The sequence below is a fragment of the Coturnix japonica genome, chromosome 2 (genome assembly GCF_001577835.2).
Source record: "Coturnix japonica isolate 7356 chromosome 2, Coturnix japonica 2.1, whole genome shotgun sequence".
Classification (NCBI taxonomy): Eukaryota; Metazoa; Chordata; class Aves; order Galliformes; family Phasianidae; genus Coturnix; species Coturnix japonica.
The window spans coordinates 19,477,562-19,538,509 of record NC_029517.1 but is presented as its reverse complement, the minus strand read 5'-3'; the positions used below and the strand labels follow the sequence as shown (position 1 = coordinate 19,538,509).

At 36.6% G+C, this 60,948-nt stretch overlaps 1 long non-coding RNA gene across 1 annotated transcript; it reads left to right on the top strand.

The window, feature by feature from the left end:
• Positions 1-277: 277 nt before the first annotated feature.
• On the top strand, positions 278-33,510 carry LOC107308998. Its single transcript, XR_004306393.1, has 3 exons — positions 278-335; positions 6,735-6,940; positions 32,881-33,510. It is a non-coding gene; the product is annotated as an uncharacterized LOC107308998 (long non-coding RNA).
• Positions 33,511-60,948: the final 27,438 nt, after the last annotated feature.

The window sequence follows — 60,948 nt, the reverse complement described above, 5'->3', positions numbered from 1 at the left end:
AAATTCTTTTGTTCAAAATACTGTGGAGTCTGAGGAATTTCTCTCGACCTTCCTGACATCTATCTTTAATATCATAAGGCTAATCGCTCAATGGGGGATTTTATCTCAGTCTTCTATAATTACTAATACAGGCTAATGTAAGTCATCTTCCAAGCTTATGCAATGGTCTGTCAATCAAAATACAAGCTGAAAGTAAGAAACAACTATGAAACACATACCTAACTAAAAAGTGATTTATCAGACTCTACAATTATATTTCTTCATGATTCTTACCACGGGCACAGCTGAAGAAGCATTTCTGGACTAGCCATGCTATGTGGGAGATACACACACCAGTAAGTAGGCAATCCACAGATAAGATAATGTGATGGAAATCTGCTTCTGTCCACATAGTGTGCAAACTCCTAGTCTGTCCTGCAAGTCTTCTGCTCTTTCTCTGCCTTTCTTCCACTTTTCCTAGATCCTTCCTTGTGCTCTGTGTGTTTGATCCTGCAAGCAGCAGCCTGCACCAGATGGCTGCTGATTATTGAAAGAGATGTTCTCGACTGTCTGCCCCTCAGCAGTAATTCTTGCACAGATCTTCAGTTCTCCTGCCAGCTTTGACAAAACGTGTAAAGTTCAGTACATTTGTAATCACCACTTAAAATTATTTCAGACTAAAATTGTTTAGGAGGTTCTGAAGTTATTAAGAGCACTTGGTGGAACCCATTGTTTCTTGCTTCAGAGATCTTGCTTTCTGAGGCCAATCATTCTGACAGAGCTCTTTTTACAACTTTACTCTGCAATGAGCAGAGTCAGGCAGAAATTAATATAAGAGGGTAAGATGATTTTAATTTCAGATAGTGAAGAGTATTCAGCATAGCATGAAGAATACAGCAGCTCTGATAAAACCAGAAAGTCTTCATTATCACGGCTCCCTAAGAATGTGTAAGTAACTTCAAGTTTCTAAGGAGACGTGTAATCTTTTGTTAGATCAATACATACAACTGACAAAAAAAAAAACAAACAACAAACAAACAAACAACAACAAAAAAAAAAAACAGCCAAAAACCAAAGAAATGGAGAACAACAACAGAAAAACAAAACCAACCACCAAAACAGCAAACAAGTTGTCCTGGGCATAATTTTATAGGCATGAAATACATGCAACAGTCTTCATAATGGAATGCAGGTTGAAAATTATTACTTGGAGTTTAATTTGACAATTAGAATTCTGCTGCCTTAGTAAAGAAGGGAAAAAGGAGCTGCTGCTATACCCTATGTAAAATGTTGTAACAAGACCAGAGTTCAATAGAGCATAAGATGACAGTCTTGTCTGTTCCAATGCTTGTCATTTTTTTCAACTATATTAATTACTCTAACAGAAGCTCTATATACAAAGCCAATGTAGGAGTTGAGGTACAATGAAGGGTATAACCAAAACAAGCTCATCGTTTAACATGGACATTTCTCTGCTGTGTCACACTGCTTGAAGTTGTTAGTGATACATCTCACTTCTCATCTCCCAGATCATTTAGTTAGACACTGTTGCAGCTGTAGTTTGAGAGGCTTTTGAATTTAAGAAGAAAACATAATAGCTTCTGGTGAAATATAAAATTAAAAAGCCATTGCAGCTTTATGGAGGAACAAATGCAACCACAGTCTGCGGTTATGCTCTGGAAAGTCCTGCCGCAGCCCTTGAAGATAATTACCTGAGACAACAGAGATTAACTATGTCAGCCAAGGCAGTAGTTTCAGAATCCTGCTTCAAGGATAAAATAAACTGCAGAACAGAAGTGGGAATGCAAAACTGTTGTTCATTTTAATCATGACACAGTGTTCAGACCAGGAAGGAGTGGACTCCTTACCAAGTCTTATCTGGAAGTAATTGTAGTTTCCTGCACATTCAGACAATATATTCCTCCAGGGGGATCTGACCCTGCTTCTACCCTCCTGTATGCTTTCTTTTTGTATTTCACTTCAGTTGAGAACTCCTTGTTCATCCATGCAGGCCTTCTGCCTGTGCTGCTTGATTTTTATTTATTTTTTGCATACTGAAATAGACTACTGTTGAGCCTGGAGGAGATCTTTGGAAATCAACTATGCTCCTGAACCTCTCCTTTCTCCTGGGCTGCATTCTGTGGTGCTTTTCTTAGCACGTCCATTAACTGGTTGAAGTCTGCTCTCCTGAAATCCAAAACTGTGATCCATCTTTTTGTCCTATTCCCTGCTCTCAGGATCCTGAACTTCACCATTGCTTGGTCTCTTTAGCCAAAGTGAATCCCAGCCATCACATCACTGATCAGTTTTTTTCTTAATTGTGAGCAGGAGGTTTAGCAGAGCAGCTCTCGCTTTAGCTTTTGAATCTCCTGTGCCAGGAATTTACCTTCAGCGTGCTCCTGCATGATATTGGTGTGACTAAGGCTCCCCATGAGATTTTGGTCTGTAAGCAGGAGGTTTACAGTTGTCTCATCTACTTTTAACTAACCAGTCTGTAGCAGACGCTGATAGTAATGGGATCACTCTAATTACCTGCCCCTCATTCAGTACACTGAGGGCATGAGCTGCTGAAGGTGAGGGATTCCAGAGAAGGCCCAGTTGATTTCCTTTTTGCCCTCTCAGATGCTGTGCAACCTGCTTATCTAGGGCAGCTCCTGCATTTGACAACACAGACTCTGCCACTGGCACACATGTTCTGCAGGAAAGGTCCCAGCAAGAGACCTAAGGTATCCCTGCAGCCTCAGATCTCCAGAGCCAGTCTCTGTCAGGAGCCTGCTCTGCATTAAGTCACTTCTGTGACCTTGTACCTGCTCCTGTGGGTGCTAGGGAACCATTGCTCTGTGCGTGTACACCAACCTCAGTTTCTGACCCATTTCTGTGTGGAATTCCAGATGTACAGTTCCATCTCCTGGCTTGTAGAAGCCATGTCTACAGACTATATCCTGGACCTTGGCTGGGTAGGGGAGAGGAAAACACTGGCTTTGAGCCCGCTGCATTGTGAAGAGCCGAGTCTGCAGTCCAAAACAAGGAAGTTGTCAAAATCAAGCTGAAAGAGAAAAGTGGGAGAGAAGCATGGCTGCCTGTCTTGTAATAGAACAGTAATTAGGACCTATCTTATAAAGATTCAGATTGTAATTCTTCCACTTTTTGTGGGACAGAAAATCAGCAATAAACAAGTCAAAAATATGCTCATTAAAAATAAGATCTACTTTGGTAAGGGATTTAATTTTAAAATAAGCCTAATTTACCATATGTACTTTTTCCTATCTCTCTCTGTGAATTTAAAGGTCTGTAGTTGAAACCAGAGAATCTGGAAATTGCAGATGCATTATCTGATCCAGAACTAAGATACTACTGAGGAGAACCAATTAGTTCAGCCTAGTGAACTGACCTAACTCCACTCCAGTTTAGCTGCAGAGAGTTATGTGAAAGCTAGTGAGAGCAATTTTGAATCTTAGTGCTACCTTGGTACCCAGTACAAGATGTAATCTCTTTGCACAAGAAGGGAGAACATTTCTGAGAGCAGCCAAAATAGATGCCAGTTTTGCATAATAAAATCAAACAAAAAAATCTTCCAAGGAACATGGGAATGAGAAAAATCTTAAAAACAGGTTCATTAAACCATTTTCTGGCCAAGTACAAATGCTGAACAGAAAAGAAGAAATTACAGCCTGTATTTTAAATGTTACATGTTCTTACTGTCATTACAACCATCTAAAGGAACTAATGTTGGTAGAATTAGTGCTTGCCTCTCTCTGGGGAAAGCAGGCTCAGACAGGGCTCATTATACTGTAAGTGGAATGGCCATTTGTTAGCTATTGATTGTGATTCCAGTTATCTGGAGACTGCTGTGCTGTCAGATGCAACCTGGATTTTGTGCCCTCTTTAGCTGCTCTTGACAGTCACTGGATGTGGAATCCCCACCACAAAAGCCATGTGGGATGTGGGAGGCTGTCTTATCCTGTTGCACAGTATAAAATATATGCACATCTCAGAGAACGAACGTGACAGCTCTATTTCTTTTCCTGAAGGAAATGCCTCAGCAGAAATAGACACCATCCTTAGCAGGCTTGTTATAAACAAACATATGCATAGATGATATACATATATACATAAATGTAAAATACATAATTATAAACATATATATTTAAACACATACATACGTGAATATGTGCATACATAAATTTGTGTGTGTGAGCATGTGCATGCATAGGTAGCTATGGTGGCATGTTGTTAAGAAAATTGAAACTGATAATTAATTTTCTCAATTGAATATGAAAGGGTCATTTAAAGAAGTTATTAGAATCATAGTACAACCCAGACTGGAGGGAATATCAAAAAATTAGCTATTCTGGCCTTTAAATTGATCCTGTCTTTCCTCATGATGCTGGCAAAGCTGCTTCTTCTTATGGATGGTATTTTTTCAGTGTTACAGTTTGTTACAGGCTTGAAGAACATACTCAGAAGTGCCTGATAAATCACATGGCTTCTTCTGCAGCATTCCGTGTTTTGGAGTAAGTGGAGAGAAATCTGGAGACCCATGTCTTGAATCTGACTTACAACAAAATGTTAAAAGAAACAAACCTAAATTCTTTCTTTATAATTAAGATCTATTAATTAAAAAAAAAAAAAAAAAAAAAAAAAAAGAAGGACTAAAGCAGATTAAAATATTTGTCAGCTGAAAACACAGTTGTCGAGGCAGTGGTATAGAACAGCTCTGTCTGGTTTGGAGGTCTGTGTCTGTTATGTTGGCTCACTTCAGTAGAATCTTTTAAAACAAACTTCATGTTGAAAGGCTGTGCAAACTCTGCTAAATTGTCAGCTTTATGTCCATATGGGTTAGGGTGCGTGGAAGGGAACTGCAACATGAAGAACTATCCCAACCTATCGTTTTCCTCTAAATGTTGGGGTTTATCATCTGTCTCTGTTCTGTTGGTGCACAGAGCCAGAATATCTTTCCTTTAATTAGTGACTAATATAATCCTGCTGGATAACATAACGAGTGGATGTGGACAATGTAAGCATTGCTGTTGATAAAGCAGCCATTTGGGAATGATTGATATCCTCATGCTTTAAGGACTGCTAATATACAGGATAGCCAACTTTGAGTACTTGCTTGATCTACTGTAGACTGCATGAGACTTCAGTGTCTTTCATTAGCATCCTTGTTTCTGGTCAATCATTTGTTCTGCGAGGAAAGAATCTTTAATAATTTTTCCAGAGGAAAAAAAAAAAGTTTTTTTCTGAAGAAAAACACATTTTGTGGACTATGAGTGCATGTGTGGAGAATTTAGTTTTCTTTAGGAACTTCTCAATTCATTTGAATAAGCTGAGACAGAATTGTCACTGTTCTTACTACAGTCAGTTAAGTCTCATAGGGGTTTTTCTTTTTCCATATTCTGCTTCTCTGGTCACTAATTTTTACTTTCAAAATAAAGAGAATTCATTCTTTGCCCATGCCCTTGCTTTCACTTCCTTCCATCTTAAATTGTATCTGTTTCATTTGAGTGCTCATGGTGGTATCTTTCCTATTTTCAGGTAAATACTTGCAAGTCCTGTGATATTTATGTCAGGATATTTTAGGAGAGCCAGAATATTTTCGCAGCAGAAATTTACAGGGATGTTCTGTTATGTAATTAAAAAAGCAATTTGGAAAGCACTGGATCACCATGAGACTGGTTACTGCATTTTTACTGGCATTAGGCTTCAGTGAACTGTTGCTAAAATTAGTTCATAGCTGAAAATCCAAATACGCTTTCATTAAGATGTGACAGAATTTTTGCCATTCAAAGCAGTGATAATTCTGGTTGTTTGTGAGGAGTGTAGCTGTTCACTAGACAGGCAAGCAAGCAGGTGAGGATAAGAATGACATGGAAACAGATGAATGTGCATATATTTGTTTAACATCAATTGCTTGCAGATGCCCACACCATCACTGTGTGGTCTCTGTCCTTTCAGCTTCCTGAGTCCAGCCTGACACCCTTCACAGCCATGTTAGCCCATAGTTCCCCATATTGCCACAAAACATTTTAGAAGGAAAGGTAAATGAATGCTCAGGCTCAGATAAATGTGAGTCCTTTGTCCCATTCACAAGCTGTCCCTGGGTTAAGAAACCACCTTATGATGGAGAAGTAGGGCAGGTGTCTAAGAAGGGGAGCATCTGAAAGCACGCTAACATATTTGCAAGAGGATATCTATACTCTTCCAACTGAAGTTACTTTAAGACTTGATTGTAGGTTTTCGTATGTGTGTTAAGTTGCATAAGCTTTCCCTATTCTTATTTGCATTATCGTATCAGTGTATCAAATGCAATAAAATCACCTACTCTGTACTAGAACAGTTCTTGCTTGGGCAAAGTAGTGCCCCATTTAAAAGCTGACGTTTAGCATGCAGTGTTTTTTGTTATTTAGTGATAGAATAATTCTTTATCATTGTACTATCACTCCCTTACCCGTATCTATGCTTTCCCCTCCTAAACATAACGCATCTATACATATGTATTCTTTTCCTTCCTACTTCTCTGAGAAAGTGCTAAGATCACAGAATCACGGAATCACAGAATTGTAGGGGTTGGAAGGGACCTCTAGAGATCATCGAGTCCAATTCCCAAATGATTTTTTTTTTTCAAAAAAAGCTGAAATTTTTCAAAGACTGCTGTCAGACAGTACCTGAGAATCTCTGCCACTGCACTGAAAACTAAGGGGAGCTCTGCTGTTAGATATTTCTCAGGTCACAGCCTCTTTTCTGACTTTTAGGTAACAAATTCTGAAGAGGAAAAGATACAGAGCAAGTTGTCTCCAGGCCATACCGCCGTTTATGGTGAAGTCTTAAAAAAGATGTACTTTGCTTCAGACCTTGGACCAAATATTCAGTGCTACGTGAAAAGAAAGGCATTCCCAGAGAGAGCTGTTCCCTTTCCATACCTGGGATTTTTTCCTAGGAAGGGAATGATTTCTGACAGGTAACATCCCAGTCCAGTGAGTAACGTTTGTGTCAAAGGGCAGTTGATTGGTTAAGATCTTGTAGGATTTGACTGTGGTGTAACGCATACAAATTGTAATGTGAGGGTCCTGAAAACTGTTTTTGTATGGTTTTAAGTCTTCAAAAATATTTAATTAACCACAAAAAAACCAACCAACAAACAAACAACCATAGGCTATTGCTCTGAGTGAACCATTTGGTTTTTGCTGGCATTAGGACCTGGCAAATATCTGTAGAACGTAGTCACAGACCCTTGCCTAAATATTTACTTTTCTGTGGTCCTTCTCTGTGTGAAAATATTGATAGAGAAACAGAATCAAACCCTTTGGATAGTTCTGTGTTACACTGAAACTGGATGAGTAATTTATAAAACCTTGATTCCTGCTCTGAGGAGATCCATGTTAGAGTTAAATGCTTTAACTGGTAAACCAACATGTTTGTAGCTGCTCTGGTGCCTGACTATAAAGGAGGTTTTTCAGTTCTACAGCTGATCATGTGACAAATCCACAGAGATAAGGGAAGAAAATAGGAGTTTTTAAAGCAATTCCTGGTTATATAAAATTGCATCTCTTGACACGCTTACATGTGAGCACCCACAGAGAACCCCCTCAAACTCTAGCAGTAAAGCACACTAAAACTAATTCAATTATTGCACTGATTTCCTGCTTGAATATATCAAGCAAATGCTTACTAACCATACTAATGAGTAACTGTAGACTTTTCAGTACATCTCTGAGGAATGAAATACAAGAATTCTTTGATTTGTTTGCCTACAACAGCTATAGATGCTGACTTCAATAATAGGTAAATAAATAGAAAAATAAATAAAAAGTAGCAGCAGCAGGACCCTAAATGGTACTGCACAAATAAACTCACCTGACATTTCATAACCCATGCAGTCTCTTTTAGCTCAGTGACCTTTGCTGGAAAAGTGAAATACAGTTGGTGGGCCCTGAACCAGTGCCCACTGGGGGCAACTGCGAGCTTATACTTCAAGTGCATCTTGACTGGGATCATATCTAGAGATATAAATGAAAATGCAGAACTTAGTGTTGGCGTGATTTTATGAAGTGCATGATGGAGATCAGCCTGAATCCATTGTTGTCTGACTGGAAAGAGATCTAGTACTGCATACATCAGAGGGAAAGAAAGGTCTTTGAGAAAGCGCATGTAGAGGAGGAACCAGCATGTTGTCTCAGTTATGCAGTGGCAGTGCACTGAGATTCAACAGACAAAGCAAAAAAATGGTTTAGGCTGAGTTAGCAAAGGAAAGTTGAAATTCTTCTGTCTAGAAAGGAGAGCCTTGCAGTTCTCAAGATGTAGACCCGTAAATCACTCCCTTGTGAGTGCTGATTTCTTTTGAAAAGTATATCGTTGTCCATGGTTAAGTATTACTCTGTCTATATAAGTGTAAAGATAAACTATAAATGGAAATCAGTGTTCTCTGTTTAAAATATATAATTCTGTAAAGCAAGACACAACAGATCTGAACACTGTGCACCAACAAATAATTGTTCTCAAGAGGCGGGTGACCTGAGTGGGAAGTATCTTTCATAAAAAGTAAAGATCCCATTTCTGAAGCATGACGGTAGAAAGGCTGCTTTGTTATCCTCACCTTGGGTATGCAGTTCTGTCTACTGCTATTACTGGAGAATGCCCCTGGGGATCCTCCACTGCCTCTTACAGCACAGCCAGCCAGGGCTTTGGCATCAATGCCTCTAACTGCCTGAATAACCTGCAAATGAATCAGAAATGTAATATCTGTAACAATGTGAAAAGGACTTTAAATTGCTTTCTCTGACATCTTCAACACCCAAAAGAAACAGATGCTTCTCCCATGCTCCAAATCAGATCCGGCAATTGTAACATCCTTTGATGGCTGATGCTAGTGACCTACTCCTGCCTGGTGCTGGTGACTTGCATGCTCTTCTAAGTAATCTCAGTTTCCATGGAAACTAAAGAGGGGCTGAGACCTATATAATTTACTTTTCTGTACATTTGTTATGAGGAATACATTATTTTAAAACAATACTGCAAGTACATAATCAGTAGGAAAAGTTTTCAATTTGTACTACAGATTTCTATAGTACCTCCTCATACTTAGTCTGAATGCAAACCTCCTAGTAGCACTGTGTGTCTTGTCTAAACACTCTGGAAAGACAAAGTTTGTCTAAGTTGCATCTGCAGCTGCTTTATGCAACCCAGAAGTAGTTATGAAGTGTTTGAACTGCAGCTGATGGAACTACCTCTGTTCACATGCCACTGCTCTTGCCTTTCACGATTTCCTTTTATTGTCCTATTTAACTGCTCACATTACTGCTCTCCACTCTGCTCTGTAAAAGTAGCTGTCATTATCAGCCTTTCTTAGTTGTTTTTTTTTTGTTGTTGTTTTTGACTTTTTATTTATTGTTAAATATCCAGCTCTCCGTATATAAATCATTTTGGAGCAAAGAGAGAGCAATCATATGGGGAGTTATGCTAGCAGACCTAAAGTTTGGAAAATGCTGATGACATGTTAGGAATAGGAGCAAATAGCTGTAAAGTGGAGAGAGGAAAACAGCTCTTGAGCTCTTGGACCAATGCCATTTCACTTCTGAAAAAAAATACAGTATCCATCAACCAGAAATGGTTGCTTCTTTCTTTCCTACAAAACCATTCCATGGAAGGGGAATCAGCCCTGCAGGTGGGAAGGAATGCCCATTTTTGGCTACTGAAATCTCATCTTACTGATACTGTCATTAAGAAAACAAGGTATGGGCCACTGCGTCATGGCTACAGCTATCAGTTATCATCAGGGTTATTTTTCCTGCTGCTGAATAAAGAAGAAAGAGTGTGATGGTTGACCTAGGATTACCATTCCTTATATACTAGCGGTAACATGCTTTTCTGAGCTATGGTGTAGAAACTTCATGTAATCCAGTTTAGTCAAGTGTTCCAGCAATACCTGCTGTATAATTTCAGAAAAAGAAAAAGAGAAAGGATGAGGAAATCCTCCTTTCAGCTTTTCTTTCAGCATTTTCAACTCCTGGCCTTGCTGTGGTCAGAGGAACCTGTTAACATCTGCCTCTTAACTAGCCTACAAAGATTTCCCTGCCCAAAGTATGTATGCATGTATGGCAAATCATGTGCTGCTACACATGCAACATTATATACGTAAAATCATAGTTTCCTTAGGAAGTCAGGCTTGAAATTTCCTCCATACCAAATTTTATTGCCTCACACTGGAATTGTCTCACTGGTTGTTTTTAAAGTGGGGCTGCAAATTCTGTATAGAAGTGTCTGTCAGCTGATGTCTTGTTGCCACACAATCCGAGCATGTGAGCACTTCACATTTCTATACAAAACCCCCTGCAAGAGAGAGAGAGAGAGAGAGAGAGAGAAAGAGGGAAGTTCTGTAATGCCATTTTTGAGGTGGGGAACAAGGAAGAGATATGCTGTGTCTTCTGATAAGGGACATTGTTCCATGGTACAGCCCCCTTTAACCTCAGTCATCACCCCAGCAGCCTTGCTGGAGCTTGTGGTATCTCTCAGACAGCCAGTGCTATGGGTTTTCTTCTTACAAAGCCCAGCTGTGAGGAGTTTATCTCCTGTAGTTCATACCTTGATATAGGCCTAGAATAGGGCCAGCATGAATGCCTAAGTCTGAGATTTCTGCAACAATGTCACATCCACCAGTTTGCATGTTGTTTGAGTGACTTGCTGGAGGTGGCAGAGAAAACCTGAAACAGATGTACTACAGCGTCCCAGATGTGGAGCTGACAGCTACAACATCATGTTTGCCAGAAAGCTGTTCCCTTCTGGTGCAGCAGCTGGAGACAAGTCTCAAAACTGAGAGTAGATACTTAGTAACTGCATCCCAGCCTAGGATTCAGTTAGGTCTAACTGGAAAGTTTTGAGAATCTTGGGCTTTATCCATTCAATATTACTACATAGTCATTGAGTACATATGAATAGTTTTAGAAGCATTTGGATAGCATTCAAAATTGAAATATTTGAATCCTGTCACTTTAAATAATGTTGCAGAAGAGCACTTAATGAGGTCTAAAAAGCCTGTTGTGCAATTAAAAATTATAAATAATTAAAGGCACATCCTTTGTCATGACAAACACTTGAAGGAAGGTATGAACCTTGACCAGCATCTCCAAGTGTCTGCCATAGTACTGTGTTTAACATATTTGACAACAGAATTCTTATTCACCCTATTGTCAGTGAGTTGCTTATACAAATGTATTTGCATCTTTTGTGAAGGCTGAAAAACTCACCCCATCATTTCCTACTTGAATCTATTTATCTTTGCCATGCACTCAGAGCTCCAGGGCATGTTTTTGATAAATAATTAAGGGTTAATCCTGGAAATATCTTGTATGTAGAGCTGCCATTGAAATCAATGGGAGTTCTAAGCACACAGAACTTGCCCTAGTGAGCCCTTAATCTTCCAGTAAACTGGAGAGCGTTTGTTTTGAAGCCTAATGTTTTGTGCAGTAATGAGAGTGTGTGTACTGAGATTTTATTTTTCATCATTCTTTGCAAAGAGGAAGGACACTGTTGTGTTTAAATTCAATACCAATGCAGTGTTAGGAAACAGTAGTGGATTTCTGGAGATATAATCCTCCTTAGCCTATAGAAAAATCACTGTTGACTATCAATCACTATCAATTTTTCATCAACTAGTAGATGAATGGTATGTCTTCTCAGCCATTAAATGTTTATAATCATCATTGCATTATCCTATGATTCTATAAGCCTATATACATAAGTAATCAGACTAGCTTTGATTTTCTCTTTGCTTAAAAGTATCAGAGATATAAACTGCAAACAGTTCAGGGCTTGTTTTTAAATACAAATGACTAGGGTAACTTATGAAAAACAAACGTGATGGATGGCATAATAACATATAAGATAAAGCTTATTGAGAAATGCTGCTGTTCTGAAAATTATGTCTGAAAAAAATGTTTTGCATTGCCACTGTCTGAATAATTCTTTTGAAATTGCTAGCTATTTTATCATGACTGTTATAAGATTTTTAAAACAAAATTGTAGCTGTGCATAAAGGTCGGAGCCATAAACAGATGAGCCCTTCCTTTTATTTATATTCTCTGCACTTGAAGCAAACATTTTAGTTCCTCTTGCAATAAGGGTTTGAGGTGTTTGGATTTTTTATTTTATTTTTTTTTTATTTTTTTTAGTTTGGTTTTTCTGTGCTACCTATTTACCAAGCAACAGCTTCAATGTGTCTCTGTGGGCTGAAAAGCAGATTAGTAAAAAGCTGGATGTATACTATCCTAAACCGAACTTCTGCCCTGATTTGCCTCTTAAAAATATATGCTATGGATGGTTCTCCACATTTATTTATTCCATCAGCCCCTTTGTGTGCTGAGCACAGCAGCCCTCCCCAGCAGACAAGCATGGTGGTCCCACTGGATGGCCCGGTGAATCAGTGTCTGCTTTTAAGCTGTGTGAAGTGATGTGACAGAGGCTGGTATTGTTGTTGTTTTTTGAAACCCACAGTGTGGCCATCTTTCAAGTTCATTATGTCCTGTGTTGCATCTACCTGCCCCAGGTAGAAAAACAACCTGATTCCAGAGCTGTGTCCTGGCCCTACATTTCATACCTTACCATACCTAGGACAACAGCAAAGTCACTGCAGTTCCCTCTCTTCTCCACTCTTTAGCATGAAATAGCACAGCTATGTAAGTATTTCTGCTCTGGGGCATAAGCTGGTTGGTTTAATAGTCTTTCTAAACTCAGTCACTTTTTTTATCTCCCTTTCTCCCTCTCTTTTCAATTAGTGCTGGGAAAAGCTTGGCAGGGCATGAAATGTTGTAGAATTAAATGCTATGATAAAAACATGAAATCTGTATAAATTCTCCCATTATAAATCATTGCAACCACATGGCTATAAAAATGTTTCTGGTTTGTAAACGTTGATAACTGTATTTCTAATATGTGAATAGAATTTTGGTTGAAAAAATTAAATTAAATGCCCCCGTGCATAAAATTTCTTTTCAAAGAACACAGCATTTGAGGTTAACTTTCATGTAATAGTCTTTTGAAAATCTTCTTGTATTTGAAAGGAGAACCACACAGCAGCAAATATCCAATACTTAATCCATTTTTCCTCTCTAAACTATAAGGATGCTGTTCATTAAGCAATTTGCATGACTATATGGCTTAATTTTCTCACTATCTTCCATATCTGTGCAAGGTTGTAATCTGATTTTTGCTAACTTATGGACACTGAATTTCTGGTCATTCAGTTAAGGATTATGCTCCTAGTCCTTACCAGAGAGCTTGCCATAGGTCATCACAATTGAGAGGTCAGGTATGAACATGGTTTTTGTGTGACTTCAGTCATTTGGTTCCATTGTGCTGCACAGAACAAATACATGATGAATGCTTTAAAGTAGGACAGCCCCTGGGAGGTGAGGAAGGATTTTCTGGGGTAATTTCTTTGCAAGACTCAAAGAGAGAGAGGAACAGAAGACATAGGACCAGGTCTTTGTTATGCAAACAACCTTTCTCACCTGAAGAAGTCATTTGTTCCTGGCCATATCCACAAGATGCAAAATTAGGAGGTCTTGGTGCACTGATGTAACACAGTTCCTGGCAGTTCCAGAACTAGGGAACAGGAATATGTTCCAGAGTCAGGGAATATAGGTTATGTTCTATGTTGTCCTCTTAATTCTCTGCTTTCCATCCATGTAGTTTTTGCAACAAAGAGATGTAAGACTTTCCACTGAAAGGGTACTGAAAAGATTTGGAAATGCAGGTGCTCAGGAGGCTCTTTTTCTTGGCCAACTTTCTCTTCCCTCCCCTGCCCCAGCAAGGATTTTAGTTTGGATGTATGTGATCAAGGCATTACTAGAAAACAGGCCAAGGAAAACATAACTGGGCAAAGCTTGCAACTGGAGAAGGTGTGAGGAAATGATAAGGTCCATGAAAATCATGCAAATGTTGAAACTTTAGATAAAAGCTAACAGAACATTTTATGAATAGGGAATGGCAATACCAGTGTTGTCTAAGCTAAAATAGGATAAGAAACTTCATTTCGTGTTTTATTAATGCTGCTTTTGAATCATCAAGAAGCTTAAGGTTTGGATTTTATCCTGAAACGGGCTGTTAATAGCATGGGAGAATATTAGTTGCAGCCTTGCCCTGATGCTGGCAGAATAACTCCTGTGCTGCACACTAGTGGAGAGGAGCAATCCGTGTGCAGTAAGCATTAGAGCTTCTGGCTTTAGCTTGATAAAGAGCTCTAATCTATCTGCTGAATGAAAAAGCTTCCGAGTTTTAAAGCTCTGAACAATTCTTGTGTTTTGGACTTGTGGAAAACTTCCTTTCAAAATGAAATGTGTCTCTCAGTTTTGATAGATTTTGCTGAGATAAAAACCCAAAAAATGAAAGCAGAGTTTACACTGCTCCTACCCAGAACTGTATTCTCTTTATTAAACCATGCAAGTGCCAGAGGGCTATGGTCTTGATGAGATGACAACACTATTATTATTTTGTTTATTAGAAAATATTAAAAAACAACAACAGCAACGATTGTGATTCTATATTAGCAAAAATAAACAAATGTATGGAATTACCAAATAGACTATTTAGTGTGATGTTGATGGGGTTCTCTTTTTGATCACAGAGCACCATTTCAAGGATATCTGAGAACAGATTGAGAACACCATCAATTGTTTTACTGGTAGCAACCTCATCCGATGCATCTGAGTTCTTTTGGCGCAGGATGCTCTGTAAGAAAACTGGTACATGGTGTACATGCAGATAAACTGACAGCTTCATGCTTGGCATCAGATTTATTGTTCCTGTTTTATACGGGAAATTCTACTTGCACACTGCTGATGTATGCTATATAATGTCATATATATGTTATATATTAATTTTGGTTGCATTCAGAAGTGTTGCCTGTAAGGTGTGATGGAACTGTAGGCTTGTGACTGCTGTGTGTGTGGGGCACATGGGGACAGCCTGCTCCTGGCAAAAATGTGCAAATAAATGGGTCCTGTCCAGATATTTTAAAAAAATAGGAGAAGAGAGCTGGGTGTGGAAGAATTAGTCTTGTTGAGGTTCTTCCTAGATCTAAGCAGAGCTGGAATGATTATGCAGTCAGCAGTGGTTTAGTTCAAATGATGTTGTCAATCAATTATACTGTGCAGCTGAACTTTACTTTGATGAACAACTACAGCTTTCTTGTTTGGTGAGTTTGTACACCTTGAAGTACTTGTTTCCTTTCCAATTAAGTCCTTCCGGGGAGTGGAGCATTTAGAGAAATAAAAGCAAAGGCAATGGTTGTGTGTGCTCATGATATTGCCTCTTTATACCACATTTATTTGTTATTCTGGACAAGAACCAAATGACAGATTCCTAAATATCTTTGTCCTGTGACCTCTCTGGTTGCTTGTCTAACTCTCTGATTAAACAAAAAATTTTCAAGCTACAGGTATTTTTAGATGTTTTATTTTAGTGGGCTAGTGACATTGCTGGCTTGCTTGTACACATACAGCTGTATTGTTGACATAGCCTGATACAGCTTTTGTTGCTTGTATTCTTACAAAATTCTTAGGCAACTAGCACTAGACATGCTTCTCTATCTGCTCTCTCAGGTCCTTTTCTACTCTGCTCTTTAAATTCTCTTTGGTGTATATGTTAACAGGTATGACTGTACAAAAAAAGGGCATGTCTCCAGTGCAGTGTTGCTTCCCCAGAGGTTGACCCTTCTTTGCAATTTTTATTTGTATTTTAAGAATGAATTTCTCAACCTTGAAAAACACTGTGAGTTCTTAAATTTGGGCTCTGTTTTTGCACTGGAATATGTATAGAACAAGCAGAAAACTTGAATTTCTGTGCATGGTTTCTAACATGCTTCAGACTTGACTCTGTGCTGAATCTCCAGAGACAGAAGGAACTCTGTGTTCCTTGATATATTGTCTTTCCTGCATCAAATGTCCAAAGAAGTGCAGCTTTGTCCCAACTGTAGTGGATAGTCAACGTAAAGGAAAGGGCATGCAGTTTACTGTGGCTGTCACTTTAAACTATATGTGGTTGGAACCAGCTTTAAACAGAAATCAGAAGTTTCATTCAAAAGTAGGTATCTGATATTTGTCTTGTTTTCTTTTATATGGAGAGGAAAACAAATAAAAATGAATGCAACTTTGCAAAACTCTTACAATTGGATCAAAATGGTCTAAGAATTATAATGATATGTTGTGCTTGCAATACTGGCATTAAAAGTCAGCAGACTTCCCACTACCTGAAAACTCCACACTACCCACAAATTAGCTGAATCAATTCTTTAAATATGCTATGACACTACTTGGCAACAGTTAAGAAGAAGGGTAATTTAGCCAAAATGGTGAGTTTAAATATTAAAAAGAGGGAAGTAATTTTTTTTTTTCCCTGTTTCTTTCTAAAGGACGTGTTTTAATCCAGGTCTTGAAGAAAATTCTAGAATATCTATGCAGATATTTATCTCTCTTTTGGATTAATCTGGGTCCATGAATATGGCCTCATGCACTGCTCTAGATTAGTAAGCTCCAGCAGTACATGGTATGTTTCTGAAATATGAATAATAGCTTCTCTGTTGCCGAATTCAATTTCTTGATTAACAGAGGCCAGTTGGATCAAGACTCCAGTAAGAGAAGCAGATGAATAGCCTTCAGTTTGCTTGACCTTGTCTTCTAAAGGAACATTAAGCTGTGGATATCTATGAGATTTCTTTCTAGCAGGCCAATACATCTTCCATTTTGTTTTAATTGACCTTTTGAAACATTAGTGCAATAGAACAAAGAGTAAGATTAATACAGATATCTTTACCTGGTCTATGAGAAATAATCTATTTACAGGAAAAAAACTAAGCTGAATAAAAAAAGAGATTATATCTAAGCTGGGGGAAAGAAATAAATATCAGCTTGGAACTACAGACAGTCATATCATATTTATATCTATTGCCTTCAATAAGAAAGTATTAGTAGTATCTTATAAATTAATAACTTTTTCAGAACATAATTTATCATCCTTCTTCAGTGTTTATTTCTGTCTTAAATAGGAGTACACTGCAGTTTATATGATATTGCATAGCAAAAGGAACAAATTTCTGAAGCTTAAAAGACCCGATATTTCATGATTGAAATGCTATGCTAGGCTGACATTTCAAGTTCAATGACATTCTTTGTGGTTCTTCCTCATTTTTCTTTTTCTTTTTCTTTTCCTTTTTCTTTTTCTTTTTCTTTTTCTTTTTCTTTTTCTTTTTCTTTTTCTTTTTCTTTTCCTTTTCCTTTTTCTTTTTCTTTTTCTTTTCCTTTTTCTTTTTCTTTTTCTTTTTCTTTTTCTTTTTCTTTTTCTTTTTCTTTTTCTTTTTCTTTTCCTTTTTCTTTTTCTTTTTCTTTTTCTTTTTCTTTTTCTTTTTCTTTTTCTTTTTCTTTTTCTTGTTTAATTTAAATTCTTTTGTGTGGAAAATTTTTGTAAGTAACACTTGTTACCTGTAGTGTGGAGAGAGAAAGAAGTGGAGGATATTCTTGCTTTGAAAATCATGTGTTTTGAGTCTCAATTTTAAGACTGAAACTACTCACAACTTTACGAGTCTATAAACAATTTTCTTAAAATATCTTCTATAAACTAGCTATGAGGGAATGAAATAACATGTGAATGAATTTATGGTCTGTATTTAATGGCCTCAGCTCAAATTGTGAAACCATTGTCTTTCCATCTGGTTTAACATTAATCTATTCTCTTTTTCTCTGACACCTTCAATGCTGTCTTTGAGACAGCTCTATCCCAAGAGCTCCTGGAAGTGCCAATTCCTGGGTAAGAGCAAACTCGAGGAATGAGTTAGCAGAGATGAAAGACCCAGGAGTTATTTACTGTTAGTCTTGCCTCATTTCTCACTCTACTTTATTGATAAGAAGCTTTATCAAAGGATTTTGATTAAAATTCACACTCTCTAGACATAAATAAATGTTGTTAAATCTTTTTTTTTTCTTTTCTTCTTTTTATTATTTTTAAACCAAAGAACACTGTAAGGTGCAGAAACAGTGCTCTGATTTGACCTGTTCCTTATCTTCAGTTTGCCTTAGCACTGATGCAGTTGTAATTGCTTCTGTACTGGCCTCTGCTTTGACAGAGGAGTAACAGAAGAATAGCTCAGTTCCTGCTGTTTCTTGCTGTTATTGGCAATACTTTGCACATTTTTTCTGAATCTGTATGACTAAAGTGCCAGATCTATTCAGACTGTGATTGATTTCATTCAAATGTCAGTAAAAAAGAGAAAGATGTTCTTCATATCATCCTCTTTCAAACCTTCTATCTCTAGGACAAGTTTAGGACCCAGCTTTAGAAGTTTAATGTTGTTTACTTAGTTGCTACAAAGCTTGAAACACCAGGAGTCCAAGGCATATGTATTTCTCTGACTTGATAGCACAAATCTTGCTCTTTCTTCCTCATCTATGTAAATATTGGCCTCCTCCTCTGGCAGAACACTGTATTGCAACTTTGCTGAAGTAATCCAGCATCTATAAAAAATAACTCTGCATCACATCCTCTCAGCTTTTTGATACTTCTGAGACAATGGCAGAGGTTTCTTTCCTCCCTGTCCCTATATGGTATGCCTTCCATAACAGTGTCAAGTGCTGACTCCTGGTCTTCCTTACTGTACACTTCACAGTCACCTAGTATGTACTGTCCTGATGGTGCCCTTTCCATGCTTGCTACTCTGTGGGTGCTTGTAGATGGAGTTACAAGTGAGTTATACAGCAGTGATAATTATCTCACTCAACCATTAACATTTTTAAGAACCCAACTGTGTTGTGCAGTGCTACTGAAGATATAATTCTGTTGTAGTTGACCATTTATAAATGCATAGATCTGTGCAGGCAGTCATATTTCAGGAAGACTGTCTATCCTCATCACTGACTAGGCTGTGTTATGTGTATCTTATTTTACACTGCTGTGTGACAGGCAAGCTTGTCCTAGAAGCTGGTTAAGTAAAAGAGAAGCCACCTAGCATAGAAGGAGGAGGAGAAACCTCCTTAGTATGTGAGATGATGCTAAGAACTGAAGGGAACTTAGCAAAATATTGCAGTGATGATGGGGAAGGCAAGAGTTAGAAAAAATATGGAATGGGAGCAGTGTTGAGGAGAAGAGAGTAAGGCAGGACAGGAACACAGGATGTAGCATAAAGAGGTTCATTTTATTGCTTTTCCTGTTGTTCTGTTGATGCTGCAATTTGTTCTTGAACCTAGTATCTCTTACCATAATAACAATTATCAGGTTTGGGAAACACTTAATAGGTAAGAATAAAAGATACTGTGAACTAGCTCCATCAGACAGGATTGAAGGACAGATCTCTCCAGAAGAAATAAAGTTCTGTTGAAATCTAATGTTTCATGGGACTGCTGTGATGGGAGAATGGGAATATCTAATGTTTCGCTTAGACAATGTAGAAGCATTTATATCAATTTGATGTGACTTACTTATTGAAGACAAGGTGTTAAATACAGAGTTTAAGTAAAGTGAATCAGAATATTGAAGTCTAATATGTTTAAATGATATTAAAAGTTCTGATTTTATAAAGTTCTTTAATTGAATTCCTGAGATGTTTATTTATTTTCAGTTTTTTACTTAACAATATGAAATTTCAGAATACTTTGTGGAATGAAATAACTCATTTCAAATCAGCAACAGAAATAACTTTTAATACCTATTTAGTTGGTTGATTTAAAATTTAATAAAATCTCATTTTCCTAAACGCTGGAAGAATTGATGGAGTCTGAAAGAGCTGGCTACAACTCTCTGGATGAGTCTTTTATGCAGTAAGAAGTCATTCAATTAATTCCTGTTTTAACAGAAACTCAGTGCTTAGAATATGATTTTACACGTCAAAACCACAAAGTTTTGCTATATTGCCCCAAAGGTTAATTACTTTCAATGTGAATTTGTGCCTTGTTACCAATGTGAACGTGTCTAGTTTCCCTCAGTCTCCAGCCACTGTGTTTTGTTATGCTTTCATCTATTAGATTGAAAAAAATTCTGCTCTTCGTATTAGTATTATGAACTGGGGTCGTATCATTGTTTAATGTTCCCTGTTTAAAATTAATAGACTAAGGACTTTGGCACTTTCCTTATAAAAAATGTCAGCATTATTTTAGTTGCTGTTCTTGGAATTTTTCTGTTTCATCAATACCTTATTTGAATTACGGATACCAAAAGTCAACAGTGCACTTGCTACCTTTGTAACGCATGCAGAATTTGTAGTCAATATTCCTCTGTCTAAATCAGTAGGGAGGAGATCAGCTTGCTAGACTAATGTTGCATTTCAAATCATTTAGAGCCCAGATTCAGCTTTTTCCTCCATATCAGCTTCAGCTCCCATCTAGATTTCTGACTTTTGTTAATTAATCAAATTCTTCTGAAATGTTTATTTTCACTATTGTTACTGAGCAATATGAAATTTCACACTTCCTTGTGGAAAGTAAGTAATCGGAAGCAAACTACAAATTACTTAGGTTTTCTCCTATAACCTTTATGCTCTTCTATACTTTGAGACCAGTTCATCAATTTTTAATCCATTTAAGATTTGGTCTGTTGACTTTGTGTTCTCCAGATTACTTTATCAAAACAAATGTATGTCACCAAATCACATGCGCTGGAGAAGCCATAGTGTTCATTCTTCCAGGCAAATTCATAACTTATATCTTTATAACATTATATAAATTCATATAAACCTCTCAAGATGCACCAGCCTTCCTAAAAGTGAGCTTTTATACAGAGAGTCATAGTGGACAAAACTGAGTGCCATGTAAGCCAGAAGAGACTTGGCTTTATTGAGTGGGCAGTGCTTATTCCTCATTCAACTCTGTAATAACCTTAAATTTTGGTTTAGGTCTTTGTTATGGGAACAGCAGTTTGGAGGTTAAATACCAGAAAAACTGTGAACTGTGAATGCTTGGAATAAAGGACTGCCTCACACCTTCTAAAAAAGTGCTGCGCAGGAAATGGTTTGTATTTAAACATTTTGACTTGTTCATGAAATACTTTTGCTAATGTATGCAGCTATGTAAGTGCTTGAAGCTGATTGTGCATATTATACTGCTATTTGTGTATTAATATAAAACATATATCTTTAATAAGTCTGTTCACTTTATTACTTAATCAGAGTGTGTTTTCTGCAGAGTATCCAGAATGCTAAATTGCATTTATTTGATGTATAGTTACAATTCTGCAAGAATATCAGGAAAAGATCACAAGGAAAACCATTATAGAGGAAATGAGCAGTTCTGAAAAAAGCCCAAAACACCACACAGTGTGCATCAGAGGGAGAGAAAATGACTCTGAAATCTTACTCAAATGCTGGATACATGAAGGCAAGCTTTGGAGGCACTTGTCCCAAGGTAGGCAGCAGTCTCGGGGACCTTTCCATTTTATCAGCTTGCAAAGCAACAGGGGACTGCAAGGCAAAGCTATGGGATTTATATATGGTAGCAGAAAAAAAAACTGTCAGTACTAAATTACTGATCTTTACCTGCCATATTCCTGACAAATGTCTGTCTCTTAATAAGTATCTATGCATGGAGTACATCACCCTGCCATTAGCTGCCTCAAGGAGTGTCTCTTGTCTGCTAATGTGTTCCCTGCACACTGAAAGGTGAATGTAGAGGCACATATGAAGCCTAATTTCCACCCATTTTAGATAGTTTTGGAGATGTCAGTCACCTTTTGCTGTCAAGGGAGTCTGGGCTGAGATTAGTTGCTTGACATTTTGGACTTAACCAGTGTGATTATCTCTATTGTGAAATTGGCTGTGCTGTCAAATGGGGACTTAAAAAGAGTTAGAACTAAACAGGAAATTATTGTTGGTCATCTATGACAATTATGGGTATGTTTTTTTGACATGTCTAATGCTATAGCCATGATGTGTTAAGCAGTATGGAAGAAATGGCATAGCTACATAAGGAAGTATATTTTGTGGAAGTTGAATAATAGTCCCTGATTTGATTATTAATATGATTTCCTCAAAGTTTCTGGTTGAACAAGAATGTACACTGCAGAACATCAAACACACTCCTTCTCTCTGCGTGGTTGTTGAGATGAAATATAAGCAAAGAAAAGGATAAGGAGTCTGATACAACATAACAAAGCACTATGCATTAAGTGATTATGGTAACTTTCTCTGCCTGACTGCCTAGGGAAAATAACTCAGCATGGGCCAGATCCTCATCTGACACAATGATGTAGATTCACAAAACAAAAAGGAATTTTTAACTATAAATATTTTGCCAATTCAGAGTAACTGATGTGAAAAATCATATAACAGAGGCTCTCCTGCACTAAATTATTCTTCTTTCTTCAGGTACCAACTCTGGTGAACTCCTGCTATATTTAATTGTGTTACCATAGTCTGCTTTCCTCAACAGTCATGTTTTTTAATAACTCAAGACAGTTCTCAAGACAGTTCTGAAGAACTTAAGGCTTGGATGGAGGGAGCTGGGAATATTTTTTTTTTTTTTTTAAATTCCTTAAAGCCAGCACCTCAGCAAACACAGCAGCCAGGTTTCATCAGCAACGCTTTTTGTTTCCTTCCTAGCCCAATTATTCCCTTCTCCCTTAGCAAACCTCTCAATTTTAAAGTCATACAAAACAGACTATAGTAGGTTGGAGACAGCAGGCAATGTGCATCTCACCTCACCCCTCAGTAAGGGTTAGGGTAAGGTCATCTGCTGTCATGCAAAATAAAGGTGATCCACCAGGACTAGGCAAGGTTTGGATCTTAGAACCAATAGAAAGGAAGTAAGATAGAAGGGGGAAAGTATTTCTAATTAAAATTGGTTTACAAGCCTTATTTTTTTGTAATCCTGACACTTAAATGAGAACCTTAACCTGGAGATGTGTGGTTGAGTATGGTCTCAAAATCACTAGCTTAAAACAGCACACCTACTAATGTACTATGTGTTCTGATCTACCTCTGCAGAAGTATACACGCTTTGATTGGCTAAGTGTTTCAGACAACAACTTTTTTCATCACAAACCCCATTTGGATAAGGGGACAAAGAGCGAATGAATTATTTGTGTTTCAGTAAATAAATAGCTTTATAGAACTACCTCTACAGACAAAATGTCTAATATTTGGTAATGTGTAGTTGGCAGAGATAGCAGAAAGTAACCTTCTGTTTTAACTGTTATGTGTGGTGCCTGATGATTCCTGCTGTAATAAAGATGAGGAATGTTTGATATAATATTTCCAGTGGGGATTTATGATGCACTCTATTGTTTTGCATCAAATAGAATATAAAGAAGCATGTCAAATTAGAAAAAAGAATTCAGTTCTTTTAACAGTAATGAAGCAAATTTATTTTGGAAGGAACAGCAAAAGAGATTTTCCTCTCAGTTCTTTGAAGTCTGAGATTTTGTTTATTTTTATTTTTAACACTTCCTCACATTATTGAGTCAATGGGGAGTGTGTTCTGTTCTTTCACTTTTGCTGTGTTCACATGATGCTTTTGCTAATGCCATCGTGTCAGATCCACTCCTTAAATAGCCACTGTACACTAAACCACTTTGCCACCTTGCATCTTTCTTTTGCTGCATTCTTTGTGTGCAGCAAAGCAGTCAGCAATTTTTTCGTTGTGGCTGGCACAGCAGAAGATTTGGTAGGAGCTGGTCTGACAGAGAAATGATTGATGACCATAATTGTCCCTGTCTGGATAGGAAGTGTATCACCTACCAATCTGTTCTGTTCCTGCCGGCTAGAAAAGCAAAGGTCCTGACTCCACTAACAAAATAGCTGAAGGTCTCTGGCATAGCAGCAAACCTCTGCACCAACTATTAGAATTGGTTGACACCTATTTGCTATGTGAATAAAGAAATCTAGGCTTTCTCACCCTCTAGCTATAAATTAGATAAGCTGTGGTTTAATTCTGCTCTGCTGAGCAGGCAGGAGACATAAACAAACCAAAGTAGTTAATTCTGCAACACCAGGACAATGTGTGCCTCACAGCTCCAAATGGTTGTCAAAGTCTGGGGAAAACAAAGCTTTAAAAAAGAATGCTCTTGAAACTGTTTTCTGGTTTTCTCAGTCACACATTCTCAACTCATACAGTGTACATTGAGACAAATGATTGTAAGGCAACTGTGTATTTGATCCTTGAAACAAGACAAATTTCTCTGTGTGGTCCCTGTAAAGCTTACAGGGGAGGGCAGTGAGGTACTGAAGGAAGACAAGGATAGCCAACCTCACAGGGGAACTAGTAAAATTATTGCTGTGATCCTATTCAAAACATTTTGAAGTCAATGGAAAGCTTCTCAGCAGCTAATGTGTCTCTTTTCTACGAGGACCAAAATGGATATTTTCTTTCCTTCAGAAGGAGGCTTGAGACATCTCACCCTGTTGTCAAAGAGCAGTTCTGCATTCAAAGGAAAATACTCTCAGGATTTTATCAAGAATTTTCTTGAAGTTGCTTCTGCCCCGAAAGCTCCTGTAGTCAACTGATAACATGTCTGTGGTGTTTTTTCAGCATCACAATACTGTTATGCCTGTTGGCTGGGAAAAGAGCTTTAAACTAGAAACGTGTGAAGGCGTGATGGTAAGATACCCCAGTAATCTTATTTATTTATTTATTTATTGGTCTTTTTAAGAACACCTCATGATACTTTCATAACAAACTTGTAGATTTGTTTGTTTTCTAGATTTAAATGGTTCCTTTTCACAGTTCAAGCAAGGTGCATAGCATGTGCCAGGTGAACAGGGATCATAGACTCATAGAATCATAGAATCACAAGGTTGGAAAAGACCTATAAGATCATCTAGTCCAACCATCCTCCCTTTACCACACCTACAGAAAAACCCTGAAACCATATCTCCTGGGTCCCCAGCCAGACACTTCTTGAACAGTGATGTGGTAGCATGTGCCAGGTGAACAAGGATGTGGGCACTTTGCCTGGGAAAGAGACACTTTTGCAGAAAGAACAGCTGCACAGGATAGTTAAAAACCAGTGTTCCTTTTGAAATATAAACATGATTGCATTTAGTTTGGCATATCTTTTAAAGGTCAAATCTGTTCATAACCACTGAGAAAAAATATAACATACAACCCCTCCAAAATATAGCATATATAAAACAGAACTTGCAGTGACTGCTTCAGCAGATTAAGAGTAGCAGCAGTTCCAGAAGTGTACTGTGTTCATACACTGTGTTCAGTGAAAATTCATTAGCCTAAACTTTTGGTTTCCCTTTCCTTTTTTTTTTCAATTAGAGGATGACCTATTTCAAATTAAAATCTTCTGTGGATGCTGAAAAATAGACTGCCAGTCCCCTTCTCTGTGACAATTTGAACTGTTCCCAACCACTGCGCAGGTTTTTCTGTCAAAGAAACAAGAGTTTACAGTCCTTTTGAGTTAAGGTTCTTGAAACACATATATTGTCTGAGCAAGAAATCTCTTCCAGGATCATCTAAGGAGAAAGGCATTTTGTAATTCATAATTCAGTAGATCATTTAAAATTAGGCCCATATCAATTGTAAAAAATTCTTCCTGTACTGGATTAATTTGGGTTATTCAGGCTGTTAATTTTCTGAGTTTGTGCAGTTTAGACTTCTTTCTTACTCTTTTGGTGAAGATTTTATGAAGGCAGAAGAAATAATTCACTACTTAGTGATATTTCCCACAGTCTCTGCTGATTCTTATCTGAGACTAGGAATAGCTATTAATTCTTAATTTAATTAATTAATTCTTCAACTTTATTTTTCTAATTGATAGAGGAACCATTACCTTAAGATTTTAGTCAGATATGTCAATTCAGCAGAAAATTCTAAATTCCTGCAGGACAAAAGGCAAAGTTGCATGGAAATAATTTTTTTCACTCTTTGTACTTGCTTTCCAGTTTTTGTTATCCTGTCTATCTATTGGCCATAGTCTCGAGGCCACGTTGTTGTTTTCTTTTCTTTGTTAGGATACAGCTTTGTCCTTTGTTTCAGAATATTTTATTGATTTCTTTTTCTGAAAACAATTTATTTGGGAAATATCATTATGAAGTCTGATTCTGTTGAATGTCTTCAGGTTTTTGGTGCTGGAATTGTTTGAAGAATGAAGCCAAAAATCTATGTAAATGTAGATATCAAATATGTAGTATTTTTCCTCTAAAATTTGGTCTTGTGAGGAATTCACTGTCTGACTAAAGAGCTGACCTCAAACTGCAAAGGATCTTGAATAAATGGAAACTTAATAAAGCCCATAGCCTGCACCGACATGGCTGTTAGCACCCAGTGCTCATGATTATGAAGCTCCCTCTGCTTAGGGATGTTCAGAGTGGCTGCCTTGTATGACAGTGTTGGTTGAGCCACTCAGAGGTCTTTGGAAGAAACGCAACATGAAAGGGTATGCACATTATCACCAAATGAATTACAACCTTTAGCATAAAAGAAATAATGAAGGACTTGAGATTTGTTCACACCCATGGATGGGTGCCTTGCTATCATATCTGCATGCAGGCTTGTCTCCACTCATGGACATGTGCAATGTAATCACTTGTTATTTTCAAAACCAGCTAATCAAGCAGCTTGAGGAAGTTGGTCAGTTAAATACTCAGCACATCATTGTCTGACAACATAGAAAGATGTACTGTTTTTCTTCCTGCAGGGACTGGTAGCCAAAGCAGACTCTCTTGACCGATATCTCTGATATTAGTACTTTGGTGGGCTCCTCACATAGGGAGGGAAGCTGTTGGCCTACTTGTTTAATTTGGATTGCCTGAAATGTAGATTTCTGTTCTGGGTTACTTAGACCTGTTCAACAGTCACCAGTGAGAAGCAGACATTTCATGCTACATTAAGTGTTTGAAAGGTGGGAGGAATGGCTCTCAGATATGCAGCTGCTTTTTCCCAGTAATTTCATGGGGAACAGATATGATGAATGATTGTCCAGCTTAGACTAGGTAATTAGATATTAGCCAGCTATAATGTTGTGCATTTAATCCTGAATAGATAAGTTAGAATCTGTCAGAGCAGCTTTCTAGCAGAGGAGAAAGTCATAAGAAGGAGCACTTAAATATTCAAAGCTGAATTTGCTTTATTTACATGTGTGTTCCTCTTACATTATGTCAAGAGAAATATAATGGAACTGCCTTTGTTGTCATTGATTTTATTTTGTTTTGCTTTAGATTTTTTTTTTTTTTGGTAGGGAGTAACTTCACATCTGACCATAGACAAAGACCAGACATGACTGCAATTTTTTTTTGCTGATTCACAAACTCACATCTCTAGCAAACTCACTTCAGCATCACTTCATAAGACCTCATTTATTTATATATTTACTTTGATGCTAATAAGATAACTAAGTATATTACACCTAAGGTGTTATTCAGGGACACCTGATATAGTATAATACATGTTCATAGTTGTTTCCAGTAAGTAAAATATAATAGATTTTCTTGAAGTTGTTCTGTGTGCAATTTGCAGATGACACAAATCTTGCCTGCATGGTGTACCAATTGTTACCAGAATGATGTTAAAGAACAACACTTTATAGTATTCACTTTATGTTCAGTACTGCTGTGCATAGTATGTCACTATGCGTGTGACTCAGCATGGCACATAATTGTGAGGAAAATGGAGAAAAAAAACACATGCATATTTCTGCTACTTCTTTTTTTTATTAAAAAAAAGAAAAAAAGAAAAAAGCTTTTATTGCTTTGAAAAGAACAGAACTGTAAATTGCTTATATGCGTTATCTTCATGAGAAAGAACAACCATTGTCCAAGGAATTGGCAAGTAGGGAAGCAAGCCTGCCCTAAGCTTCGTTACTGCATAGAGGCAGCACTGAGGTTGCCAGCTAAACTATTTGACAAGTCTGCCAGTAAGTCAGATCCTGCTGCTAGAGAAATATCTTTCAAAGCCCAGCATCTGGGTCCTTTATTGCAATCCAAGAAGAATGGGAACTGGGTTTTTGTTTAACTGTAGCTGGCATAGGCTTAGACAGAGCTGTCAGAGTTACCATTGCCTTTATCTTTTTTCTGTTAGCTTGTTTTCTCTCTCTTGTTTTATTTGGCTGTTTTGGTTTATTCTCCACCCCATCCTTCCAATATTGCTTTCTATTTTATTCTGAATACCTCTGGTTGAAAGAGATAGATTCTGCTCTAGAGTGAGTTAGATGCAGATCTTCCCAGTTTCTTTGTGTGTTTGCAAGGAAGCTGCAAAGGAAAAACTCGTGCATTACATCTGGAAGCCCAAGGCAGGGACAGTCACATGTTTATATATGTTGGATGTAGCTTCTCAGTTCAAAGGGCATAAAAATGCCAAATGGATAGGGGGGATTCATTTTTTACATTCATATTCCAGGCAGAATAGGGTCATACTCTAGTTTACTGACGCTGAATTACTCTAGTTTACTGATGCTGAATCCTCTTAATTGAATAACATATTTTCAGTATGACTAAGGGGATCATGCATTGGGAAATGTAGCAGGGTAGCTGTGTGTTTCCAAATCATGTCCAAGTAGGTAAAAAATAGAAATGGTTACCCCTGAGTGCAGAATACAGGCTGCTCCAGAAGTCAGACTTATCGAGTTTGACTTATCAAGTCCAGCATACAGGTCTCAAAAATCATAGCTTGCCAGATACGTTCCCAGAAATATACTCAGCCAGCTCATGTGGGTTAGAAGCTATAGAAATTTCTCTAGTTCTTTTGTACTTTCATTAGTGATACTGTGCTTGACCTTGTGCAGGATGCAACCTTTTCCTACATATCCCATAGGTGAGTGGTGCTTTCCTAGTGGTGGTTTCTTGATATGATGTCTGGCATTCAGTGTTGTAGTTTACATTGCTCTGCAGACTCTAAAACAAACAGGAGATTTTTAAAGTAAGGACATGGATTTTTCAATGTTGTTTTTGAAAGAGCAAAAAAGTCTTTCTGAGGCCAATATGTTATAAATTTGTATTTGGAATGGACTAAAATTTTCCATAAGAGCACAGAAAACCTGAGAGAAGCTTTGGTTCCTTTTAGTACAGGAAGCCAGAACAGCTACAACCTTTCAGGAGAAAACTGTGCTTTTCTTTAATATTATTTTTTTGAGTAATTGTTCAATTTTACATAACTGTGAGGACATTTGCATTCCCTCTATAAGCTCTGTTCTGCTATATAATCATTCACAGAAACATATTCATTATTCTGATATAGTTCATCTCTTAAAGACTGTTCCACTCAAAGTGCATAGTAGTTTGTAAAGTTTCTGCTATTTTTTAACATATAAATTCTATCATCAAAAAGTATAGTCAGTGTTTGAGCAAATAGTCATTTCTTAAAATATTCCAGCTATTGACTTTCTTGATTAAATGAAGAATTGTTCTGATTTTCACATTATTGCACTCTTCATTTGACTGCTTGTGGGTGGATATTTCAAACAGAATCTTTTTGATTAGGAAAGTCTAGGTGATATATTATTTTCTCACTACCAAATAATCTCCCCATTAGAGAAAGTGTGAGTGGTAAATGAGAATTTTCTCCTTTGAATGTCCGCTGTTTACATACAGCAAGTTTTCCAGGAAGTGCTCGTTGGTATTTGTAAATGATCCATTCTCCATCTGAGAGCTTTAAGTACTGGATGCAGCTGCTCGTGCTTTGCCCCATTTGTAAATAGTTTTAAATATGCATGATCGTTTCTGGCTGATTGCTTTATTTGCAGGATTTATGAGTTTTTTGACTTCTCTTTTACAGCATAATTCACCATAGTGTTTTCTGCACCTTCTTTTTCCAAGTAAACAGAAAAGAAGCACGTTTTGGGAGGCAGGATTTTAGAAAGAGCTGTCAGAAAATGTAAAATCAGAATGTCAGTAATTTTTATGTTAAGGTTGCTAATCACTTACCCCCCAGGGGTATTTTTTTCTCCCCTCCTTATTCAATATGCCATATGTCAGCAATTATCAGTGAGTCAAATTACAGCTCAACACAGTTTTGCTCATGCAGTTTGTGGAGAAGGCAAGAACCAAATGTAATACAGCAACTATTTGTAAGTGCAATGCAAAGGGCAAATGGAAATTGGTTAGAAAATTATGGATGGTGAAATGTCAATGTTATAAATTATTTTTGCTTTAGAGTTCTGGGAGGCAAGGAGGGGCTTAATAAATGTGGAAGTATTCTAAAATTTCATGTGTTTTGGCAAAAACCTGTGAATCCTTGCACTGAGACCCAAAAAAGCTCTAACTGGAATTGGGACCCCATTGTGCTAATGATGCTTGTATGAAGTCACACAAATTAACAGGAAGATATAATCCATTTTGACCTGAGTAGCAAAATGTTCTAGGCTTAATACACTGACTGCAACAGACAGAAGAGAGGCCAGAGTTACATATGTATATTTCTAAAATAAGGGATGGGTACATATTGCGGTTGCCACAGCAGGGTAACACAGATCGCAGAACTCTGCTGAGTTCCATTTACAGACTGACCCCAACTCTCTACAGCTCAGGATTTCCTGGTTGTTTCCCAGGAAATATTTCAAATATGTCTTTGTACATATGCACATATGATCATTTATCAAAGACTGTTCAAAAGCAAACGTGAAGTGTCACATTGGAAATAACACTAGTATTTAGAGCAGTGATAACAACAAGCGCTACTGATAGGCACTGCAGTTCCCATCAGAAAATATTATTTTTTACAGTTAAGTACTTTTACAAAAAGCACAGAAGTTAAAGAGTATTAAAGTAATTATTTTTTTTCAGTGTGCTAATTTCTCAAAGCCCAATTTTTACCTATTCCACATTTATTATCAAAATCATCAAATTGAAAGGTGACTCATAACAGTACAAACTAGATTTTGATTTTTTTTTTGTCTCTTAAAACTTTCCTTCGTACCAAGACTTTCTTCTATTGTTTGAGGTGTTGTATAACTGACATTCATAAAAAAATATCTGACAAGCCAAGACATATTACAAATGCATATCAAACTTACCTATGCCTTGCCTATCCATAGTCTTTACTGAAAGATACTATTTCAGTTCTCTATTTATTTTGCTTTCAGGAACCAGAACCAGAATTACATTTTCTAATATGAACTTGTTTCCAGGTCTTCAGCTTGGTTTCACAGAATACTGTCACATGGTTAACATCATGTCCATCACGTGTTATCTCATTTCTTTTTCCTATTTCTCTTCAAGACACTTAAAATCTTGAAAGGGGGATTTCAAATATCTCATCCCTTGTAGTTTGAACTGTATCTAGCACTGTATTTCTATCTACCTATTATGTAGAAAATATATCTACTATGCCTGAATTCATACTTACTTAAGAAAAAAAACTCAAACAAAAAGCAAAGTAAAACAACAAACAATAAAACAAAACAAAAAGGTATTTTATTGTTATACATCATTAAGAAACATTCCTTAGATAATTTTTCAAATACAATGAAATATCATATTCTGGTTAATATGAAGCATTTGAAGGACTATTCTCTGTCACAACTAGATGTCCTGTAGCTGTATAACCTTAATGAAATGTGAGTTTGCAACCTAGTTCTGATTAGAACCAGTCTGATGCATTTGTATGAGCATTTGCTCATTTAGATTCATATTGATTCAAAAGTTTCACATGAATGAGACAGAGATTGCATACGAGGCTGGATGACTGAAGAATTTCACATTACCTTCCCCTATTTTGTTTTTTTTTTTTTTTCAAATCAAACAGGAGTTTCCTAGGGGCTACTGTGAGGATATTTGATCTTCTTACAGAAATATTATGTGGCCTTAAGTAAATGCTCATTCTCTGTGTCTCAGATTGATGGCATTCTAGCTGGTCATTGTCACGGGGCATTTCTCAATCACAGGGACATGCATTTCTATTATAAATTTGTAAAGCAAAGATTACAATAAAAACATGTTGAAAACTGTATTTTCCATATTCCTTTCACTGTCAGATGTTTGACTGCAAGACACTGTATTCAGGTTCTGTCAGGCTTTCACAGAGTATCTGAGATAATTGGCAGAACATGTATAACACTTCTTTCTGTACACACTGAAATACTGTGTACTATATGTCTTCTGACAGCATCTAGAAGTTCCTGCTAGGGCAAGGATCAGTATACCTGCTGCACTAACCAAAAACCACAAGCCAAGAATCTGTTGTAAAGCCTTTCTCTTCTTGTTGAAGGCATTGGGTGTTATAAAAAGCAGCTCGGAGGTGTAATGAGCAAATAACATAGACAGTGTAGCAGGCAGCAGCCTATGTTTATCAGACAGCTAACTGTTGTCAAGTTTGTTTCTTGTAAGCATCATTACAAAGGACAGTTTCTAGGAGTGATTTGAAAGACAGCAACAAGGTCATTTAGTGGATTCCTATAGGGAGCTCAAAGGTGTTTGTCTAAAATCTTTATAAGTGTGGGATGGAGCTGGCTGATGGGCAATGGGGGATGACTTAGCAGTGGTTGGGTGATGGAGCAGAGGAGTGGGAGTAAGATAAGCAAAGGCTAGTTATTTTTAGTGCAGAGCAAGTTCATTAGAGGAAGGCTGCAAGATGTGGACTCTAAAAAATAAGTGGGTTGCATGAACTCTTTTGCTACATTATTTTATATTATTTTATAACTGTAGTTAAGATAGAAATCTTTTAGAAGAGTGATTCATTAAGATTTAGAAAAAGTTATGGTGTAAAGATGTAGGAAGAGGGCTAAAAGAAAATGGCAAGGTTATCTGACAATAGCAAGATGCAAGTTCTGTCAAAAGTGATGAAGAAAGAAAAATGGCCAGAAGGCCAGTGGAGAGAAAGTTAAGTGTTCAGATTGCTTGTGAACAGACCAGTGGCTGTCGAAGAGAAGATTTGGTGAGATAGCTCATGTACATAGAAGGGGTCGTATCTGAAACAAAGAAACAGACCTTTCTTTTATACCATATATAAAAAACACATAGACATATACCTTTCTTTTCTCTCCACTCTGCAGAACTATCTGGTGGAAAGGGCAGCCTTAGGAATAAAGCACTGAGAAAATCACAAGAGGAGCTAAAGGAACAAATTGAATTTCAGCTGGAAAACTGTGAGAGGTCTGCATGCTTTGAGGAAGTTTGTAATCTACCAACTGTCATAAAGAAGGAAATAAATAGAACAACACAGTGTTAATAACTTATTTTCCTATCCAAATCCAGTATTAGATCATTTAAAATTAGTGAATAAGGTATCAAGTCACAGACAAGCATGATGAAATGCTACTAGAGAGCTTCGAATCAATGAGAGTGAAACAGCTGAGGAAAGAATACTGTCAGAGGAGATAGAAATCACAGATTTCAGTCTGCTCTGTAAAGGGAAAATGGAGACAGCAGGGAAGTACAGTTGAAGAAGCAGTGGGTGTGAAATGAATGAGCAGCAAGCAGACTTTATTTGAGAAAACAAAGGAGAGCATGTAGAAATAGATGAATAAAGTAGTACTTGTTTAGAAATGAATCAGGTGAGTTGCACAGCTAGACTTAAAAGGATGAAACATCTATTTCCCCATATTTCTTTCCCATTTATCTTCATATTCCACTTTCTGACCAATACTTATATGATTCAAAACTGTTGTACCTACATCATATAATCTGAGCTTGGAAGAGGCAGAGGGCTAGCTGTGAGTGACTGATGGAGCACTGGAAGACAGCTAAGTATCTCGGTCCTATAGAAGAAGTTTCAATTGAAATTTATAGCTTTATACAAAAAAGATAAAAAGCTGTAGTAATATGAAAACTGCCAACAGTAATTTTCTTCCTTCCTTCTGCCAGTTAGGAACAAATATGAAAACATTTTAAAATACAAAATGAGCCCTTTGTTGGTGAGAGGATTGCAATTACTTCTCATTGAGGCACCATAACAGAAAATCTTTCCTGCATTTCTCTTTCCCTTTGAGACTGAACACCAGGATATGTCTTTTTGTATTGGCATTTTTTAGTCATATAATTTTTCTCCTTGGACACTTTGCACCCCACCTGCGTAAGCTAAAAAAAATAAGAAAATATTTCGAGAAAGATTAGAATTCTTTTGTGCATTTTTAAAAGTAAGAATGTTGAAAAATTTAACTGACAAGGTATTTGATCATTACATTTTCATAGATGCTGTTCAAACTTGACTGCCATAATCAAGAAATAATAATTCAAGGCCTACTAAGGGAATTTATTTTCAGTCTATGCTGCTTCACATTTTTCTTTTTTTGTCCCTCTACCCTCTTGATCTTGATGATCTCAAATTAAAATCATCAGAAAATTGCTCTCAAGTTTGCTATCATCTTGTTAACCACAGGGACATACCACAGAAAATAAACAGAATCGTATTTTCTGTGCAGGGCAAATATCTGTTTTGCTAAATTGCCTCTTCTCAATGTGACCTTCATGAGTTTTGTGATATTCAAAAAAGATAAGTCCTACATATGGGATGACAGAACTCAGAACTGAGGCCAACTAGCTTAAAAACAATTCTGCAAATTGGTCCTAGTGATCCTGATGGACAACAAGTTGAATGTTACCAAAGAATGTACCTTTGCAGTGAAGAAAGAAAAAAAGCCTTCTGGGTGCATTGGGAAGAGCAGCGCTTGCAGTCAAGGAAAATGATCCCCTCTGCTCCAAGTAGTGAGTCTGGTCTGAAGTGCTGGGTCCATTTTCTGGGTTTCTTGATATCAAACAGACAGGGACATACTGGAACAAATACAGTGAAGGGCCTCAAAAATGCTCAAGGGACTGAAACTGAAGAGACTGAGAAAGCTGGGACTGTTCTGCATGAAGAAGAAAATGCTTAGCCATCTGTATGAAAATCTGCTGGGGAGTGTAAAGAAGATGGATCCACACTCAGCAGAGCCTACTGCACAGTAGAGCACAAGGGGAAAGGGCAAAAATTGAAAAACTGGAGATGCCATTTAAATATAATCTAGGTGCTTTTTTGTTTGTTTGTTTTAGTAAGAATAAACAGCTTCAGGCATTGTATATGAATTTTGATTGGTGGGAATTTAAAGATTCAATTTCTTTTGAGTAAGGAGGAAAATATCCAGAAATGAGGAAACTGGCAGTGGTGTCTTTTGCTGTCTTAACATTCTGTACTAAAAATTTTTAATCAGTCCTACTCTTTTATTTACCAGCCACTGAGCATATAATTAATGGGTGTAGATTGCAGACAACAATAACTGCAGTATTTATTTCTTGTCTACTAATAGATGCCAATATTTTGCAGATGGTATCATTGTGATAGCACTGATATTGGTGGTATCAGTTCATAATTTTGCTGATAACCTCAGATAAGGTTTTCTGGATTTGTTTGATGACCAGAATATATTTTAGAGTAGGTCTGTGTTCTCATTTCTCTTCATTTACACTTATTTTCTTCTGTAGAAAAATAATATCTGAAAGGACATTCCCAAGTGATAAAATTCCTCCTTTCCCTTCCTCCATTCTTCTACATCCTACCTTGGTCTCTTAAACTGACTATCTCCTCTCTATCTGTCATGTGGAACTCTACATTTTTAATTACCCTTATAATTTAAAAAAATGGAATTTTGATTCCTTAGTTGGCTCATTTTTAGTTGTTTTAGCAGCTTTCTTAAAAATGATCACAAGTTTTGAAAAATGATGATAGTATTTTAGAAATGAAATGTCAATAGGAGCATCCATTTTACAGAATTTCATCAACCTTCCAACTTTTCTTCTGTTATTTCATTTTTTGATGACCATCTTCCCAGTTGCACACTGGATAAACCTGGATGATGGAGGTTTTCATCTAATCTGCTTTCCTTAGTCCACTTTGTTCTACTAGCTATGACAGTAATTGCAGTAATACTGGCACTGTATGTGCCATCATCACTTCCAGTACGTCTCAGTTCCTTGCTAGGATGTAATTGAGTGGTCCTAAAAGTATTGGGTTAGAAACAAATAGATGGCTCTTAACCTATTACTATGCTCAGATGTAAAAGATGAGATGTCTAATGGGAGTAGGAGGAACTAAATCTGCTTATTGTGAATAAACTTGAATTTTTTAATTTTTATTTATTTTTTTTTTTTTAACAGAGAATATGAAATCAGTTTTGTGATAGTAAGGGACTAAATTTGTTAAGCTTGAATGCAGATCATAGGAACCTTTGAATCAATCATCTCACTCTATGAATCAATTAACAGGGAGTTAGACCATATGGACATTTCTAGCATGCAATGAAAACATATCTCTATGTTTATGAAATACATTCTGTTAGCACAGAGGTCAAAATCCCATGAACCATTTCTTGTGATAGATGCATTTATTTTGTTTCTCTTTCCTTAAGAGAATTTATGCTGCAGTCACTTAGGAGAGTTTACATACTAGAGACAGATGTAGCGCCTGATTACATAAATCCAACTGTTCTGTCTTGGGCAATGGGTTGCCCATTGAGATTTCAGATTGAGAAGTAGTGATGTGTTCCTTCTGTTGTAGCAATTACTTTTCACACAATAACAAAAGGATTTTCTAGTTAGCAGTGTTTTGATGTATTTCATTTTGCAGAATTAATTCAGAGGAACGTAGTAGCCAGTTGATCGAGCTATACTAGTTTGTTATGAGATGATGAACTAATTTCAACTAATAAACTTTTATGTAGCATAAGCCAGAACTATGTATATTATGTTTATTCATTTGATGGATCTTATGAAATTGTCCTGACACTATAATGAAACTTGCCAGTCTTTGTCCACCTATAAAAAAGCTTTGTTAATAAAAATTGCTATGTAGTTGTAATGTTCCTAGACTAAATAAATAAATAAATAAATAAATAACAAAATGTTTGGATGTATCTAAAAACTGAACTATGAATGAGAGTCTAGAACATCTAGGTAGGTTTTCTGTCTCCAATAATGACTTATACCAGATGTTTCAGAGCAGATGAATGAACACATTGGACAATCAAAGAAAAATGTTTTCACTGAACAGATTTTTCCCTAACCTTATGATTTTTACCAGTTTTATCTCACATTGGGGAATTTATTTATTTATTTATTCATTCATTAATTTATTTTCTCGGTGTAATTGGATTTTGTTTCCATCTTTGAGAAACTTTCCAATGTTGATAATTCAAGTCTTAATGGTAATAAATGAGGTGTGCATAGATTTTGAGGTTGTGTTATGTGGGAGGAAAAGAAGAAATATTCTTCCTGACGGTGTTACCAATTCTGATGGTTTTATTCCTGCTAATTTCAGATTGCATGGAATATATGTTAGAAAAACTGAGAAAACACGATTTGAAATCAAATAAGCTCTTTTTATATCCTGTCTGGCTTTACTGTCTTTTGTTGTTGTTTGGTTGTTGTGGGTTTTTTGTTCTTGTTTGTTTGTTTCAAGGAAAATGGATGCTTCTTTACATTTTCAGTGTTTTCCAGTATAGTAAATTAAGTGTTTTATCATTTTGTGAGCTTCTACTATAATTACTCAGGTCCATTGCTTCAGTGATTTAGGATAAAATAAAATATTTTTTCCTTCGCAGTTGTGCCTGACAACTTCTGTTGATATTGACTAGATTGAAAAAATATTTATGTAGGTGATTTCTTGGAACTACTCTAGGGTGACCCCAGGCTATAAGTATCAACCAATGTAATTTCTCTCTCTTTAGATTCTGACAGATCACATCGTAATTCAGATTTCAAGTCATTTAAATTGTCCTCATTTTATGTTCTTTATCTTCTGCAGCAAAACACTAAAATAAAATTTGGCAGATACATATGTTTCAGCTGTTGATTACTCTGATCGATGAGTTGCATTATCTAGTTTTATATGGACATGTGGCTTGAAATGTCCATTCTGCAGTACAAGTGAACCAGTCAAGAAATAATTTGTACAGCTTCACTTGTACAAGATGTTGAAAGCATGTCTAAAATGAGACAGCTTTGGCTGCATAACCTCAACTCTTTTTCTGAAGTGCAGATGGAATCTCTTAATACAAGCTAGTAAACACCATTGGATTTTATAGGGTATAAGACTAAGAGTTTTTCTGTGCTTGGTAATTTAGAAACTAATATATAGTTTTTTGTCCTACTACCTGCTAATGAAATTAAATCAGTACTGCCGTTGTTCTTAGTGTTATTCCACGTTGCATTCTTCATATGATCTTTGATTACTCTTTCAATATATTTCATATGACAAAGTACAATTCTGTTATGGAAAGAGAAATCAAAAAGCATCTGCTACTTGTACTTGTCACCACTCAGCTGAGCACAGAACAGACCAGGCCTCTGGGAAAATTTTCCCTGTCAGTGGTCTGTTTTGATTGTTAAGGGCATTGAGTCGACTACCCTTTGTGACTACTGTTGCCAAAATACTCATTATGACCAGAAGCTAAAGTTTGATGTAAAACCCCAATCTGTAGGGTTTCTGGTCATGATAAAATGAGTATTTTGGCAAATGAATGACTCAGCAGGTGTAAATCAGCATACAACTCACTCCAGCTAGCAATGTAGTACAACTACTCTGGTGCTATATGGCAAAGTTAATTTCCCTTCAAGTAGTGATTGTGTTTCCATGCACAAAGCCCACAACTCTGAAACCTTTAAAAACATAATTCCTTCAGACTTAGTTCTCAGATAACCTGCCCTCTCAGAAAGCAAAACTGGAGGAAGAGACAGAAGGATAGAATTTCTAAATAAACAGTTCCAGTTTATGGTGAAATTAAAGCAGAAGACCTGCTGGATGAAAATCAGGTTACTGTTGAATTTACTCTTGTGTTGTCTGCACATTTCTGACTTGCGGGGGTCTTATGTATACCCTAGAAGTAACCAGTACAGTAATTCAGAAAAATTCCTTTCTGTGAGCAAAGGAGTATTTGGAAATATTATACTGTCATAAAGTACATGCTGAATTTTCACAGGGGCTTCAAGTGCACATTTATTAGTGTATGTACAGTTGAAAACTGCCATTTGAAATTTCTTCTCATTCTACCAGAGTTTGGGTTGACAAAATCTATTCATTCCTTCAGAGACATTCAGATTCATGATTTTACAACATTCTCTGCTTCATAAGACCACTCCTTTTTTTTTTTTTCCTTCTCTTTTCTAGTACAATCCTGATAAAATCTCTATGATGTAAAACTTATTGAATATAATTTTCAAATAAGTAGCTTCCTAGTTTATCAAGTTGAAACAAAAGTACAAGTCTCTGAAATAATAATATCAAAGAGAAAATTACAGTACAAGAAAGCAAGCAAAAAAAAACCACAACACTGTCAATGAAGTATAACTAGACAGAGGTAATCACAATGGACAACTGAGTTACTTTGCTTCTATTTTTTATTAGTTCTTTTCAGATTCTTGCAACAGTGTACTACCAATTTACCAGTGCTTTGATGGTGGAAAGCCTAGCTGAAGGAGATAGAGAGTCTGTATAGGCGAGCTTGAAGAGAGATTTCTCAAGGGTAATCTGGACAAAATCTCCCCCAAGAAATTAGTTCAAAGTCAAGTCTCAATAACTCCATCATTCTCTGATTCTATCATTCTCTGATTTTCCTCCCTTTTCCTTCATCATCCTTAACCAAAGTCTGTAGATGTAATACTCATGTATGATAACCACCATCTTCAAAACAGACCAAAATGACAAGCCAAGGACCAACAGAAACTGGTCACCTTCATTTTGATCCTTGAAAAAACTGTGGAGTGAGTACTTTTGCAGCATCTTTCTGAGTGCATGAAAGTAGTTGTTCTTGGGTACTGTGAGCATAGATTTAACAAGCATAGATCTTCCTTGACCAGACCAGTTGTATTATATGATAAAGTAACTGGATTTGTGGATGCAGGGAGAGCAGTGTATGTCACTTACCTGAAAATCAGCCAGCCTTTCAATACAGTTTTTCATAGTATTTTTTAATCCAAGCTAGGACTGCAGTCTAAATGGGTGAAAAAAACAACTTGGTAAAAACTTCTATGGATAATTATTATAAGTGATTGATGGGCCGTACTTTATGGAGGGCTTTGTGGAGGACTTTAACTAGTGGAGATTGGTTAGAGGTCATAGAAACATAGAGTCATAGAATTGTTTGAATTGGAAGTGACCTTTAAAGGTCATCTGGTCCAACTCCACTACAAGTAACACTTGCACTTACAGAAAGTGATGTACTACAAGTTTTGATATAGAATTATAGAGTCATAGAATCATGAAAATTGGGAAAGACCACTAACATCATTTACTCTAACCACCAACTCATCACCATCATGCCCACTAAACCATGTCCAATGGTGCTGCATCTACCTGCACTTTTCTCAAAAACCTCCAGGATCAGTGACTACACCATTTTCATGGGCAGCCTGTTCTAATGTCTCACCACTCTTTCTGAGAAATTCTTCCTGATATCCAACCTGAACCTCCCCTGGCACAACTTGAGACCATTACCTCTTGTCCTATCTCTAGTTACCTAGGAGAAGAGGCAGAAAACTATTAGAGTTAATTCATGTTTTCTGTAACAATAAATTTTTCAGCTGGTTTTTGATGAATTTCTCTGAGCCATCAGTCCCTGGGCATCCTCAGGAAAAGGTCTTTAAAAATACATTAAATGTGAGTCTGAGTGGGTTCTGAAGGATCTAGTATAAACTTGTCATGTCACTCTTAGTGCTCTATAACTGTATCACACTTATCCTGGAAAATATGGATGGCTTCTCTGAATGCCTCACTATGGACTGCCAATTTTGACTTTATCTAAGGAATAAGACTGGCATCTTATATATTCCAATTATTACATGAGAGGTGCATAGAAAGAGGCTATCCCATCACTTTGGCCAAATGGAAAGACTGATCCTAGGGAACAAGAAGATTTATATTTGTTTTTTTCTCAAATAATTCATATTTATGATAAAAAAAATGACAGGACAATCTGGCACTTGGTAGTGGCTACCAAAGCACTTTGACTGTAAAGGCAGAGGACAAAATTTAGAATATAACTGTTTGATATGAAGAAGAAATATGACCTTGGAAAGGAGGTAAAGCAACAGTATTTGAATGTCCTAGGGTAGCCAGAAGCTGAAATTTAAATAATGAAAGTGCTTGGTTACCAGGCAGTCTTGTCAAAGCAGATACAGATGACCTCATTCATAGACTTTCTCCCCTGTTATCTGTAGCTACAAGCTGAGCTTCTCTAGCCATTCCAGTATTTGGTAGGTTTCCTCTCTGCCCTTGGATATCTGCTTTCTTATAACGGATTGTGAAGACATATCAAAGACAAAAGATTTGGAAAATGAAGTGATACAATCTTTAAAACATCAGTAGCAGGAGACAGAAGCAAAATGTTTCTTAGCCTTGGCAATCTTGTAAACATTTTGTCTAACTGTCTACCAAGAAGAACTGTTCTATTCAATCCCTTATCCCCAATAATTAAAAAAACCTGATGTTCCATTTAGGTTAGATCATCACTGTAATGTTGACAGTAAAGTTATGGAAAACCCTGCCATTTGAGAATCGTTACAAGAATAAAACTACAGCAATTTACTGTGTGCATAATAGCAGGGAGTACTTCAGAGTCCTTCACGGGGATATCTGAGTGAGAACATGCTGACAGTAAATATGACAGCATCTTCCAGAAAAAATGTTTCTGTTAATAACAGGTGCTATTGCTAGCAAAATTCTTATCTTTTTTAGCTCTTCAAACACAAAACAAACAGCATGAGAGCTACAGCATAACAGAAGCAATGACTTGTGTTAGATTATCCAGGTTAACTAACTCCTACACCTAAAATTGTTCTGTAGGGCTTACATTTCTGACAGTCTTTGTGACTTAGTGGATTTGGTTGCTAGAATTGAAGTAAAGATAATGCAAGTTTATACTCAGCAGTAGAAGATGATAAAGGTAAGTAAAACACAAAGGCTTAAACTGTGTATCTAAGATCAGAAAAAACTTTCACCTATCTCACCTCTGCAGGTCCTGCCACAAGCACTAGCATCTGTCAAGATATTGCATTTCTTGCATTATTGAAACAAAAAAGCACTAATAAATCTGGAGGCATATGACTAAAGTTGTCACCTGTTTCCTTTCCAAAGTAATTTTTATTTTTCATTCTTATTCCTAACTAGCAAATAACTTCTCAGGTTTAATCTCTTAACATTTTTCTTCTCTTGGAAATAGTTCTGTAACTGGTAATGCACTTTTTCAGATTTCCATTAAATTTCTTCTGATATTTACTGAAACACCTGAGAGCTCTGTTTTTACTCAGTACTTCCAGAGCTAATGATTACATGTTAGCTCTACTGCATGTAGCCTAGATGGTTATTTTTTCTTTGACTATGGGAAGCTTGGATCACCAGAGAAGCACAAATTATTATATGATAGTAGCTAATAATTGATATTATAATAACCTCCGTTTGAAGGTTCTATGAAACTTTGTAGTTTTCCTTTTTTTTTTTTTTTTTTCCTCCTTCTGAAAGAATCCTTCCAAACATGAAATCTGACATGAAATTTTGAACTGATTACAGGGGGAGATCAAAAAGGCTTAAGTGAAAATAATATGCTTTTATGCCTCTTTCTTCATAAGAGGAAAATAGATCATATGTTAAAGTGATGATCATTCTCTATTTGTCATATATTACATATCTCTAGCTTACTGCAGGAAACAGTAGGAATAATTATTGTTCATAATATGAATATTGGCCAAAGCAACCAACAGTCTTTTTATTTTGCACAACTTTGCTTGAGTGAAACTGATGAAGGGACTGTACCAAACTGGCTGCTCATTGTTAATTTGTATGACAGGGTGGATCTAGATTTATTCTTTAGTTTCTATTCTCACATGATACAACTGTGTTTCTCAGTTTCTTATTTCTCTCACTTATGTGAAATGTTATAGTTGCATAATACTAGTTTATCATCTCAGTAAAGCAATGAAGGTTGCTGATCAGGATGGGTTATGAGGAGTCTCTGCTGACAGAGAGTCATTTTTCATATTGAGCAGCCATTTGGGGGAGAAAAGAAAAGAGAAAAAAACAACTTTAATAGCTTGCAATGTAACTAGAATTCCCTGTACCTTTGCTAGTTTATAGTTGGTAAATAGCTTGCAGAAACTCATTCCCCTTGGTCTAATTCCATTCCTTCTCTACCTAATAAAAATGTTTGCAGAAACAGCAGGAGTTGTAATATCTGCTTTCCTACTTCTCCTCCTGATGCTATCTCTTACAGTTTCTGTACTTTGAATTATAGCAGAACTGTTTGTTTTTGTATAGTTAAAGATCCCTTATTGCTGCTTCAATAGGATAATCACATTTTCCAAGGTTTATAATTTGATTATCAATCTTTCTCTGTTTTGGAATCTTGACCACATCATTTTTATTTGTAAATGAATAGGCTTCTTTTCATGTAAATCCTCATTTATATTAAAACCGTCTGATCTTGTGTTATTTGTACTTCCTTATTTATAGGCATATGGTGGACTGTAAAGCTTTGAGTACAGAATATACTTTACTCCAAGGGTTGATTTCTTGGCTAACATGAAGAGGTGGAGGAGGCTTAAAGCTGTCCTGCACTACACTTCCATTTAGAGGTGCTTTTCTGGCCTTTCAGTTTTCGTCACAGTATGATTTCTTCCAAGCTCTGTTGCTTATGCTTTACAGACAAAGGAGGTGAAAAATCTAACTGAGCTAAAGTTACTCAGGTTAAATATGTCTGCATAGTAGTAGAAATCAATTCTGTACTCCTAGATATCTTTCTTTAAGTGACTTCAGACGTATCCATAGAGGTGTCTTTTCTGACATATTACTGGATTTGAATATGTGTACTGTTTTCAATACCATGTCCTCTCCCACCTTAAGAATGTTATAGCAATGGATATAATTTCTTCTAAACAGACTGTTTTCTTGTGACCACACCTCTTGTGTATCTTGGTGTCTATCTACCTGAAGGCTTTTGTTATTCTCTTTTTGGTAAAGATTTCTAGCCTGTGACTTCCCTTCCTACATAGCACAGGAAATCATTTCCCAAAGGCCTAGCTAGTATTTGCTGATGTATATTTTACTGACGGTATTCCTTTTTCTTACCTCTTAATGTCTTTGTACAATTAGTATGTTATTTGTTGTTTCTCAGCTAAAATTTTTGGCAGTTCTTTTATATTACTTTAAAAGCAGTGATCTAGAATTCCTGGCTGGCCTACCATTTTTTCATATGTGCTGTGTTCTCTCTTTGTTAGCACATCATAGGCAAACAGTCCTTTTAAAATAACTTTCCTGACATACGGCAGACTAGTATTTGAGGACTGTAGAGCCTCTTGAAATGCAGTTTAATCTATAGGAAAGTGCTTGACAATACTTACTTGGGATTTATTATTATTTTAATTTTGTATTTGACTGCCTTCATCATTGGATACCCCAAGCGATCATATTGAACTACATTCCCATAAATCAAGGAAAACAAGCTAAATTAGTTTGCTGCCTGCACAACAGGACAGGAGTTGAGGATGAGATGAGACCTACTCTAAACATAAGAAAGTAAGTAATATACTATTGGATTAGACCTTGACCTACATTTAAGAGTGTTCTACCTCCAAAAACAGCATGAGGAAATCTAATTTCAGAAAAACATGAGAGCCTGGCTGCTATGTGTATTCCATCGCCCTAGTACTTTGCCAATATCCAATTTAAGAAAGAAAAAAAGAATAGAAAAAGCAACAACAACAACAACAACAACAACCCAACAAAAACCAAACACAGAACAACTCCAAACCTTTCACTTCTCATTTTGCTATAAGTTTATAATTACATATCACCAAAATTAAAACAGTGTAAACCTACTGTTCTTATATCTCTAGTTAAGAGCATATATTTTATGTGAAACTACAAAATTAAAGTAAGGACATCACTGAAAGCAAAAGAAAATGCTTTTGAATTACTTGCATTTTTCTCTATATTGTCTGATATTATGCAATGTTTCAAATAGGTCCTTTGTGACATTCCATCTACTCAGGAGTATCATTGACCAGAAATTTGTTCTGTGCTGTTGTATATGATTTTGGCTTCACTCTGTACCTGCTGCTTTCAGTGGTACACCCACATCAGCTTTTCAGTGCAAAATTTCTCAGAGCATTCCAATATTACACAGACCTATTTTAATTTGTTCCCTTTTAGACCATCTCTGTACAAAGTCAGTGAGAAACTCAAGAAATTATGGGCCAGAAAACTTGCTTCATGAAAGATAGGTGGTATAAATAGATGGGAGCCCCAGCTTTATCAGACATCAAGCAAATGGATGTGTTATGGTTTAAGATCCTTATTTTAAGCATTTTACATCCTGGGACTGATCTTGAACAAAATGTCTGTCTTTCCAGATATTTCCTGCAGATTTCCTTGTCTGCTGGCAGGAGAAAGGAAGGTATCTGATATTGACTCATTTTGTGAATTTCAAATAGGTGGTGATTCTGTAGGCAGGCAATTGAAATCCCAGTATCAAGCCTTCTACCCTTTCCATGATAATATCTATGAACTGAATTGAGTTAACATATTTATACTGGAAAAAATGTTTAATAGCAGCTGTTACCCCATTGTCTTCATAAGAAATATTAGTTGGGTTACATTAGTCTTATCTTAGATGAGCCTATATTTCAAATAGTTTATCTGATGCATTTCAAACGATGCCTCGTAAATTATCTGATGACTTTTTTTGATCATATCACAGTTTAGTAGCATCTGTGTTTCATAAACAAGTGATGTATGGAAAACTAAAAGTATGATCACTTAAAGAATACAAAGTGTTCCCAGGTCTCTAGCCAGAAGAAGAACAATTTTATCACATACAGGAAATGAAGAATTTGACCTGTGGAGAACAGACAGGAAGGACAACCACAGCACAACCCCATTTTGTATTAAAATACTTACTTTTTTAACTTTGTCTGTATTGAAATTTCCCTATAAAAGTTTTGTTTGTTTTTCTTGAAGAAATTGTTCAAGAGTTCTGGTCTGTGGAGTGAGAGTGCAAGATTCAGGTACTGAATTAAGTATCTTGTTCAAGCTGAGATGATCTTGGTATTTTGAGAGACCTTTAGAGTCACAGAATCACAGAATTATCCTGGCAGATGATAGAACACAGTACAGATCTACAGCAAGTGTTCTTGAGGTCGTAGCTATCTATCCAGATTTTCCTTAAGGAAATGAAGTAGCCCCAGGTACTCAAACTGCAGCTCTGGTGATGACTGCAATGCCTGAGGAGCAGCTCACCTGATGGTCAACAACAGTGGCTCTGCTTAATTGCAGACTTGGTCATCTAGAAGCACATCACATCAGGTGATGGGGGTGAGGCCCTAGTAGTAGCTCATCAGCCACAGCTGTAATGGAAGATTAGGCAACCAAAATCTCAGAGAAACTTTATGGGATCTCAATTTAGGTTGTTTAGTCTTATTAATAGTGTGGGTTTCAAAATCTTCACCTACACCTTTGCTACCTGCACTTCAGTGTTTTCTGATGGAAATGTTGCAGGATTTTCAGTTCTGCAAGCTTAATTTTTCCTCTCCAGAGTTATGACTGGCACATTTCAACTGGAGATCCTGTTGACTATATCTGGGTGAGCCATACTGAGTCCACTTTGTGCATATCCTGTCTGACCTTCCCTGCCAGTCCCTGGGGTCTCTCCAAGTGGCAGACAATGAGACAGGACTTAACACACCAGAGAGTCTTCAGGAGGCCCAACTGAAAAGTAAAGGGCCAAGGATAAGGATAAAGAGAAACAGTCTGTACTGGTTTTGTTCAAGTTCTTATCTTATAATGAGATACCTGGAGACATTAAAACACGTCTTTCCTTACTATTCCTGGGTCTTCAGTAGGGAATTCCTTTTGTGAGGAAAAACGTGCCCTTATATACATAAACACCTACCTAAATCTTTTTCACAATTTACATGTGATATTTCTTACGGCAAGCTGATGTTGAGCAGTAATGGCAACTTTCTTCTGTAACTGTAAAAAAAATATAATGACAAGAAAATAAGAAAATACTCTAATGGTCATACAGCTGTAATATATTGTATGAATTGGTTTAAAGTGATTTATAATGGAGGCAAGAAGAGAAGGTGTATTATAAAACTTGTGTCCTTTTTTTTTTATTTTATTTTATTTTAATTTAATTTTTTTGCTCTGCAGGGTAATTATCTCAGGGGGCTAGTTAAGGTTAAAGCAACTGAGCAAAAAAGTCCATCAAATAGATGAAAACCATGCTTAGGTACCCTATGAGGAACTGCGTGATCTTCACCCTTTGCCTTCCATGTAGGAGATCACTAGGCAGAAAGTTTTGGAGGAAACAGGTTAAGAAAGAAATCAAGAATAGTAGAGTGCAGAGAAAGCAGTAAATATGTGCTTACCTAGTGTTAAGGTAATATAATTACCTACGTTAAAGTAATGTAATTTCCATCATCTTACGCTAGATTTCAGTGTTCTGCCTGTGTTTTTGTATTGTCTAGGATATTTAAAAATGTAATTTAGCTATAATAAATTCATAGATATTTAGTTGTTTTTGTTTTTCTAGGTCTTCACTAACTTTTGGAGTTTCTTATTTAGTCCCCTACAGTCATTGTTTGGTGCGCTGTCTTCTCTTCTTGATCCATAATGAATTTTGCTGCAAGAAAACTAATTCAAGTTGGTAAGTCTTTTATAAGGAAAACTTTTTTGTAATTGTGATTAACTGAAAATTCATATTAATTGTTTTTACTAATTCTCATGTTTATTCAGCAGTATGATTCTGTCAGCTGTATGAGTTTAAACAGTTCTCCATCAATCTGTAGAACAAAGTTACATAAGCTAATGCTGTTACATGTACAGTAGATAAAACTATCTCTGGAGATTTCTTCTCTAGGAAAACAATTATGTACACTGAATAACCTCGTATCTTCACAAGGCCTTTAGAGAAAACTTACTGTTTGTTTGGAATTTAGCTTGTCACTGTATTGATTGAGGTGAAATTATTTTTGCTTGTCAAATATATTTATGTTTAAATATCCTTCAGTGTAGTACATGTTATTTGTAAAAGACAGTCATTGTTTTCCGCTGCATCATTTCCATTCAGTTTATAAAAGTTAACATTATGCATTTTTGTTGTGCTTGTGAATGATGGTAGCAGAATAAAAGTAAGCACATATAATATCTGTCTTAACTGAGAACACAGAATGAACAAACTGTTAACCTGAAGACAGTAGGATAACTTAGTCTCCAATTTCCTGTGTGGGTTTAGTGTTTTGCATAACTATTGTAGATGATATCAAATACTAATTACCATTTGAGCAGATTTTAGGTTTATTTTCATCTCACAAATATCGATATAAGTTCACTGACAATAATAATATATTCATTTATATCAAGTGATTATTTGGCTTTTTTTTTCTTCTCCACATTTGTTGTCACTGCAAATAATGTATTTTGGAGTAGGAAAAAGTATGGGAGGAACTTCTTTAGCAGTAGATAGTGAAGAAAATATGCTTTAAAAATCTGATAGCAAACTGTCCTCTCAACATCAATCAAAGATCTGATAATCTGACAATCAGGAACCTGATTAGCAGTGCTATGAGCAAAATACAGCTGTCCATTCCTAGGCTGCAGATGTTGCAGTAGGTGTTCTATTGTCAGACAGCCAGTATTTTGAATCTAGGCAATTATTTCTTATTATAGATTAAAAAGTTTCATTTGTGTCATTATAACAGCAATTATCCATCTGTATCAAGCTGGCCACTTGGAGAACATTTCTTATTTTGTGGTCATTAGATTTTCCTTTTTTGCTTCCAACTGAGATCAGGTGTTTCCCTTGCTTCTGTTAATTTCAGGTTCATTTGCTGTACACTTCAAATTCTGCAGCTCCTGAGGGTACTAGAAGAGGCACCCAGCCTTTAAGCAGACTGTTTTAGCAGAGAAGCAAGTGCTGCTGTTTTACACAGTTTGTGGTGAACACTGAAATGACACTGTCCAATCTGTCCACAAAGCAGCCATAGTCCACAGGACAGAACATCAACACGTCAGTAACGAGGAAGTTTTCAAAGAAGATGAGGTGATCTAAAGCTCAATGAAAAAACATTAGTCATACAAGAAATGTTTTCTACCTGGCAACTTCAGAATCAACAGGTTGGAAATCTAGAAAGCAAGAGCATGAAGCAAATGAACCACTTATGTTTGTTTCCAAGTAGGGGCCTCTGTATATCATTAATTTAGACTCAAGCTTTTCAGCAGCCAATCTCTAGCCATTTAGTCAGAAAAGCTCAGTGGACATTTAGTGTTTGTGCACATATTCACTTTTGCAGTTTTGGGGAAATTCACTTGAGGTGAGTGGGCACTATTTCTAGAAGACCACATGCCTCTAATTTTTTTTACTGGTGTAAAAGTGCACTGAATGAGACTGCGTGAAACCAGAACTCTTTTTCTTACTGAAATGCAACAAAACAGGTTCTCCAAGAGAAGACATAGCACATGGCAAGATTTCAGAGGACAGCATCAGCTCTCGGCCTCTATAGGGTTCACCTACATACAAATCAGGCGTGTGTCAAGGGTTGGTGCCTATTCTGATAATCAGACCCAGAAACAGTGACTGCGTTGAGTGGTGAGTAGGGAACTATAAAATTCAAGGATATGTATTTTTGTCTTTTGTGCATTCTGGAATTCTACCTTTATTTCCCAGACCAAATCCTAGTTACATTCAGCTGTCTACTGAATTTCTAATGGAAAATTTTATGTAACAGATAATTGTTAATTAAGAACTAGTACAATTTTGCTTTTGTTTGTTAGTGGTATGAGATCATGTTTCTGGTATTGCTTCAGTTCTTTGATGTGATTGCTACAAGAGACAGCCAGTCATATATTCAACTAATGTGAAACAATAATAATTAGGTCTATTCGTGAGTCAGTTGACAAAACAGATTCCATCCATGTATCCACTCTATAATGAGATATAAAGAAAAAAAAACATTAGTGAAGGACAGGAACTCTGTAGTCAGTACCTGAAGACTGCACAGACCAGCTAACCTAGGGGTGAGCAGAAGGGTAATTATTTGAATAATTGTGATATCATCTACCCTCATCTCCTACATATTCTGTTAAATTAGCTTCATCATGAGAGACGGACCATAGTTAGGCATTTCCAAATTGAAAAGATTATATCTACACTTTTTCCTAGAATTAACAGTATGAGCTGGCACAAGAATTAGATAAGTTAGCTAAGTGAAGACATGGGGACATCACAAATGTCACCAAGTACCTTGGCTTCTGCAGCTTAAAGAGTGCTTGTTAGAAAGCAATAGTTATTTCCTTTGTGCCATGGTTCTCCTGTTACATTTAACGTGCCTGCTGCAGCGAGCAGTGAAATGTATTATTTTCTGAATCTAAGGTGGCAATGCCTACTGATGTGCTGCAGCACAGAGATGTCCTGCTTGGAGGCTTCTTCAGGATCTCTACAAGGTACATTAGTGACTTATCAAGGATGACTCCATTAGGTTGCAAAGTGAGCTGATATCCTCATAGCTTGTTTATTCTTGAATAAGAATCTGTGAATGATTTATGCATTTTTTTTTTTCATATGAGTTGAGTGTTTGCTTTTAGAAGGATGAAATGACTAGATGTATTCTCATATTCCAAAAAGCTGCAAAACATTCTGGATGATTCACGCTAGGAAGACCCCAGGGCATTACTAACACAGGCTTTCTGGGATGCAAGTTTAAGGGCTGGTATAAGAGAATTTGAAGTGAAAATTGCGACCTCAGTTTATATTACTCAACACTTTAATATAAGAAATGCTGCGGCTTGAATAGAGAATTTAGATTTGAAAATAAGCAAACATTTGCTGCTGTGGTAAATAATAGAAATGTGTCTCTTTCAACTGGTAACGCTGTGCTACTGGGTAGAAGCATGCTTATTGTGCTGAAATACATTCAACCTCAAAACATACCAAAATCTGGAGCACTGTTCAAATGACAGTGGCTTGCTAACCTGCTGCTTTCTGCTCTGCTTACACTTCTCTTTTTACAGATTTAAAGATAGATGATTTTGATGTCAGGAAGAGCTAGGAAATAAAATTGGAGACTCCACCTGATGCACTCAGTTCCCTGATGCATTTTCCGTAGGACTTCCTCATTAACTTTTCAAAATCTGTGCATTTGGAGAAATCCTGGTAGGAGTTCCATAAGTGATAGAGGAAGTAAATAGCTGCTATCCCACAACCACACAGAGAATGAGAGATTAAAATAACTAGTCATAGTGTGTTTGACAATCATTTGTATTTTGAACAGTGTGTAGCAGCAAGGGCACCTGTTTTTGATTAACACCAAAACAACACTAAAATGAACATGCAATGTTACTTTTCTGCTTACCTTTATTTTTTACAAGCTATCAACATTCTACTGATAGATGATCATCAAAATGCCACAATTTTTTTCAGTGCTGAATAAAGTGTCAAATAATAGGAAGCAAACTGGTATTACTATTGATAAGTGACTTGTCTTGTTTTGTTCGTTTGTTTAAGCAAAGGTTTAGAGAATTACCCACTTGTTGTACTGGTGTTACATGAATTTGTACTACGCAAATAGTTTATCGGGATGATCACTGCATTTTTGTTGTGTAGTTACTTAAGCAGCTTTCAGCATATCCACATTCCCTCTTGAGAGCAAATCCTTGTCTCTGAGCAGTAGATAGTAAAATACCATCAAGAATAGATATTTTGGATACTTCTAAGATGTAATAGATTTAATTGATCCTGGTTTTGATCTCCATCTTGACTGTGTACTTCATCTCAAAAGTATGATCATAGCTTTATTTTCAGAAGTTCTTCTCCAATGAGATTTTTTTTTCTCAATGGATTTAATAAGATAAAAAATGGTTTGGGATTTCTGGTTGTCCTTAGAGTCGTTTATCAGTATACCTCTTAATCTATGGATTCTTTTGCAAAAACTATCTGTCCTAAAATTATATCCCTGTCATTCCATCTATGTCTAAATAATTGCTAGTATGTCTTACTAATAGAAAATACAATATATTTAGTAACAAATATGTACCTCATTAGGAAGGAGACTTCATATCTCAATAGCTGAATTGCAAAATAGGAATGATTCTCCTAATGACTCCCAGCAGAACTGGAAGCATAAAATTTTGTTGGAATGAGTGTATTTTGTAGTTTTACTACTTTTATACGTATTTCTTTATAATACTTATAATCTGCATAAGAAAAAAATACTAGTAATTATGTAGCTTGTTTAGTAGAGGGGGAAAAGTTACATTAATGGGAACTAAAAATAATTTGTACGATTGTATTTATTAGATTGTTATCCACACAATGGCTTTTTTTTTTTTCTCCATGACATACTGTCGTTACATTGTCCCAGTTATATATTCAAACTTTTATAAAAAGTTGGAAAGAGTTGCTAAGAAAAAAATTATGCCTCCAGAGCTACAGTTTTATTTAAATAACAGTGTGAGCTAGCACCAGAGTAGGATCTTGTCTGTTGGCTTATGTGAAAATAGTACACAGTTTTGGATGTGAGGTTATTGGGTCAAACCCTGGTTTGGGGTCTGTTCTGTGATTTTTTTAAATTTTTTTTTTCTCCCAAGATTTATTTATTTTTGTCAGACTCTCAACAGCCTCAGTCAATGCCTCGGGCTCTGAACAGCCACTTCTGAATTGTTCAGAGGCATGACAAAAAGTTGCTCTGCTTCTTATGCTGTAATGCTGCTTGGACAGAAATCAATGGAACATGTGCCATTATGCTTCATTCCACTAAGACTTCCAGATATGACTCCGCTGTCATCTAAGATCTGTTTATCCGAATCATGTATAATTTTATATTCTGTCCAAATTGTAATGTGCATAATAGTCTAATAGTCCCAACTACAGTTATCCACCTAACAGTGGGAGACACCTCCTGGGAATCAGTAGGCAGACTGCTCCTGGTCTTCCAGGTTTCTCTCTGGTTATGGATAGCGGTATCACAGAGTGGACAAGAGAAAATTATAGAATTGTCAGTAGAGGATTTCTGTGCCCAAAGCTCACTTTTTGCATACTTCATGTGCAGGAAATGAGGTACAAATTTAGAAATAAGCAGAGTTAAAGACTTAGTCCAGCTTTCATTCTTACATGGAAATGCTACCCAGGAGCTTCTACTGCAAATCCTTGCTAGTGTAGAACAGTCTTAAAGTCAGTTCTTATGCTACCTGTCAGAAATGAAGTACTGCTTTGAAAACCCAGTTTCTTTCATTGTGACTGGAGGAGTTGTAGGGACTTTGTTACCACTGTCCACTCAAGTAGAAGAGTTTCAGCTCTGTCCTCTGTGTAGCGGAAAAATGCTGGATAATCTTGCAACTTTGGCAAGACTTCATGGATTCCATCTGTGGCATCTTGTTCTGCATGGAGATATTTTCTAAGACGTTAGAGAACTGTATGAACATGAATATAAAGAAGGGTGTAAAACTGGCCATCCAAATTCATAAAAAAACAGATGTTAGTGACGTCTTAAGCTCTTCCCTCTGCCTTTCTCCCTTTTTTCCTCACTGCTTTCAATGCTGTACTACTTATGTGTAAAGCTCAGGTATTCTGTAATTACTGCATGCTTGTCTGAAACAGTAGCAGTGAGATTAGATAAAAATGCCACCTTGAATCATGTTACATGATTCAAGGTACATCCTTGAATACCAAGATACATCCTACAGGTACAACACACTTCAGTGTGACACAGAACAGCTCAATGCACTCTACTGCAGGCTAAATAAGGAAACAGAAATAACCCATGCAATGTGCCGTTGGTGGGAAAGAAATTGCAACAGAAGAAGATATTTTTATTACTCTGTTTTTCAAGAAAGTTTTTTCATTCTCTTTCTCTTTGCATCCTTTTGTTTTAAAGGACATGCTCGGTGAATTTTTTTACAGGTTTTGGTAGTAAGCTTCAGAATAAATTGAATGCAGAATGAAATTTAAGATATTATCTACCAAGTAATGGCTTCAGAGACAAGAAACGCATAGGCACTGCACAAGGGCACGGTCACAGGTTTGGCTGCTGATGCAAAACATGAAATGGAACTCTTGAGTATCCAAACACCAGTACTTCAGATGAGTTCCTGTGATCGATCTTGCTATCACCGTGCCAGGAATCTTCATGCTTATATATGTCTGTTTTGGCAGCTCATCAATGGTAAGAGCATTATGAATAGGGTTTTTCTGAAAATTTAACAATTTGTTCTTCCTTTTAAAAGGGAGTTCTAAATTCTGGAATTCCTTGTACATAGTTTTTAATGTCAGTGAAAAACAACTTTTTCTTTCTTTTTCTAAATATTTTCCCATGCAGTATTTTAGGTCAGTGAATTTTCTCCTGCCAGTTTTTTGCCATTTATAGCACAAATATACCGATGTTGATGTAAAAAAGTTTGTTTGTACTTACAGATGTAGGAGGTACGTGAGATATGTATCAGTCTGGTCTTGGACTCACAGTGAGCTCTGAACCAGTGCAGATGTTCACTGAAATATGTGCAGATAAGCAGAAGAAGCTTGCCAAAACCTGCATGTGATCAGTTAGCATAACATAAATTTTATATTTACTGTATGCATACATTCGGTGTACATCAAATGTACAAGTATATATGCCTGACTTAGAAGACTGGTATGGTATGGAATAGAAAACATAAAACTCTAAATGATTCTAATGAAGAATCCTATTTCTAGTAGCAGTAACCTGATCTTAGAAAAGCCTTGGAGTCCCACTGTGAGAGTAATAGGCATTTTACATAAGCATACATCTAAAGTGCTGTGTCCTTTTGCACTGTGACAACTTACACTTGGGAGTGAGAGATTGCACCAGAGGTATGTGTGTTGATGGCTTGTTGGGTTGAAATCCATGATTTCATGACCATGTCTAATGCACAGTCCAGGCTTATTAGTTGGGTTAAAATGATAACAATAAGGTTTGTTTGTTCATTTGTACTTTGTTGTTGATTTTATATGCAATTTTATAAGCTGTAAGAATATGGTTTGGGAACTGGATGGTGACCAGCATGAAGTGTTAGTAAGCTATAAGTATAGGTCTTCTTGGCCAGATGCTTAAATATCTATGTAAGTAGAGAATGTGTCATTTTTGAGGAACACAGGAGGTACCTTTCCATTTTCATGTGTCCATGGCATGTATGTGATTAGTATTAAAACAGTAATCCTGCCCTTTAGAAACCTAAAGCCACTACAGATAGCCTCAATGGAAACTGCATGGGCAAAAAAGAATGCATCTGTGGAGCATCTTCTTTACAAGCGCATAATTTCTGTAGCTTGTGTCCTATGTTGTGATCAAAACTCTGGACCACAGGCTATTTTCTTGAAAACATTACTACTCTGAAGTTCTTTGGAAGATCCAGACAGGTGGTATAACCCATGGATTTATTTCTTGGAATTGGGCAGCCACATGTTAGAGCTAATGGCACAGGATTGTCAAAGAGGTGCTTTAAGAACAACAGTGGGAAAGAGCAATTTTGCAAACAGTCAGTGCATTTCTTTGTCATCTCTCCAGCAGTTTATGTGTTTATTTGGAGAGATAATGCCAGTTCATGTGGAGTAATAGATGCTTTGAGCACGTTTCCATGAATTGTTTGGTCCTGATAGCAGCTACCTGAGAAATTTTAATGTTCAGGCACTAACTATAATGGCTCAGAGGCTTATGCTTTGAAGTTATCTATAGATAGGTGCCATATCCAGACACTGTTTCTGTTCTTCCAGGACAGGCATAATGATCCTCCTGTTCTGTGTGTGGAACTTCTCTCCATCTTGGCATCTATGCTGTCTAGTACAGCTGTACTCAGTTTATTACCAGCTCTTCAGGTTGCATAATTAGCCCTTCATGTACACCAGAGTAACCTGATGTTATTTAGTTCTCAAAATAGGATTTTCAGGTCAGATTATCTCATGAACTTGAACAGACCCATGCAGTAGAAACTCTGCATAGGAAAAGGACAACACCCATAAAGCATGGACTTATGGAAAGCAGCCCTGATGTGAGAGTTCTCCTTCCATTAGACTGTCTCTTCATGTTCATTTAATCACAGCAGCTAATATTAACCAGAGGGGTTTGGAATGATCTATATTTTGAAGGGCAATTTGCTTTCATAGGCTTCTTAGATACCTCCATGCTGTGTTTCTTTCTACTGAGCCAAAGTAAGCCTTAAAAATGGAATCATAGAGTTGCTTAGGTTGGAAAAGATCTTAAAGATCATTGAGTCCAACCACAACCATACTACCCTAACTCTAACAACCTTTTTGTATTAATTACTTTTATCAGGAAAAGATTTGTTGAAAGTTCTGTTTTTTGGCTTGTTAGAAAGAAACTGTGGGTATTGTGTTATCTGTACTTGTTACTCCAGATTTATTTTAATTGGAGCATGGATAGTCCCTCACATTTAATCGACAGAATCTTTTGGAATGTTTCAGTACTGCATCTTTCATTCATTTCAAGCTGCTGAAGCCTCTGAAAAACAGACACTTTTTCAAAAGTTCATGTGATGTACTAGTGACTGTTTAATACTAACAGAAAACTGAAGTGAAATAGTCTGATGAGGATAGTTTTTTATCTGTGTGAACAGAAAAAAAAAGCAATGCAAATACAAAAAGCAACAAGTGAATCTGGCTTACATTTTGATACTGCATGCAAATGTATGTAAGAACTTAAATGAATTATTTGAACTGAGTGAATAATATGAAGCAAATAGCCAATTTAAATATAGCCTTTTTTATTCCACAGATTGCTCACGAGCTGCTTAAAAATGTACTTATATTATTCACAAATTATATATTAGCAAAGAATTCTACACTTCTCTCACAAAGCAATGCAAGCTGAAACTACCCATATTTGAAATGTCAGCTCTATTGGATGGCTGAGGCAGGTATTTCATAAGCAGCTCCTTATATGCTGTTTGATATCTTTTTCAATGGCATCTGTAAGTGGAATTGAGTACACCTTCAGTAAGTTTTCAGTTTACACCAACCACTGTTGTGTTTTAAAAACACCTGAAAGATAGAATGTCATTCAGAGAGATCCAGACAAGCTAAGCAGTGAGTCCACATGAACCTCATGAAGTTCAACAAATCCCAGAGCAAGGTCATGCACCTGTGTTGTGGCAACACCCACTACAAGTACAAGCTGAAGAATGTAATGATGGAGCACAGTCCTTCTGGAAAATATACCCGTAGTAATAATGTGACTCTATTCTTCTAACTGCATGCTGATAATTTCAGGGGACACCTCATCACTCTCTACAACTACCTGAAGGAAGGTTGTGGTAGGGAGGAGAAACTGGCATCTTCTCTCATGAAACTGGCAACAGGACTAGAGGAATGGCCTCAAGTTGCACCAGGGGAGATTCAGGTTGAACGTTAGGAAACACTTCTCTGTGAGTGGTCAGGCACTGGAATGAGTTGCCCAAGGAGGCTGTGGAGTCACCATCCTTGGAGGTGTTCAAGAAATATTTAGATGTTGTACTGAGGGACATGATTTAGTGGGAAATATTGGTCATATGTCAACAGTTGGACTGCTCCTCTGCTATGAAGAACTTGGTAATGAAATCTAGGAAGAACCTTGTGAAAGCCACCCTGGTTTCTTAGGACTGATATATATCAAATATTATCAGATATGTTGAATATTATTATTAATTATACTTTGCAGTTTTTCATTTCTTGGCTGTTCATCTGAAAAAGACATTGAAGTTGTCTCCAGAAAAAATACTAGTCAAACCCATCAGAGTTTTCAGTTTGGGAGTTTCTTAACATTAACATTTTTTTCCACTTAACACATTATTAATTTATCATTTAGACTAACTTTTCACTAAGCATACAAGTTTCTTGAGCTTTAAATGGAACTGTGACTCATTTCCCTTGTTCTTAAAACCAAATTAACCAGCTTCACCAAGTGGCAGTGTTTCATGCTGTTTGCTTGTAGTTTCTCAGAATTAGACCACAACCTGCTATTTAAATATTCCCAATGTAGGAATAAGCAGCTCACATCAAGAGTAAGAAGCACTCTAACATTCACTAAAAAGCTAAACATATTTCTGTGTACTTTTTGAAACACGTGTGCAGTTGTTCAATAATTTTCATTATTATCTGAACCTTTTTGTCTCAGGGCTAAACTGAGAGTAGATATGGAAAAAAATATATAAATATATCATTTTTGAAAAAGTTTGTCAACAGTTTGTCAAAAAAACATGACAAACCACTAGTAAAATTCCTACCAGAAATTTTCATCTTAATTTTGTCAACATCAGTGGTTACAGATACTAATCTGAGGTTCTACTTGAGCTTGCAAACCTGTCTAGGTTTGTCCATATTGAACCTAACTTTTTCCTGGTGTTTTCTGCACCCTTTTCTCCAAGTGTCATGAATCCAACACTGTTATTCAGACTTTACATATGTCTTCTCTTTCACCTTTATTATTCACAGGCAACCCTTGTGCTCAGTTGCTTCCTTCTGCTTTGCCAGTTTGGCACTGCACTGGCCCTTAGCATCTGAGAGCCTCTCTTGAAAAGCAAGTGGGAGCCAGCAACACTGGGATGAAAGACAATTATTTTCAAGTCATAAGCTCTGATCATAACCCATAATAATATTCATTATTATAATTCACCCTGACCCATATAATTTCCAATAACAGTCATATAAGAACTGCTTATCTAACACATTATTTCAGAAAAGTAGAACGAGAGAATTCAGCTTTTGAAAAACTAGACTTATAGAACATAACCAAAAGAGAGATACTCATGAGTTATAAGCATTTTGCTAAGGATTAAATCTGTATTATGTCAGAAGTAGATATCAGTACTATAATTACAGATTATATTTATAAAAGAATTAAGTATTTCAAATCACAGACGCCTTTCAAGATATTACTTGCAAACTAAAAATTAGACTAAGAATCATCTCACTTAATAGTCTTATTTTATTTTATTTTTTTTTTCCACAGACAGCTTCTGAAGTGTTTCAGAAAGAAAGACATAATAAAATCCTGAAATCTTTACTTTGTATTCCAGGTCTTGTCTGCATGTTGTTCATAAGACAGAAAATATCTAGGCCTTCTGTGCGAATGGGAAACTTATCCCAGCTGAGATCTAGCAACATTAATACTATTTAGCATAAACCTGTATGTTTTAAGATATAAGTTCTTAAGACTTGGATGTACTTCCCTGTATCCAACTGTTTGCATTTGAAACCTGTATTGAAAAATCAGTGTTTAAGTAGGAGACACTAGCTGTATCTCTACCTTCAAACCCATATGTTCTCCACTCCTGCATAAAGCAAACACAAAAATGGAATGGGACTTAAAATGAGGTATTTCAGAAAGCATGGCTTCTCAGACTGTCTTGTACTGATATCATATTCCTCTCTGAAAAGAGCTATAATCAATAGGTATGGTAGCTCAGTGAAACATGGAGGACTTGTTTCTTCATTAGTTGTGTAAGCATGTATGAATGTGTTTATATGTAGAATGGTAAGATGTAAAATATTAACTTACAAGAAATTATCCCAATTTGGTTCTTTCCTTTCTTTTTGAGTTTTGCAGACCTGCAGTCCTGTGCCTCAGCTCAAACATTTCTAGTACATCCACCTTCCCTGATGAAGTAGGGCTTCCTACTCTGTAGCAAATTGGACAACTCACAGACAAGCATTACTTTCAGAAACTGAAACCTGTTAAGTGCAAGGAACAGGAAAATAAAGAATTTCTGTATTGGCAGTTTAGAGATTTTCACCAGTGGAGCTGTGTGACTGTTGATTATGGTTCTTCCATTATGAAAAACAACTACAACAAAATAAAGGGAGCGGGGAGGGGGGAGGGGAGGAGGGGGAATGGGAGGGTGGGAATGCAGAATAATTACTATATGTCTTTCTTTCCTGATTTATATACTGAATTCATTGTCTTGTGTAGAAGTTTCTGTTAAATCCAATTGTTCTTAAGAAGACACACATGCAGATATGAATGCATATAATTATTTCTATTAAATTCTGCAGGATTTCTTACTGGGGCCTGCAGAAAGCAATCAATTCATGAATTACTTGCAAAAAAAAAAAAAAAAACCAAAAAAAAACCCCCAAAAAAACCAAAAAACAACGAAACAAAAAAACGAAACATAATTCAGGATTTTTTTGTATAGAACATATTACTTTACATAGAAATAGTCTGTTTATAACTGTCTGGGACTAATTGGTTTGTTTCATTCACAGTGATTTATTTATTAGTGCTGCTGATTTACACACATACTCAGCTGGGAGTACACAGAACAGTTTTGTATAAAAAATGATAAATATATTTAATATATTGATCTGCAAATGGAAAATGTATTTGGTCTAAAAAGTTTATTGGTTCATAAGAATGAAATATTGATTTTTGTGTGTGGTATAAGTTTTAGATGTGCACTTAAGTGCACATGGCAGAATTGCTTACATTGCTTCATGTAAGCCTATCCAGCTTTTCCTCCTTATCTTTATTTTGAGGGATTTATAGCTAGGTCATAAAAATGAGTTTGGCCCAATTCCTCTTGTAATATGGTCATGTATTTACAATTTGACGTCTCAGTGAAAAGCTCTCTTAGCACATTCACAAAACACACTGTTCACTCTTAAGCAGTAGTTGTATAGAATAAATGCTCATTACTATAACTGCAGATTTATTTCTATCTGTAATTTCTGTAATTGGCTATTTGTGTTCTTCTCTGTTTTCTGGTAAGAAAAGAAACGTGTTTAACTAATGATAATGAAAAGTATTGAATAACTGTTATGCACTGATAGATGAATTACATGTTGACTTAAGGCTTAGCTTGATAGTGCTGGAGGCAGGGAGAGTATGTCTGGCCTGAAATGTTCATGAATTAATTCCCCTTAGCACTGGGGCAGAGAAACATTCAAGAATATGGTGTCAGTGTTCCCCAGTCTCAGCAAGGCAATTCACTGACTTGCAATTTCCCTGTTATCCCCTCACACGTTGTTATCATTATGATGTGTTTCTAGGAGGAATACACTAACGAGTTGTGTTCCCAGTGATTCTTTATGTTTAGGTTGCTTATATTTGCATAATAGGGTTAATTTCTGAAGTGAAAGACTTCTCACTAGAGTGGAAAT